We start from the raw sequence: 72,089 nt of genomic DNA, 5'->3' as shown, positions 1-72,089 counted from the left end.
GGAGATTTGGAGGAGGAAGTCTATTTGCAAAAAGTTTGCCAAATTGATGCAAAGTAAGTACTAAATGAGCATGATTGGAGAACTAACTTACTTTCTTGGTTTACAAGTTAAGCAAGTTAGTGGTGGAATATTCATTAGTCAAACCAAATATATTTATGATCTTTTAAAGAAGTTTGATCTAATGGATTGCACATCTGCAAAAACTCCCATGGCCACTGCAACTAAACTTGAATTAAACACTATTGAAAAGTTTGTGGATATTTCAAGCTATAGAGGCATGGTAGGATCACTTTTGTACTTAACAACTAGTAGGCCAAATATAATATTTGCTATTTGTCTATGTACTAGATTTCAGGATGATCCTGGAGAATCTCATTTAGCAGCTATAAAGAGAATTTCCAGATATCTCAAGGGAACACCAAAACTTGGCATTTGGTACCCTAGAGATTCTGGTTTTTATTAAACTAGTTATGCAGATGCAGATTATGTAGGTTGTAAAATTGATAGAAAAAGTACAACAGGAACCTGTGAATTTCTAGGAAACAAGCTGGTATCCTGGTTCAGCAAAAAGCAAAATTCAGTTTCTACTTCTACAGCTGAAGCTGAATATATTGCTGCTGGTAGTTGCTGTGCACATATTTTATGGATGAAAAACCAATTGACCGGTATCACGAAAGAAAAGCGTTTTATAGTTCTGTTCAGGTGTGATCGGTCTAATCCTTAGAATAATTAGTTCTCTTTGAAATAATTAGGATTTTCTCTTTGAACTCGTCCCGGAATGGGCATTATGGCAAAGAACAAGAAGAAGACTACCGGTTCAAGCTCACGGGATAGAAAAGATTCCTATGAACGCCGCCATAGTTTCAGCATTACGGCAAACCCGTGTCAGAGTCTTTTCTGATAGAGGGAAGACTATGGTCTGCAAGTGGATAAAATTCATATTTTTTATGACAACACAAGTGCAATTGCTATTAATGAAAACCAAGTACAACATTCAAGAATAAAGCATATAGACATCAAGTACCACTTCATTAGGGATCATGTAATGAATGGTATTGTGGAACTTCATTTTGTTCCAAGTGAGAAGCAACTTGCAGATATCTTTACCAAGCCACTTGATGAATCCACCTTTACTAGGTTGGTAAGTGAGTTAGGTATGCTTAATTATTCTTAAATCATTTTTGATAATTTTGCACGTTGAAATGCAGCCATAAACTTAATTTATTTTTTTGTTTTGAATGAAAATTTGGCTAAGTCAAAATCTACATCTTGACGAATGTTTATTATCTATCGAGTTTGATCATCCATCGAAATAGAATAGCCTGGTAAAAATCAATTACTTTTCTGGATTATTTTAAACCTGACGGATAATTGCTTTATTCTCATCCGTCAAATTGTCTACATCCTAGTCATTAAAGTTCTGAACATTTTCCATCGGATTTACCTACAGTCTGTAAGTATATCACGACAGATAATTGACAGAATTTTGACAGTTTATTTTACTTTTAAACGGCTATTTTTGGCAACTTTCATTGGGTCTTTAATTTTCACCTTTAATTTTTATCCCATATTATCTTAGAATACATAATATCTTAACTTCAAGTTTTTTTAGCTTTTATCTTTCTCTATTACAATTAACTGCTCTCTTCTTCCTCAAAGCAAAACCCTCTTTCTTTTTGCAACTTTCATTGCTTAACAATGGAACCAGTAGTCAAGATCATGTCCCAGACATGATTTATTTATGAAAAGAACAACTTTGTGGCTCTTGTGAACAAAGAAATTCCAGCATTTGAAGATTATCACAAAATGATGGACTTTGTGAAGGGATGCAAGCTTAACTATGCCATGCTGGAATCACCCACAATATACTGTGAAGTTATGGAGGAGATGTGGACTACTGTTGTGTATCAGGCAACTGACAAAATAATAACTCTCTCCATTAAAGGTAAGAAATTTTGCATTAACAGTGATACTATTCAAGCATACTATAAAATTCCTGAAAACACTCCTACTAAACCACACACGGATGTTGATTTAGTTAACTTGCTTAATTATATTGGCTTTGCACTTCCTACCACTAAGTTAAGTGAGATTAAGAGGCTAGGTATTAGGAAAGAGTGGATTTTTCTGTGTGATGTAGTTACCAAAGTGTTTTCTGGTAAAATAAGCAACTTTGATTCTGTCAATACTACTACGCTTAACATGCTCTACATGCTTTTTACTGATAATTACTACAATTTTAGTGATGCTATCATGTTTGAGTTAGGCTATAAGTTAGGGGATATTAAAAAGAGATCTAGACATGTTTATTATGCTAGGTTCTTTATGATTATTGCTAACCATATTTGTGAGGATTTTGTGGTTGAGAACCCAACCAACAAACTGGATTGTTGGGTTTAAGAAAGAAGAATAATTGCAGATTTAAACAGGGCTGATCACCACAAGGAGGTGCCCCTTGTTTATTTGCCTATCATGGAAGGCCCTCAGGTAAGTGAGGTAAATACTTATATATCTACTCCTTCTACCTCTCAAGTTTCTTTTCCATTGACTGTGGCTATGACATCTGTGTCAATGACCCAATAGATGCCTATCCAAGCCACAAAATCCAAATCAAAGAAACCACATTCTGGTGTCTCTCAAAAGATTCAAGTTTCAAAATCTACCAAAAACAAAGAGGGGAGTGTGAAGGTGGGTAAGATTGGTGAGGGACAGGGTGAACATCAAAGAAGCCCTAAGAATAAGGATGGTGAGGTAAGTGTACCCAAACCTAGCCACGCCACAATTTCCCAACAAACTGTGGTGCTTAATAAGGAAATTAACACATCTCTAGTTTCATCCTCCCAAAAGGATGCTACTATTGAAACAAGCTCCCAACCAGGAGCACAGGCCAAAAGGGTTAGGGACACAGACTCACCCTAAACTTATACAAGAAAGAAGAAATCTAGAAAATTTGGGGATGCACAGGGATCACACATAGTGCAAACTGCGGCTAAAGACTTAATCACTGCACCTTCTCAAATTCAGTTTGATGTGGCTCCAAATAATGTGGAGTCACAGCCAAAATCTCTTACTATAAACATCTCACAAACACTAGATACACTAAACTCTCCCACCAATTCTCTGGATGTGGATATGATTCACACATCAATCCCTGATTCTCCTTCTTTAACTCTGTTGGATAAGCCAAAACTCAGTACAAGTGAGCATCATCTTCTAGATGATTTGTTGGCTCACTTGCCAATTCTTTCAGGAACTATTGAGACTTCTGTGCCTAAATTATCATCAATCTACACAGAGTCAATAATGGTTTCTACTCCAAACTCTATCATTTCTTCTATTATGATGGATATTGTTCATCAGTCGGCTAGTGATTGTATCCCGACGAATGTGCCTAATAGCAGTCATCCGTCGGCTACCCTAACTACTACCCCGATGGATGTTCCTCATTCGTCGTTACTCACTACACAAGCTGAATTTTCAACAACTGTTACAAGTGTAGATGAGCTAGTGATTGTACAATCACTCCTAGGATTGAGGGAAGGGAGTGAACATAGTGAGAGGCTGAGTTGCTCTCAGGCAAAAGGAGAGGAAAAGAGAGAAATTATGCAGGCTATTTTTTCCAGCCTAACAAAAGTGAGTGAGGGGAGTTCCACCTTAGTAGGTGAAGGTGAAGGTGTGAGGGTGGTGAGCCAAGGGGAGCCCTTGATGCAAGAATATAGAGAAAATGAGAGAAATGCAGGTACAGGAGATATAAGAATGGAAGCCATTGCTAGTGAGTCAATCACTACTAGAAATAGTACCTACGACATCACCCCTTTAACATCGGTTAGAAATGTCACCGATGTTAAACACAGTTTTAACATCAGTCGCTTCAAAACCGATGTTAAAGGTGTTGTAAGACATCAGTATCTTAACCAACCGATGTCTATAATCATTTTATAAAAAAAAAAGAAAAAAGGCCCGCTTCTTTCTTTCCCCCGTTAATACACCAAAAAATTCCCCCCTTAACCAAAAATTTTATTCTCAGTTTTCCCCCATTAACCAAAACTATTTCCCCCCCTCTGTCTCTCTTATTCTCTCTTCTCTCTCTCTCACTGTCTCTTCTCTCTTCTCTCTTTTCTCTCTCTCTCTCTTCTCTCTTTTCTCTCTCTTCTCTATTCTCTCTCATCTCTCACTGCCTCTCTTCTCACTCTCTCTAACCTAAAACCCCTATTTTGTACAAACCTATTTATATGAATTAAACTCGATTAATTCATAAATAGAGCTCGATTGGTGCTGAAGAGGCTTAAAAGAAGTCTGGACTACTCGATTAGTGTGATAAAAGTATTTTCTTTCGAATTTATTTTAAAATTTTATGTTTTGATTTTAATCGAGTTTGTTTATAGGTCGACAAAGTTAAAAGGTCGTTTAGTAATCAGAGATCTTTTTCTTTGTGATATGGCTCATATTAGTGGTCTCGTTGTTGCTCAGGTATTATTTGTATTTTTTGTGTTTATTATATGGACTTAGATCTGGAGTTTTTGTTAAATGTCGATACAAGAATTATGATGTGATCAATAGCGAGGGTATGTTCAAAATTGTAGACTGATGCTTTGTTACATTAAAGGCACGTGGATAGTGTTCTTTGTAAAATCCTTGATTTTGAGATTATAGATGTTAATTTGCAGATTTCAATTATAATGTGTGGTAGTTCTTGAGAGGACATGATATTAAGTGTTATTGTATCGTGAGTGTGTTCTTAATTCTTGCAAGGTGTTGCATTCTGCAAGGACAAAGGTCTGGTGTCACCAAACTTACAATTTGCATCCATGAGTGACATTATGTTTAGACCCATTGAGAGGCCTCATAGGCCAAGTAAGTATTCATCTTTCGAAACTTAAGTTTTCTTCAACTCATAGTTCCCCAATTTCGGTCTTGCTTATGAGCACCAGTTATCTAATCTTATATTTATTAAAACCCTTGTTATAAAAAACTGTGAACATGTCAAGAAAATATTGAATTTAAAAGCTCATAGGATGAGAGGAAGAAGAGGCTCGCGTCTCTCAAGAAAAAGGCAATCAATGCATCTACCAAGTTTAGGCATTCTTTGACCAAAAGGGGCAGGAGAAACATCAGAGTCATGTCTCTGATGGTTGTTGATGAGCACGATGCTAAGGAATTGTAAGCAGTAGATGAATTACGGCAAGCCCTTATCTTGGAAGAGTTACTCCCTTCAAAACATGATGATTATCACATGATGCTAAGGTTCACTTATTTCTTTGACCTATCACCTTAATCCTATTAATTTTTTTGATCAAAGTCACAAACAATCATTTGTCTACTCGTACCTGAAATGATAATGCTGATATTGGAAATAGATTAGCTAACACAGAAATATTCTTCTTCGGTTAAGAAATCGCTTAGGGTAACAAGTTGTATTATAGTTCATATTTTTGAAGGCCAGAACATGCATTGCTTAACTGGGCATCTGTTTGGAACCTATTTCTTGCTTTATATCAGTGAGCTTCCGGAATTCTTGGGTGGTACTTGTACCTGTGCAGAGAAAGGTGGTTGTATGTTGTCGGATAAGGGGCCATGGGATGATCCAGAGATCATGAAGATCCAATTTCATCTTCTTTCAGTTTTCTAATTGTACTTTGCTTCTTATTCTAATAACTTGTACTAAATGATGATCCAGATGGTACGGAATGGTGCACACAAATGCAGCACAAAAATTTCAATCTCGTTCGAGGACAAACCTAATTCTGCTCATAAGGTATTTCCGAGGAGAACACTTGTTACATCAGACTGCAGTCTTCCAAAGTTTTAGTCTGAATTGGTTTTATTTCACCCTTATTTACTTTCATTTTTCTCTCAAAAAAAATTCTAACACGAGGCTGATGGATATGCGTTGCAGCCTTGTAGGGTCAATTCTAATATAGAGGTGATAGAAACAGAATGACATGTAACTTAGTGATACATATTGTAGGTCCTTTCACATAAGGTTTTACCAATATGTAATCGGAAGGCCGGCGTTAAATTGGATGTACATTACCTGAATTGGTCCTACATTAAATACGCAGGATAAATAATTAATAATGAATTTTTCCACTTATTAATGCAGCGCGACATCAAATAGCATTATAGATCGAGCAATTGATTCAGAAGATGCTCAGCACAAGGACTTTCTTAGGCTGGTGAGTTTTGACACAATTTGTATGATTAAGCACTAGTATTATATGTTCAAACGCTGACAAGTTATCATAAATAGGATCATGTGGAAGGTTATCATGAATTATCTGCAAAGATAAAAACATTTTTGTCAACAGCATACGCTAAGTGGGATGCAGACTATGTCAATATTGATGATGATGTTCACGTAAATTTTGTTATGTCTCCAAACCTATGTCACTGCTATATCTGCTCGTCATCCCTAAACCTTAAACTCCCTCTGTCAAATGCATGATCAAGTTTGAAAAATTAAAGATATTTAAATCATCTTCAAAATTAAGTACAATGAACTCATTGATGCTGCATAGAATTTGTAGTAATCGGTGTCCGTTGTTTATCAAGTTTAATCAAATAAAGTTGTAATTATTTTATTAAGTTTAAACAAATAATGTTGTATTGTTATTGAATATTATCAGGAGTATTTACTTTGATGGTGAAAGGCGGAGTTTCTGTTGGTCAAGTGTTATTGGGTATAAATTGAATATATTGCAAGTTTTGATATTAGTTGATCAGTCATGTTCAGTTAATAAAAAAGGAAAATACTGGTCATTAGTTCATATTCTGACTATAGCATATTGGTTTTTTAATTTATTATTAATTTCCATGGATAAAGTTCCTATTGCTTTATTTATAAATTAATGCTGCGATGCAAGTATGCTAGTTGTAACTCTTGCCCCCATCGTTTAAAACCTAGGGTATATATAGGATGTATGAAATCTGGACCGGTTTTATCCCGAAAGTAAGCTTTAGAAAGAATTTATATCTTTTTATAATCTTTGTAGCTTCTGCTGTTGTAATCAACAAGCTCGGGTTCTCTGTAGGAATGTTAAGTACCATGAGCCTGAATTCTGAAAATTTAGAGAGGAGGGTAACAAATACTTTCCGCATGCAACTGGGCAAATTTATGCAGTCTCAAAGAATCTAGCAAAATACGTCTCTGATAACCAGTAAGAAATTGATTACTTATATTTTACTGTAAATCAACATTTTTTAGCAAAACTTTGCATACTACTACTATTTGTCTATTATTGCCACTTGCTTTCAAGGATTCACCAAGCAAATAGAGTTGAGGAGTTGTTAGTATGTTAATTAATTGCATATTTTTACTAGTGAAATTACAAAAAGTGAAATTACATATTTTTACTAGTGGTTAGGCAGGCCTGAGCCTATGTCTAAATTGAATTGTTTGACTGGTTAAGAGAAGCCATCACTCAGTTGAGGCACATAATGGTCATAATATTAGTATTTTTTTTTTCTAATTAAAATTTTATTACAAGAAAAAACCACTACAGAAGTAAAAGGGGGTATACCCTAATCAACAAAGGACCAGAACGGCTTATCTAGCATTAAAACATGGCAGACTTGCCAATGACTGTGTACCTATGGTGGACAAGGCTGTCGATAAGACTTGGCAAAAAACTGTGAAAGACGACAGACTTGCCATCCCCAAAGGTAGGTTATCTGATGATACTCTTTGTATGTGTTAGTACATATTTAAAGGGGACTGTGGAAATAAGTTTTGATATGATGTTCGATATTTTTTGGTAAATACCTCCAGAAGTTGACGCCTGCAGTACTTTTCACTTAATTATTAATACCCCAAATGTTTTTTTCATCCTTGTGATTAAGAACTTACAGTAACATTTGTTCTGAATTATATTTTATCTTTGTAAATGTAATATCTACAATGCCTGTAGCTGGAATTCAGCTGGAATTCTGAAAGAAATTTGTCTACATTTATTTTGTTGTCTTCAAGTTGTTCAACCACATTTTATCTGCAGGCAACTAGTCTCTTCAAGCTTGGCATGGATACTGATGCTCAAGAAGCACTTAAGGATGCCACAAATTTGGAATCCAAAAGAAACGGAAAGTGAAAGTGTATAGATTTTCTTAATATCTGTATCAGGTTTTTAATAATCGAATATGGAGATGCATATGGATGAGTGGATTAGATTTTGGTTGTAGATATATGGATGTTGGTTGTTTGTTGGACGTCGGAATGGTTAGATGTTGGTTGTCGGAGAATGTGGTTGGATTTTGGTTGTAGATACGGAAGTTAATTTAGTATATTTTCTGGTCATTTGTTAGATGTTGATTCAGTATTTTTTTTTTGCTTTTGTCTGAGTTTATGCACAAATGCAGAGGCTTATTTTTTTAAAAAAAGAACTCAAACATCGGTGCTTGTTATAAAACTGATGTGAAGCAACTAAAAATACATCACCTGCTTAAACGAAAAACGATGTCTAAACTAACAAAACAAATCAAATTATAAGAATGAAAACGATGTCTTAAATGTTAAAACACATCGCTTTGTGCAAGTATATATAAATAAATCAAAAGAAAACTGATGTCTTCCAGAACAATGTACATCAGTTTAACTTACGCAATCGATGTTAAAGCATAAGTTTCACATCGCTTCCTCAAGTAAAACTGATGTTATAAGTTATGTTTAACGTCGGTTGGGTAAATAAACTGATATAAAATACAGAGTAAGACATCAGTTTTTTTACGAATCTGACATCTATCAGTTAAAATTTCTTTCCTGTTATATGTTTATAGTGCTTTTTAACCTCCTAAATACCATTTTTCACAATTTAGTTTTAACATGTTATTAAAAAGGGCTAATTCTACATCAGTTTGCTAAGAAAACTGATGTATATGTACATCTTTAACATCGGTTTTTAGCCAATATTAAAGACCCCTACCTTTCTCTACACATGCGAAGACATCGGTTTGAAAAGAAAAAGACATCGGTTTATAACCGATGTCTAAGGGCATTTTTCTAGTAGTGAATGAATGTCAGTAATGCAGAAAAGGAGAGACTATTTCAGCAAGAATATCAAGTTGTCACAGATTCTATCTCTTTGGATGCTGAGACATTTACTCATCATGTTCCAGCTTATCAAACTCTAGTTGGACAGGGCAATGAGGATGCTGAAAGGATGCTCAACTTGGTGCACACTATTGCTTCTATACAAAGGGCCGAAGATGCCTTCACAACCATGCCACCCACAGCTGGTGATGACATTGATTATGGAACTGGTGGTTCTGAGGATTTATTTGGGGATGAAGAAGGGTTCATGGATATAGGGGGAGAAGCAGGCCCTAGCTCAAGATCAAACATGCCATATTGGGTATTTTCCAAGACATGTGATGAGCACCATTTCAAATCCACTATGTCTCACATCATTCAACAAACTCAGACAGCTCTTCAAACTACCACAAATGCCAACATCAAGAGCCTTCTACAAGCACACTTGAACTCTCTCCAACTATATCAAATTTAATTTTTCAGACATTCTATGGATGTCACTAAGCTGAAGACAGAAATTGATCAAGTCAAGAAGGATGTCACTGGCAGACTAGATGCTAAGTTTCCCAACACAACCATGCTTGACATCAACAGGCAACTGAGGAAAAACTCTGATCTGGCTAGCAAAGTGGACTCCTTGGATACAAGACTCAAAACCTTGGAAGCTTCCATCACTGCAATCCATTTACATCAAGCTCAAAAAACTCAGTTGCTTCAAAAGCTAGTGGCTACACGGACTTCTACCTCTACTCAACTTGATGCTAAAAAAGGGGAAGAAAAACTCAATTGTTCCAGTTAGCCAAGAGGAGCCAACAAGTGAGGGGGGAATGTGCTAAACATACAAGTCAGTTAAGTAATTGTGCCATAAATTACTTTTCCTAAGCCACCAGTCTTGGACAACATTGATCTGATCCAGATAGCAGCTGCTAAGTTGGAATCAAATAAAAAATTCAAAAAGCTTGATGTTGTAGTAGTTGAGAAGGAACTGGATGACAAATGGAAGAAAATTGATGAAGAGATAGTAAAGAAGTTTGGTCCAATTGAGAAGAAAAACAAGGTTTTTTCTCACTTCTCTCAATTGAAACAAATTTCTGCAAATGAAATGAGTCTGGGTAATTTAGAAAAGGGCCAACCTTCATGTATAAAGTCTCTAAAAGCTAACTTGGTTTTGAATCCCAAAAGAAATTATCCAAAGTCATCTGCCAAAAATCCCTTGGATCTTATGTTTGAGACTCCAAGGCCAGATGAAAAGAAGCTGTTGGCAAGGTTCATTGCATTCTTCAAAGATCCAACTGACTCAGTGCTAAAGAGAAGAATTGCTAAAATCTACAGGAACGGGAAAAAAATCTGTTTGGTAGCTGGACACCCTCAGTTTGCAGAAGCTAAGAAGGAAGAAAATGAGATGATTAAACAAGAAAAGAAGCAAGTTGCTTTAGATGCTAAGAAGCTTAAACAAAAGAAAATGCAAGCTTATATAGTAGCCAAGCTCCAAGCTGTGAAAACTACAACTGGGATTTCTGAGAAGCAACGTGTGATAGCTGAAGCTCAGGATCAGAAAATGCACAAGGAACCTCAACAGAAAAGGAAGTCCAGGTACAAAATCCTTCCCAAAAGAATATTGGACTTCAATGATGATAAGATGGAAGATTACATTCCCAACAAGTCTACATCTACAACTCAATCATCCAAGCCCTCAGAGGTGTAGGAGGAATTTAAGGTGGATCCTATAAGGAATTTTCATGGTGATCCAATAGTTCCCAAGGATAAGCCAGTAGACTGGGATAGTTTGCCTCTTCCTGAGCTTAATTTACCAATCTTCAACAAATTAAAGAAGACAAAGACAAGAGCAATCAAGAAGGTCAAGCCCGTGAGTCTCAAAACCAAAACCGTAACCAAAGCTCAACCAACTGTCAACAAGGGAGATCTTCTATATATCTGTGACATCAAGGAATTTTCAGATATAAATCTGTACATGGATGAACTAGAAGAGGTAAGAGCAATTGATGCTCACAGATATCTCCCTGAAAGACTGGTGTTCAAATACAAGGGTGGGAAAGAGATCATATGGCCCCTTTACAGGATTCTTCAAGAGAGTAGTTCTATTTTGATAAAGATCTTCTCATCTTTCAAGAAAAATTTTGGATTTAATGTGACTGCCAAGAAAATGGTCCTAAAGAAGATTGAAGAACTAAGGAGCAGAAAAGCCTCAGATGCACTCCCAAGGACTCTATTAATTCCCTTCACAGGAAATAGAGTAAACTTGAGGCCTTACTGGCTGATGGAATTCATGGATGAAAAAGGTGTTAGGAGATTCTTCAGACTGGATGACCAATTGAGCATCTCAAGCAATGAGACTCTATTGGAAATGCAAGAAAAGTTGGATCTATTAAATGCTGAAGAATTTGAATTTCATAGACAACTCCAAAATCAAACAGAAGAAAACAACAAGAAGCTTGGGAAGAAATCAAGACAATCAAGGAGATAGATTACATCTGCTCAGACTAGAGGAGCACCTTGAAAATGATTGTGAGAACTCTTTGTACACTTCACTTTGTTCAATTTTCAAATAAGCTGTAGCACTTACTAGTTTTATCTACCATAATTCAATCTGTACACTTAGGGTGTTTTGTTATCATCAAGTTTCTCTTAATTTATGGCTATAATTCCGGTAGACATAAATTGGGGGAGATTGTTAGAAATATGTTGTGAACTTGATGATAAGTTGAACAAAACACCTTTGTAGATTTAACATAGTGTATTTGTAGCTCTCGACGGATGTTCTACTATAGTCCCGACGGATGAACTTCATAGTCCCGATGGATGACAATTGAACATTTATCGAGAGTGTAGCTTATGTAAAAATAAGTCTTGTAGCACATGCATGTAAACAACAATATATTAGTAGATGATGTAGGATTCTTTAAGTCATGTTGACTACTAGATTGATATGCAAAATGGGTTGGTTAATTATAAATATAAGATGTCTTGTAATTCTGTATAAGTGAAATAGAGTCAAGTGACAGAAAGGCTCTCGACGGATGATCTACAAAGGCTCCCGACAGATAATCAACAAGGTTCCCGAAGGATGACTAACATAGTCCCGACAGATGATCATAATTCAAAAGAGCAGTTGACAGTGACAACACAGTCACATGCGTCGGGTGTTTGCAAATGAAATGTGGCAGCCTAATTGCAGGATTTAGAGAATAAAAAAGCATTACCATTTCCATGCAATTATGAAGATATTCAAAGATGCTGGATAGAGTAATGAAGTAGCATGGAATTAGACTATAAATAATTTTTATTTTACTTGTTTGTCTTTTTATCATGTAACTTGGTAGTATATAAACCAAGTGTAGCAAGTGGAACTAACGAACCAAGTAAGCATTATTTTCAGAGAGATAGATCAAGCTGTATCTGTTAAGCATCTCTTTATAATTCTATAAGTTCACTTGTAAGCAGCTGTGTGCTATTCAAGCATCACAAAGTTCTCATCTTTATGTATATATCTCTGGTGGATAAGTTCAAATCCACCAGAAAATTTTGAGGCCTTATGTTTTATTGCTTTGTGTTTTGATTTCCATTTTACTTTCATTCCGCACTTCTTGCAAAATCAAACACAACTATATATTAAGTTAGAACATTCTTAAAATCAGAAAAAGAATCTAGAATTACATTCAACCCCCCCTTCTGTATTACTTGTTGCATTGATTAGGAATAACATTCTCTATAAGCTGTTTTGGACTTCTCGATAAGTCATTCTGGAGTTCTCGAATAATTTCTCAATATGACTTGATCTGTGACTTGTAGATATCTTGACTTAGAGCATTTTTCCTAAAACAGATTTATTTAACTGCAAACTTCTTCACAATTTCTCTGAGACATGATCTTCTTGATCTTCTTCCAGAGTTTATTCTTAGGCTTGCGACTGTTTATAGAAAAACACTCCAGTCTAATCTTTGCAAGTAATACAATACAAGATACAAATTTAGATTATCATACAACTAATTCTTATGGCTGTCAATTTGACTTAGTCTTGTTATAGTACAGGCATATCTTGCACAACAATTATTTGCTTTAAAATCTTGAATATCATATATGTATTGCATGTAGAACATTACAAAATATTTGATTCTACGAAACATGTTTAGTTTGCAGAATATTATTTCATCTTGTAGAACATACATATTCTTGTTATTAAACTTAAAAGATCTTCAACAATTTTAATGAATTATAGATATTCGTAGAACATATTTCATAAAATAAAATAGAAATGTAAAATTATTCAAATTTTTACACCAAACTTAGTTATGTAAATTACAAGTGTTTTCTTGATCATTAAAATGGTAAAGAGAAGATTATCCGAAAACGAAAGACATGTGGTCTTTCAATTTTTATGGGAGAACATAATACGCGAGAAATTAAAAAGAGGCTTAATTTTTGTAGCAAGCGGGAAGTTATGTTGTTCAACCAACACCATAAAAAGATTATGGCTTCAAGCTCAAACAACTTTTACAAATGGACTACCGATGGATATTTCATTAAATCTCAAAGGGAAAGTGGGAAGGAAAAGGATCCAGCTTGATCCTACAGAAGTGTTACGGATTCCGTTGTGCCACAGAACAAATATAAGATCCATATCGAGTGCCCTTAACATGGCCAAGTCTACTTTGCATCGACGAATTAAAGAAGGTGAAATTCTAGCTCATACCAATGCCATTAAACCTTTTCTTACTTATACAAACAAAAAAGCTAGACTAATTTTTTGCTTGCAAAAACTTAAATAATCATCACTAAAATACAAATCTTGAATCTGATGATATGTTTAATGACGTGCATAACGATGAAAAGTGGGTTCTTCCAAATAAAAGAATCAGAGAGGTATTATAACCAAGTCCATTCGAACATGCAAAAGTAAAAGGTTTATTACTAAAGTAATGTTTCTTGCTAATGACAACATACAATTTGATGGTACGGTACATTTCCGTTTGTCCATAAAGAACCAACCCAAAGAAAAAGAAAAACAGAGCAACTGGTACAATGGAAACAAAAACATGTAATTTTGTGACGAAGGATGTAAATCGCTTGTGCTTGCTTGAACAAGTTCTTCCCAAAATTCGAAAGAAATGGCCTCTTTTCTCTTCACCTGTAATATATATTCAGCAGGATAACGCCCGGCCTCACATATGTACCAATGATGACGAATTTATATAAGCTGCAAAATAAGAAGGATTTGATATAAAGCTGATTTTCTAACTACCGAAAAACCCAAACTTGAATGTGCTTGATCTCGGTTTTTTAGATCAATACAAGCACTTCAATATCAAGGAGCACCCAAGAATATCGATAAGTTGCTAACTACGGTTGAAAAATTATTTAATGAGTTATCGGCGGATTGTCTCAATAAGGTATTTTTGTGTTTGCAGATGTGTTGACGGAAGTAATCAAATGTCTTGGAAGCAACTCTTGTAAATCCCATTTGGCACAAAATGGTGTATTTCCTGTAAATATCAACTGTGATGTTGATGTAATTCAGCAATCAACAACTTTTTTACAAATTCAGTAGTTGTTCTTGATGCACCGGGGTAACTTTTGGTTCAAGCCGGTGTCTTGTATTTATGGTATATAAAGGTTTGGTGAATATCATTACCTTTTGATATATATATATATATATGAATGTAAATTATTGTTGTGAATGTTGCATTTTTTGATCCCCATGTTTGGCTCTAAATAATGGGTTAAAAATTTTATATTATGGCTAGTCTTGCTAGTTTGATGTGTAATTATCACACTTTGAATAATTTAAAATTTTTGACATAAACTTGTGATTAAAAGTCAAAGTTAGCTAGCGTAAATGCAAAGGTTTTTATAGTCATTTGCATTTAAAAGTACATAAAGTTCTTTTCCGTAAATAAGAAGGTTCAAAAATTTTGGGACATCCATTTAAGGAAAGTGACTCATATAAAATGGGACGGAGGGATATATTTTATAATGTTTTGATTTCAGAACATAGGTGCCCTCTGAAGTCTCCGGTAAAATAGTTGTAACATCCCACGTCGATAAGAATAAGAGTGTTTGGGATCTTTATAGATACAATTCAACAACTAATGTGTACCAAATCGCTAGCTTTTTTGGACTGAACTGTGGTGGGTTGTTGCGTCATGTTATGCATTCGATTATGGATTTGGATGTTATAAATGATATCAGAACTCTGTCCGGGTTCCGTATGTGTGTTTGTGAGATTGACGGGGACGTCGATCCGATAAGAAGGGGTATTTCATCGATAAGAATAAGAGTGTTAGAGATCTTTATAGATACAATTCAACAACTAATGTATACGAAATCGCTAATTTTTTTGGATCGACCTGTAGTGGGTTGTTGGGTTCCGGTATGCATTCGGATGTGGGATTGGATGTTAAAAATTAAAATAGTGGTCTCCATAAAATTACTTTTATTCTATAAATTACGGAATATTACAGTTATTCAATTCAATTCGTAAAATTTATTGGACAGAAAATATTACTAGAACTCGTGTTGAATAATATTATCGAAAGAGCTTATCGAATCCGGACGAGCTAAATGACTCCTCATGACCCTGATTTAGGGAACCCTGACGTTGCTCTAACAGATTTTCGTTTGTGTAACTTCTACTTTTTTTGGGACATAAGTCACGCGTAATTTTTGAACCTGATAGATTAAAAATTCCATCCAAATTAGTTAAATATAAATTAAAAAATAATATTAAATTACCATTTCTCTTCTATATATAATAGCACAACAAGGGGATAATATTGTGAGATTAAAAAGTCTCATTGAAAAGACTAAACTACCCATGTTTTTAATATTTATATAAAAGTTGTGCTTTGTGGGAATCGAACTCAGGTTGCTTCATTCTTCTATACAACTTCCTACCACCGCACCATATTATTTTTATCATACACATAGTATGTAAATGTGCTAAAGGAATATTTTATTTAACTTTAAACATAGCTACTTGAATTCCGCAAAAAAAATGATAGTTACTTAAATATTTATACAATTAATTTTAAAGAACTAAATTCCAGATATAAAGTTAGGCATAATACATAAATGGACTATTATTTTATTTATTATTATTTTTTAGTTTGAAAATATATCTCATATATTTTTAACAATTTTTTATTATAAAAAGTAATTAAAATATATATATATATAATTTTTAAAGAAAATATTGAAAATAGAATCGCCTATATATAAATAATCTAGATTGGTATTAAATATTTAGATAAGTTCGAATTATAATGAGTCAATGAATTTTAATTTATTTTGAATTTGAAATCAGAATTTGGCCCATTATTCAAAAAATACTCGAAATTTGACTACATGACTACCCGAAAAATATTGTCACGTTCTACGTTTAGTAAATTTAAATTACAAATTGGACGAGAATTTCTTATCAATAATGTGAAATCTTTTGATATCTTATATTAATATAAATTAATATGTTTGAGGTATTTATATGATCAAGTCAATTGATTATTTGTATTAAAATTACTAACTTCACTGATAGCGCAATAATGTTTTGGGACTTGTCCCGATTTTAAAAATATTTGAAATTTGATATCAGATCTCACGAGATTTGTTAAAACTACGATGATATATTAAATCGATTTATTTTTCATTTTTCACTTTAAAAAAACTAGCATTTTAAAAAAGAATTCTTTTAGATAAACAATATTTATTAATCAAGATAATATTGTACAAATATTTTGAATTATTTTAATATTTTGAATTATTCAAATAAAAGTTATATCTATACTATATTGTAGCATTTGATTCAATACATTTTATACTATTTAAAAAATATATATATATTGTTCAATAATTTGAAGGAATTAACCAGTTCAACTAATATTTATAAAACTTTATCGAATTGAAAAATATTTAATTTTAGGAAAATAGTATACAATATTATCAAATTATTATATGAAGAAATATTAGAGTCGTAATGAAAGAAACTTAAAAATAGTTTAAATACCAATATAATTACAATTTTTCCTTCAAATTCTTGAAAAAAATCATGAACATCAATAATAAGTCTTACAATATATAATTTATTTTTATGTTACGTGATTGATACTCGGTCGCGTAAAAAACAGATATGGATTGTTTGTTAGTGATAATGTGAATACCATATATAAATTATTGCAATTTATTTATTACATAATTTTATTTTTGAATAATTATAAATACATTTTATTTAAGTAATCAATTGCCTCACTAGATATTAATAATTATTATACATGTACATAAATCAGATATTTAGCATATAAATAATTGAAAACATCATAATTTTCTTAGAAATGTAACATACGATAATTCACATGCTAACATAGACACATATAACTTAATCCTATTTTATTAAGAGTAGTGTAAAAAACTAACATTTTTCCAAACATACATACGTTAAATTTCAAAAACTAACATCTTTCATTAAAATCGACTTTTATATTAATGTAAATTTTATATTATTTTATATTATGATTGTAAGTAGTTTTGAATTTAGTTATTCATTTTTTATCTTTTTAAATTGAGTAAGTTAATTGTAAGTTAGTAGATGACTCAGTAATAATATAGACCAGTTATATAGTTTATTTAAATGAAATTCAAAATTTTTGGTCAACTCTGTATTCAATATATATGTTAGTTTTTAACTTTTTCTTTGTAAACATACCAACGACATTCTACATATTAAGTTTATTTGTTTTATTTTAAACGTACACTGACTACCCTGTTTATAATCATTCATTAAATACAATTATATAACACAAACAAGAATACATATATTTTTCTTAATAAACTATATTGGAAACGTTGTGTAATTTAGTAATGTCTTGTATGAAAATGATACACAGATAAATACGTTAGATATTATACAACATTTACAAATAAGAATATAACTAAAAACATTATAATTACATGCATAAAAAAATTCTAAAAAATAGCCATGCCTAGCACGGTTATTATGCTAGTTATTTAGTAATCAGCTGACAATATTCCAACATCAAGAACCGTTAATTTAACGTCTGCAAAAGAACTATGTTTAGATGTTTGAGGCCTGAGGGGATGGCGCGTGTGAAATGAGAGGAAAATATCAAGGCCACGTAGGCAGATCAGAGGAAGAGAGAGAAGCCAGTTAAAGATCCTCCCCTCTCTCTCTCTCTCCTCAATCATTTTCTCTCTCTACACTCCTTAACCACTCTCATTGCCAATCTTCTTGTTTTTACAGTCTGTAAATTAAACACAAATTCAAGAACGCAAACCCCATCTCATATACAGAGATTTTCAACCATAGATTTCTGTAAATCATTAGGTACTCAATTTATGTTTTATTTATTTTTATTATGTTTTCTTCAGCTCTATCTTTGATGGGTATGTTAAGTTGATGTTAAAATGTATGTAAAAATTGATTTTTTAGCTTTAATTCTTGATTTTCTTGATGTACTTATAAGAAAGCAGGTTACTTTTTTTATTTCTGATGGGAACAAGATGTGGGGTTTCTTTGTTTTGTTTAGTTGTGATTTATTTTCTGTTTTTTAGAGTAATTTTTTTTATGTATTTTTAAGTTGTTATGTTGAGCTTCATCTTTTATGGGTATGTTGTACAAGAAGATTGATTTTTTAGCTTGATTCATAATCTTCTTCCTGTGGAGATATTAAAGCAGGTTTCTTTTTGATTTGTGATAAAATAGGTTTCAGGTTTCCCCTTTTTTTGTATTTATTGTATTATTATTGTATTATAGTTTTCGAGTTTTATGCAAGCTTGGTGCAGACAATTTTGATTCAAGACTACATATTTATGTAATTGTAATCTTAAAATTATAAAAAAATGAAGTTGCGTAGATTTAAACGAAGTTGTGATACCCTATGTCTCTTTGAGGCTCAAATCCGACCTCTTGTTACCTTTAGAGATAATAAGAGAGTTATCCGCTAGGCTAAAGCTACCAGATTTTGTGATTTGTTGTAGTTTTTAATCATGTTATAGGGATACAGATAATTACAAGTTGTGGTACTTTGCAACTAAGAGATGTAAAAATTATTTCTTTCAATATATAAAGCGAGCTCAAGGTCTCTCTTACTATTTAAGAGATCTGGCTAGTCCGATTTGTAATGTTGAATTACAATCTTTTGGTACTTGATTGGTTGCAGTAGAAGCGGAAACTGACGATTGTGGCTTTGTTAGTTGGTCCCAGCTTGTTGCAGTCAAGAGGTTACCGTGAAACAACTCATAATGGCCACATCATGTGAGAGGTGGATTGATGGTCTTCAGTTCTCTTCATTGTTTTGGCCTCCTCCCCATGACAAACATCAAAAAAAGGTGTGACTGGTTTCTTAATCGATCATTCAAATCTTCTTTGCGATTGTCGGTTGCTTAAACATATTACATTTAGTCTAAAACTTTGTCGAGCTATCGTGATAGCATCTAAGCTTAAATGGGTTACGTACTTCGGAATTTGTAATATATTGTGTACCTTAATGCTCTGAGATTCCTACATCTTAGAAAAGGTTTGATTCCTTTGGTAACTTTAGGAAATTAAATAGAGAACATTATGAAATAACACAAGATATCTGTGGAAATGTAAATTGTTTAAAATTCAAACATAATTCTCAAACTTGAACTGTACATAATTGTGGAAGCTCAGTTGAACTTGTACATATATCCCGAACATGAACTTTCACCTAATTTCAGAACTTGTATGCTCACTATTTTGCCTTAGGGGTGAATCTCACACATCTTCTTGTTTTTATATATTTTTCTCATTCTTACTTGAAAATATAGACAATTGTGATTCTTAGCATTCTGCTCCTCTTATTAGGCTCAAATCACTGCATATGTTGATTACTTTGCTCAATTTGAATCAGAACAGTTTCCTGAAGATATAGCCGAGGTAATTTATTTGCTATATACTAGTAGTATACCTCTCAAGTAGTTTTATTAGAGAAAAATTGTGAATCAAGATACTCTTTTCAAATTCTTTGCCTTCGTATCATCCTTTTTATACAATGGTGTATCTTGGTGGATGATGCTAATTGGTAACGTATTATGTTTTGACAGCTGATCCGGAACCGTTATCCTTCAAATGAAAAACGCCTCTTTGATGATGTTTTAGGTAATATATTATCTTATGTTGCTTTCCCAGAGTATATTGATAAACTTTAAGATTATCATTTTTTTTTAAAAAAAAGAAAAAGAAAATTCACATTTATGAGAGAACCTAGTGACTTACGAATATTTGTATATCTCTTCACAGCAACATTTGTCCTTCATCATCCGGAGCATGGACACACCGTCATTCTTCCTATAATTTCATGTATCATTGATAGCACAATTGAATATGACAGGACTTGCCCCCCTTTTTCTTCTTTCATTTCCTTGGTCTGCCCAAGCAATGAGGTAATAAACTCACGGGCATCAACATTCTTGCTCACTGTATACATGAAATATTCTAATTAAAAGAGCATTTAACGATTGTAATTGACATTCGACATTTAGATCTATGTAGTGTTCCGCACCATGTAATGTGGTTTAAATTCAGTGTAAAACTTACTGTAATTATTTTACAGGATGAGTACTCTGAGCAGTGGGCTCTGGCATGTGGAGAAATCCTGCGAATTTTAACTCACTATAATCGGCCAATATACAAGGTTGAACGACAGCACAGTGAAGCAGATAGAAGTTACAGTGGCAGTCGTGCTACAACAAGTAACTCTGTAGACGGTGAATCAGTTCAACCATCAGTGCAAAATGAAAAGAAACCATTGCGGCCCCTGTCTCCCTGGATAACTGATATACTGCTTGCTGCACCACTTGCAATTAGAAGTGATTACTTTCGTTGGTAAGTGACTACGATAAACAAGACATTTACTGAATCATGGGTATGTTTGTGCATTTCTAAAGATGAGTGTGTGGGTACATATATAAATATATGTGTACATCATATATATGATGAATCTAGCTATTCCTTGAAAACTGCTAAACAGTAAGTGTGAGTCTATCACTAATGAAACCAACTACGTGGTGATAACTCCTATTCTGGAAGCTCATGAAAATTATTATGCGTTAGGTGTGGTGGTGTGATGGGGAAATACGCTGCTGGAGAGCTTAAGCCACCATCTATCTGTAAGTGGCTTTAGATCATATTTATCTAACAAATGCCAAGACTCCTAAGTCTGTTTCTCAACCTATTTCTGCAGAAACAGGTCGCTATCAATTATAATTCCAAATGTTCTATGGAGAAATTAAATATTTATTTGTATTTATTAGGAACTGAGGTGAGGTGTAAAACTGATACCTGTCCTGCACCAAAAATACCTCACATAATTATGTTTAGCTTTATTTTGTATGAGCCTGGTCGCTACTGGAGTATATGTTTGCACTTCTCTGGGATTTTTTCAGATAAAGTTCTAAGTAACCATAAATACAAAAGAACAAAAAGTAAAGGAGATTATAGAAAACAGAACATGGCATAACAGTGCAGTCTCAGGTCATAAATGTAGTACTAGTTACTTTAAAAATTAGATAAAATGCAACTACGTCTATATTCATCTATTTAATTTTCTTATATCTTTCCAACGACAGCATCTTCACGGGGAGCTGGAAAGCACCCTCAGCTAATGCCATCGACTCCTAGATGGGCCGTTGCTAATGGCGCTGGTGTAATATTAAGTGTTTGTGATGAAGAAGTGGCTCGCTATGAGACTGCTACTTTGACTGCAGCCGCTGTTCCTGCACTTCTTCTTCCTCCTCCGACGACATCTACGGACGAACATCTTGTAGCAGGGCTGCCAGCACTAGAGCCATATGCCCGGTTATTTCATAGGTAACTTTGTCTACCATTATAGGCGGTATATATCTTTGTAGGAAAAAGACGTTCACTGCATTTTGATGTATGTTTCCGTATAACAATATTGATTTTTTCATGTCTTTTGGTTAGATATTATGCAATTGCTAGTCCAAGTGCCACCCAAAGACTTCTTCTTGGACTTCTAGAAGCACCGCCATCATGGGCGCCAGATGCCCTGGATGCAGCTGTACAACTTGTGGAACTCCTTAGAGCAGCAGAAGACTATGCATCTGGAATGAGGGTACATTATAACAATCTCTTACAGTTTAATATTTCAAGTGGTTAGCAGTTCTGTGTATATAAATATGGACCCGACTTATATAAGCTTTTGTTTTGAAAGTAAAACTTTTCCTTGATCACTTTTTTTGACAGATTCTAGAGTCTCACCCTTTTTACTCTTTGATTGAAGGCATCTGTTCGTAAATGTTAAACAGCATCTTTGGTCACCTTAAATAGTAATCTTCTTCTATAGGCAATTTCTTTCAGCCTCTGAGTTGGGGATTGGAATCATCTTGGACAGTGATCTAATAGTCTCTAGTTTCTGTTAATTTATAATTTTTTTTGCATAAAATGTTGTTTGTTAGCAGTTTGTGCCTGGGTTGAACCTCCCACACTAAGCAACGTTGTTATTTACTTTTACCCAACTTCATTACATTTAACGTTAAAAGTTTCGAATACAAATGAAATTCAACTTTCACTAACACATAGCCATCTTGTACAAACTTATACTTCTAATGAGGTTGAATCTTCTTCAGAATTAGGTAATCAAGTATATTACGAAATCAATGTAAATTATCGCCAATTTTTTTTTTATAAACATATGTATTTCCATCAGGCATCAGCATTTAAAAATTTACATTATGAACTGTTACATTTGGTAGTATAGAATAATAATCAAGTTACAGTTTTAATATTAACTTGTGTATACAGACGCAACCTTACAAAGTTATTGTGAAGTAATGCAGTGTTTAAGATTAATGTCTCCTAAAAATTTGTGTTGATGTAAGTTATAAGTACTAAGGTAGAAAAGAATACCTGTTTATCAATCTATGGTCTATCTGATGGAATTACTGATATTTGTTTTATACATTGGAGTAGCTTCCGAGAAATTGGATGCATTTGCATTTCTTGCGTGCAATTGGGACCGCAATGTCCATGAGAGCAGGTATAGCAGCAGATGCAGCAGCTGCTTTATTGTTTCGTGTACTTTCGCAACCTGCTTTGCTTTTCCCCCCACCAAGACAAGTTGAAGGGATTAAAGCTCAACTTGAACCAGTAGGTGCTTCCATATCATTGCAGAAAAAACAGGTATTTGCCATTAGAAATATAGTTAATGATGAATGGAGTTGAAGGCTTCAAGGAACTATATGTCCTTTATTTTAAAATACCTTCTGGTCATTTTTTGCCTAGAAATAGTTATGCACATATAATAATCTGATTTTCATCCGTTTTTTTTGATGTACAGAGAGAACAGCCATCTGCTGAAGCAACTATAGAAGCCACTGCCCAAGGGATTGCCTCACTTCTTTGTGCTCATGGTCCTGAGGTTGAATGGAGAATATGTACTATATGGGAAGCTGCCTATGGCTTGATTCCCTTAAGTTCCTCAGCTGTTGATCTACCAGAAATCATAGTTGCAACCCCATTACAACCACCCATTTTATCGTGGAACCTGTATATTCCTCTCCTTAAAGTCCTAGAGTATCTTCCCCGTGGTAGTCCTTCTGAAGCATGTCTCATGAAGATTTTTGTTGCATCTGTTGAGGCAATTCTTCAAAGAACATTTCCACCTGAATCCTCGAGGGAAGAAGAAAGAAAAACGAAATATTCTTTTGGGTCTGCCTCTAAAAATCTTGCCGTGGCAGAGCTTCGTACAATGGTCCACTCTCTATTTTTAGAATCCTGCGCCTCGGTAGAGCTTGCTTCACGCCTGCTTTTTGTTGTGTTAACTGTGTGTGTTAGTCATGAAGCACAGCCCAACAGGGGCAAGAGACCAAGAGGAGAAGACAGTTATCCTTCTGAAGAATTTACTGCAGAGTTGCAGGTAGTAAATAATCCACCAAGAGACCTGGGAACTACAAAATTAAAAAGACAGGGACCTGTTGCAGCTTTTGATTCCTATGTCCTTGCAGCTGTCTGTGCTCTTGCTTGTGAACTCCAGCTTTTCCCATTGATCTCGAGGGTTGGGAAAAAGGCCAGATCTATTGGTGGTGTAAAGGATGTTGTGAAGACTGTGAAAGTTAATGAACCTCCTAGTGATTTTCGCAATAGTATCGACACAGCAGTTTCTCATACTCGCAGAATATTGTCAATTTTGGAAGCATTCTTTGCTTTGAAGCCATCCTCAGTTGGCACCTCATGGAGTTACAGCTCAAATGAAATAGTTGCAGCTGCCATGGTGGCGGCTCATATTTCTGAATTATTCAGACGGTCAAAGGCTTGCATGCAAGCTCTCTCTGTACTGATGCGCTGCAAGTGGGATAATGAAATTCACTTCAGAGCGTCTTCTCTTTATAATCTTATTGACATTCATAGAAAAGCAGTAGCATCTATTGTCAACAAGGCAGAACCATTGAAAGCGCACCTGTTGCATGCACCTGTTAGAAAGGATTCTTCTTTGATTGACCACGTAAAAGTTCAAAATTTAATTTTAAATCCTTCTTACGCAGATTTGTCGCAGAGTTTACCCTCTCAAAGCTTCGGAAATTCAAGATCTCTATATAAGTGTAGGAAAGTTTCTCATCCATGTGATTCTGGTGCCACTGGCAAAGAAATCACAAGTTTCCCATTTGATGCTTCAGATTTAGCCAACTTTCTCACAACAGACAGGCACATAGGATTTAATTGCAGTGCAAGAGTTCTGTTAAGATCGCTGATGACCGAGAAACAAGAATTATGTTTCTCAGTTGTTTCTTTGCTGTGGTACAAATTGATTGCAGCACCAGAAACACAACCTACTGCAGAAAGTACTTCTGCTCAGCAGGGGTGGAGACAGGTAATTTTCTATGTCCGATAAAAGCTCGCAATTACTTTTAGGATATTGGAGCTGTTGGTGCATGGACCTAACTGTTATGTAGTGCATGGTAACCTTCTGATTGCAAATTAATGTTTTCTTTTGCTATCAAAATTAGAGGTAGTGGGGTATTGATTTTTGTGAAATTGTAGATATCTGGGACACAGAATTGCAAAGAGTAAATTTTGGGCTTTATGAAAAAAGCCAGGAACCAGCTATATATGATACTGGAATTAATTGCTAGCTGCGTCCTTAATTTTTACTCGGACTTGTTTCCAAGACTGTTGAATTAATAATGATTTACGTTGTAATAGTATTTTTCTATTGATATGATTACATGTCCATTATCATGTTTTTCTCTTTCATCTTTGTCTTATCCAATTGGTCAGTGATTGTTTTACTTGCACGGCTGCACTCTGTTTTAATGTAGTGACGTGTTTTGTATTGTGTAGTTTCTGTGTTGGAAGTCGCAGGCACTTCACATGTGTCTAATCACTAATGAGACCTGTACCCTCATCTTATAGTAAAGAGTGGGGCAGGGATGACTGGACTAAAGACCTTAAAATTAAGATGCAACTTTGCCGTAAAGTGAAAATCATATACAGTAGCTACATACTTGAATGCCAAATTCTGTCTGCCGTTCATATATATGTGCAGGTAGTTGATGCGCTCTGCAATGTGGTTAAGGCATCACCGACAAAAGCAGCAACAGCTGTTGTACTTCAGGTAGCTTTAAGATACTACCAAAAGGCAATTGGTGGAAAACAGTAAGTACAAACTAGTTATACTAATGGATAAATTTAAAGGGTTATGGCATTGTCTTTTTTGCAGGCAGAGAAAGAGTTGCAGCCATGGATTGCAAAATATGATGACCTTGGTCAAAAGATGTGGAGAACCAACCAACGCATTGTAAAACTGATAGTGGAGCTAATGAGAAATCATGAAGCTCTTGAGTCATTGATAATTTTGGCTAGCGCTTTAGACCTTCTTCTGCGTGCTACTGACGGAATGCTTGTCGATGGAGAAGCATGCACATTGCCACAGCTGGAGGTAAAATTACAATTTTTTTATATAGCCGTGTAATGTATACTTCTTCAAAATATTTTATTGTAAATTTAGTTTTTTTGACATCAGGAGTTTAAAGTGTTATGGACTCCATATGTACCTTGTTCATTATTCATTATTTAAGCATATTATGGAGTAATCAAGATACAATTTGTTGATGATATATTTACATGTAATGAGCAGCTTTTAGAAGCAACAGCCAGAGCCGTTCAACCAGTACTCGAGTGGGGAGAATCTGGGGCGGCGGTGGCTGATGGACTCTCAAACCTGTTGAAGGTATAGATTCAATACCGTTATCAACTTTCCAATCTGTTATCGTATTTTGAGTGCCGTTTTCCGATTCTTAAAGATTGCTTTCTTTGCAATTATACTATGACTTTTTAGTAAGAGGATATGTGGACAACCTTCTATGATGGCAAAGAATAGTTTCTGTTTTGAGGACAACTGAATAAAAATATACTATGTATTTATGTTCCTGAAATAATGATAATACATGACATGAAAATTATCCTATAGTTGGATGCTGTTTTGTAAATTTCATTTTCTTTAAAATGCTAGTATGCTACGCTGTTGCTTGCAAACTTGACACTGCATGACACCATATGATTATGTGTGATCTTCATATGACCACTTGGTATAGGCAGCATCTTTATTTTGGTCACACATAAATTCCAGAAGCTTTACTAACTCCTAGTCTTTCATTGTGCAGTGTCGCCTTCCAGCTACAGTCCGTTGTCTCTCTCACCCAAGTGCTCATGTCCGTGCTCTTAGCATATCGGTTCTTCGTGCTATTTTGCAAGCTGGTCTAATACATTCTGGTAGTAAACAAGTGGAGATTAATAGCATCCATAACCCTGCCTATCAATACCTAAATGTAGATATCATCGACTGGCAAGCAGATATCGACAAGTGCCTAACATGGGAAGCTCACAGTCGACTTTCATCCGGCATGCAAATGCAATTTCTTGATACGGCTGCCAAAGAATTAGGATGCACAATATCCATTTAAACTTGAAACTAACTCAGGACGCAACCCTCGTAAGGTTTGCATTTCTGGCCCCTTGTCACCACTTTGATTCGTGAACATGAAGAAACTTTTAATTTCATGAAGGATGTCTGAATATAAACGCCACAAAATTGTATAATCCTTCTTGATGTTTATGTACAGTTGAACTCTGAACAAGACAACAATTAGCCTAATTCCATGTTATGTTGTATTTGCTCAAGTACTTCCCTTGAGTTAGTTGTAATATGGATTGTTTTGACACGAAAGAACTGCTGATTCTACGACTTGGGTCGGGGTTTTCTAGCTCAGCTGTTTGTAACAATATTTTTATTTTATCCATTTATTCCTTTTTTTTCCGGAAAAGTTTATAGCTTCTATCAGGAGAGGTGGTAGTATATAGTAAGTTCTTGTAGGTTGGAATAATTTTTTGCGATGCGAGGATACCAGTAAAAGATGGCGCATTTGTAGTAATTTCAATTTCAAAATGCTAAAGGTTACCATCTCGGCATCTCCTATGTTCTAAAAATTAACGATTTTACCAATAAATCGGATATTTATCGTTTTAAGGTAGAGGTATAATTCAAACCAAGCCGGCTCGAACTCGACTCGAGCTCGACTTGATAAAATGTGATAAAATGGGCTCGACTCGACTGGAACTTGTTTTCGAGTTCGAGCTTGAACACATTTTCGGGCTCGAGAAAGAACTCGAGTCGAGTTTTTTTGAGCTCAACTCGAGCTTGACACGAAAAACTCGAAAGTCGAGCTTGACACGAAAAACTCGAACTCGTCTTGGCACGAACTCGAACTCGATTACCGTTTTCCTATTTTTTTTAAATATTTATGAATTTGATATATATTTTTCATCTAATTATTTATTAATATTAATTTTACAAATTAATTTGCTAGGTTTTTTATATTTACAAGTTTTATTATATTAGAATTATAAATCGTATTAACTCCCTTAGTTAAATATTTTATGAAAAACTTCAATATTAATTAGCTAGAGTACAAAATATATGCTATCTAAATTTAAAAATAAATTAAAAAAATAATAGCTTATTTATTGTTATCAAAATAAATCATATCAACTTTTGTAATTGAATTTTAGTTTCTTCACATGATAATACCTTCTCAAATGGTTGTTTTGTCGATCATATCACATCGGCTTCTTTAGGCTAATTATATGTAAGATATAATGCTCATATTGTTATATTTATATATGGTGATGAATAATAAGAAGGAGAAACTTTCACATACTTAAATGAAAATATTCAACTAACATTTATATTATTATCAATAGTGAAATGTACGTATATTATTTCTCAATTATCACTTTAATTAATATTTTGACCAATGAATGCATTCAATCACTTAGTTAAACTCGGTTTTTAATTTTTATATACATATAGATTGACAATTGTACAATTATAGATTCCAATAATAAGATAGTAACATTGTCATGTGCAAATTGTAATATTACTTTTAAATTATAAAAGTAATTTATAAGTCGTAGCCCCAATTGCACTTCGTGACAATTCATACTAATAAATATAATTTATATAATTGTTAATGATTCTAGGTCTATGGTGCCCATTTTGAAAAATCAAAAATTAAATATATTCATGATAAAAATCACATTTTTTCATTGTTATTATTTATTATCGTATATTATTATCTATAGCACATAATAAAATAAAATGAACCCGTAAAATATTTATCAATATTAGAATATTGTTTAATTGATCAGGAAAAGTTAGAGTATTGAAAATATTAAGTATGTTATTCTAAAATTTTATTGTTCCATATTAAATGGATCAAAAAAAAGATATTTTTAGGTTGAACTTGAAATTAATATAATAAAATCAAATATTTTCGTGAAATTGAAGTCAAAACTCGAAAATTAGGGAAACTCAACTCGAAAACTCAGTCAAGCTCGAAAACTCGATAACCTCAAACTAAAACTCGTTAAACTGGGATAAACTCGAAATCTCGATAAAAAAAATCGATAAACTCGAAAACTCGCGAACAGCTCGAACTCGACTCGTTTAATTTACGGGTCGAGTCTGAACATAATTTTCATGCTCGATTTTTTTTTATCGTAGATAACCCGCAACCGCTATCTTCTGGGTGCGCACTGGGTAAACCCTACGGGCTAACGCAATATCATGCAAATCATGTGAACCAAGGTAAACCGCATTTAAGCAACATGCTCTGGCTCATAAAGGCATAATCATAAATTCTCTTACCGTGAGATTCGAACCTGTGACAAGAGGATAATTATCCCTTCTTTAACTAACTGAGTAAACCTATGCGAGCTCGATTTTTTTTGGGGCTCGACTTGATAAAAAAAGCTCAAACTGGGTTTTAGTAAGCACAAACTCGACTCGAATTACATCCCTATTTTAAGGTGCTCAACCGCTTCACTTTCATAATGCGATTAATTACTGCATTTATTTCTTAAATTAATATATTTAATTTAATCGATTAAGTATTTTTGTATTTTATTAAATACATCTGGTTAGCGTTTTAATTAATCATTCTCAATAATTATCGATTAATTGCTGTAAGATGTATTTACCGAATAATTCAAGTTCCCGTAAGTAAGAACACTGCCATCTCTCATATATTAGTTATTTTTTGATGAACTTTGCGGCGGAAACACCAGACTCTTGATCTCCAAAATGGCCAAAATGGAAGGAATGAGTATGGTGAACTACCTACCGGCATAATTTATAGTAAAAACAAATGAGAAATGCTAGGGAGTCGTATATATCTACCAGGAACCAACATTCATATGTAAGATCCACAACCAATATCCACACATTGTAATCAGGTAGGAATCGGTCAAGATTGTTTGAGTTATCGATTTAGGATTAATTGAAAATCGGGAATTAATTGGAAGGTTTAATCGGAGTAAAAATCGGATATATTATAATATTAAATTATATTTAATATATTATTATCATTATATCAGTTATTTATTGACAAATATATATTTATTATATCATAATTTTTATACTTATTAATATATAAATTAATATAGTATTTTAATTTTAATAAATAAATATATATACTCCAATAAAGAAAAATTCGTAAGAATTATTCGGATTTCAAATATCAAATCGGTCGGATAATTTGTAAGATAATTTGTAGGGAATTAATCAATTAAATCGGGAATTTATTGGGGATTTTTAGAACACTGGTTCAAACCTCTTGAAAGGACGAGGGGGAGACGCAAGACTAGGGCAGATTGTAATTATTTTATGAACTACTTTAATACGAAAAATTATGAATACAGATTAAGAAAAAAAATATTAGTATTATACATATACTCTACTGACTACTGCATATTCTAAAATATATATGACTGTCAGTTTGAACATGATGGGCATACTCCATTACGAAAAATAAATGCTCCTGAAACGAGTTTCCGCTAGAACACCCTTGAGGCGCTATTACAATTGGCCATGACCATCTGATTCTAGCCGTTCATATACTTCATATATTAAACTATCCAGTAAAAGAATGTTAAAAGATACACAGAAATGATAAAATGTACAAACACAACCCACTTGCACCATGGACCATTGATGGAGAGAGATTTTATCTGAGTCTTCCTTCTTGTTCATCCTCCATGTTCTTCTCATTTAATTATTAGAACCCGATAACTAGTCCAAGGTCTTCAAAGGAAATAAAGAACATTCATTTCAAAAATGCACAAAAATAAATTATTATAAATTATAACAGGGACAATAAATAGGAGAACCCTCAGGAATTTGAACTCTACATAGTTGTATCCCATCTCCAGAGATGATCTCCAAACTAGAATATATGAATTACAAAATAGGGACAGCTATGGCAGTATTTGACTTTGTGTCTGTATCTAGGATCAGATTGCTAAAACTTTCCTGGTATTTAACGTAGCTGCTACCCTCTGTATGCTCCAGTCAAAATTCCACAATGATCACACCTTGTCGTCGAGTTCAGATGGTTCCAAAGATGGAACAAGCTTTTGTTGGCTGCTCCTAGACATCGAATGGCTGTGACGTTCCTTGCCACCTGGTTTGGATGATGCATTACCGTACCAGATCATTCCAACTATAGCTATAAGCATGCCAATGACCACCTGTATGTTGAGACCCTCTTTTCCAAAGAACAAGAATCCCAAGACCAAAACAAGAATTGTTTTCATATGGCCAAGCACTTGAAATGAAACTGCTGTAAATCGTCCAATGCAGATAAATTGGCTCAGGTTGGTCCCTATTGCAATCAAGCATGAAAGTGATAAAAACGTCTGCGGAAAAAGAATATGAGAGAGACTTTAGAATCACATTGTAAATATTAGTGGAAGTGTTGAACAAAGTAGAGGTAAGAATGCCATGAATGAAGTAAAACAAAAGGTTCAAGTAGAGACATGGACATTTGTTAGCCTTTAACATTCTCTGGGGTATATTTAAGAAATTCCTCAGGATTATCTAGTATGAGACCACTCTTAATTCTCGTGTCTTCTATACAAGTTTGACACTATGCAGAATTAGCATCCTGCTAATATACTCAAATGGTTTAACTCTTTGATCGGTATTATCTATATGTTGAATTCCACATTTTATGCCCATACTCTTCTTTATCTCAGATTTCTGTAGTAAAAAGGTGGGTTTGCATTTGCTAGTTGATACCAATTTCTAATATGGCATAAGCAGCAGCAATGCAGCATACTCCGCATGAAGCTGCATGGGCACAAACACTTGCAAAGGTTTAAAAAAGAAAAGAAAACTTTGAAGATCAAGTTGAGTGCAAGCCACTTCATGCAGAAACCAAAATAATAACGTTGGTGCAAAGAAAATGGCAAACATAAGTATGATGAATATTATAAACATTGGAAATGAAGTACTTACTGCAGATGCCATGTTGAAGTTAAAGGCATACACTTTCTGCTGGGTCAATAAATAATCCAAATAGGGGCCTATCAACAACAGAGAGGCAGCTTGAACAGGTGCAGTGTGCCCCAACAAATTAAAAGAACTAAGCGAGTATTTCCGCTGAAGGTAATGAACATACTGCACAAGATAATGAAGCAGATTAGTGACACTTGCTTATGCCAAGAACTTGCAGGCAATTCAGAATATCAGAGGACATTTAACTCAGAAGTGTTTACAAAATAGGAAAGCCTTCTTGGTCTAGCGGTATCTCTCATACTTCCTTTGTGTGAAGTGGAGGTTCAAATCTTGTTAAAGACAAGGAGGGTGTGTAAGTGTGATTAATTGATTAATTTTGAAAAAAAAATGACATTTTCATTCAACAACCAAGATTTCATATAGAAAGAGTTAAATGCAGTTTACATCCCTAACTTCTCAACAAATGAGTTTTGATATACACGCTTTCAGAATATCTTATTGCATCCCCTAGGTTTGAAAATCCAGGACATACTGCAACCTATCACATTTTTTCTGTTAAGGTGCATCGTTAATGTTAAATAGTAATATATGGTAGTTTAGTAAAAAAAGAAAAAGTCAAATATGGGAAAACGAATTTTCAAACTAAAAAATGTCATGAGTTAACATTAAACCATTAACGGAAAAGTGTGATGGATTGCTATATGACTTGCTCTTTCAAACTCAGAGGATGCAAAATTATTTTTCGAAAATACATTTATCAAAACTCATATGTTGATAAGTTAGAAGATACAAACTGAATTTAACTCTAACAAAAATGTATTCAAGGCAGTAAAACTCTAATTTTGCTGAAATAGATATTACTATATGAATAGAAGGGTGTAGGACTTCATAATTGTATAATACTGATTGTTTGAGAGCAAAACGAGAATCTTGTTCAATCTACATAGTACTATTTAAAGCAGATGGGTCCTTGCTTGGCAATGTGTACTCAGTTCCCTTTGGGTTACGCGATGAGCATGAAGTGAACTACAGATATTCCTGTCACTTGTAAGATATTGCAGGTTGTCTCGAGTACAGGTCAAACTACTAAACAATAATGTTGTATTATTATCCACTAAGATTACCACGTAGATTCTAGTGAATTGAAAAACTTACATACTGCTGCATAGAAGTACTCCAAACTGCAATAAAAGCAGCAATGAAACCTCTACCATTAACACTCACATCAGTAACAGTACAGACAGCAACCCCCATCAAAACGACCAGGATGCTCAATTTCGTATCTCTTGAATATCGGATCTTGTCCAGAACAACTTCCAATAAGCAGGATACAGGGATCATACTCAGTTTTGCGATCTGAAATGCAATTTACACTTATTACTCCCAAGTCCCAATATAGATGGGTCAAAGAGTTGAAATATATGTCCAAGATGAGAAGATCAAGGTACCTGGTAGAATCCCACTGAATTCAACATCAGACTAACATTCATTCCTACAATAGAAAAGTTTGCAAATAGGACAAATTTGAGAAGCTCTGAAACAGGTAAATGAGACGGCTGGATATATCCCATCCATCTAAGAACACCCGTCATCAAGGTTGTTGTAAGGAAATGCAAACCAGTTAACGTTGTAGCTGCACGATATACAAAAATGAAAAGCTGTGAGTAAGAAAAAACTACAAATAGTGTAATAAAAATCTCTGACTACCTATTCAGAAATAGACGGTCACCCTAATTATTATTGTACATTGATAAATATCTCCTTTTTAAGCAGTTACGGTAAATGGCAAAAAGTTATCTTAGATTTCAATGCTTTAAACTATAATCCCTCCCCCCCCCTTCAACATGGATCATTATATTTCTTAAACAGCACTACTCGACACCTATTACTAATTAGTGGTTTGAAGGTCAATAATCTGACTTGTCTCTACGTTCTAACTATTACTTCATTGGGTGCTGAATTAAGTAGGACAATTATCAGAGGGATAAAATTTCCGTAAATGCTTTAAAAATTCTTCTAGAGATTCGAAATTGCCAATAAGGGCAAAGCTACATTTAATTATTGTTGTCTCAAGGGGAGCAGATATTGACAGTAATGATTTAAGCACGAAGTTTCAAGAACTGTTGACAGGAGAAAGTAACATGGACAACATCAAACCGATTGTTTTAGTATTACATCGATTTACCAGTAATAGGAAGCAATGGTACCCACAAGGGCCACAAGGAGTGACAGCCTTCTGATAGATAAGCTAGTCACAACTATAAAGTAAAATTAGAATCTTTTACAATCATCATACATGACTACAGCTTATCCCTTGTGGATATAAATTTAGGGCAAAAGTATAGTACATGTTAGAAGACTTATGACAAAATAATAAGGTTAGGAATAGTATATATTCACCCATAATTAGCATAGTACAGTTTGGAAGATTTATCTTTCAAATTGTTATCATTCAGTATAGATTACAACGCACAATTTTAAACATAATTGATTTTCTCGCTGTTGTATAATAATGCTGGAAAAACATATCTTAACTCATAAGAAAGTTTAGGAGTCCAATTCAAGACTAAATATTCATAATTCATGAGTGCAGTAGCTCATTAAAATGAGTTATTGACCATCCAGTTTATACCCAATTTGGGACATTTGTGTGTCAGCAAGTGCAATCATTTTACACTAGCTAATTTTCTGATGAGTTAATGTGAAGCGATTTGGATTGTAAAAAAAAATTCACATTCTTACATTTCACTTCCAAACATCCAACTCTAGACCACTAAGGTGCTTTAAGAAATCAAGATATCATATCAAGTAACACATTCTTTTCTAGACTTAGGTGTTTCTTGCAAGTGAACCAATCTACATATGTTTGATATGTCCCTATCTAATTTAGCTGACAAGAGTGAGCATTATGCAGACCTTTTATGACTCCTCAGAGTAGAGAGGCTATTTCCATGAGAATCCGCACTTACTGTGCTGACTGAACAATAATTATGATAAACAATAAATTGAAAGTTTATTGGGTGCCGCACTGGTAAGTATTTTGAGAAACCCAAATCTATATAACACCAAAAATCCCTTTTTATCCATCTAATTCTTCCTTACATTTAGATGTACTCCGTATTATATATTCATATACTCTAATTTTGGCAGGTTCAATATACTGTATAGAAAAAATGAGAGGAAGAAAGGGGACCAAGGGAGAGTAAAAAACAGAAGATAATAATTCTAACAAAAAAATAAGGTGGGAATTTAGACCAATTCTTTAAAACGGAAGTGTCATAGTATCTCTCATTAAATCAAAAAAGTATTGCATTAGCGAGTCTTCAATTCACTGATTTTTTATTGAAGCAATTTAGTGCAAACTCGTCATATTCCAACGTTTGGCTCATTTAATGTTGAAAGCTAAGCTAGTTATATCAGGAATAGTTAAATACTATCAAGTATTGTATCAAGTGGGAAGAAACAAGTAAAAATGTACATTCATTCATTGACCTCCGTACACCAAAACAAAATATAACAACCGGACAAAAAACAGTGCAATATAGTTTAGATAAAACAATGCAACTCTGATTTAGGCAAAAAAAATGTAACTTTAACAAGGAGTTTACCAAAACTAAATCCATATGTCGCCATTAAGGCTTTATTGACAATGATGATCCCGACAGAAGTGACTACATTAAACATCCATGCAGCTGCATCTAGTGCAGCTTTCTTATCGGCCTTGCTTGATGGCGCCATCTTTTTCAGTATCAAAATTTTGGTCGCAAGAGGATATCTACCTCTTCTGTACCATATGTAAAATTTTAGTTTCCCGCATTAACAACAAAATAAGAATTTTCCGCCTTTATTCCTCAATTTCCCTGATTAGAAAAAAAAACTAATGAAACATTAGAAATTTTGCACATCCAAGTTTTGCTGCACTAATAACGGATTCAAAATACTTAACAACATATCAACAAGTTTCTCTGTGTGTGTGAGAGAGAGAGAGATTAGAATTTAAGCATGGAGGTGATATGCATACATTATATACAATTTGAAAATTGAGTCGCTACAACATTCAGCTTACGAGTGATACAAGTAGCCGTAAAATCAATTCTGATCGTTAATTACTAAAGTCTAAAAATAACAACAATTTGCAACTGAACTAAATTATCACTCGGCCTTCTCAAAATGCGACTCTAATAACTCTAAATTTAAATTTAAAATTAAAAAATCACTACAGATCCATAAATGCAACGATCACACATCAGATCTACATCTCAACACACTCATGATTTGAATACATATGGCGAAGATCACAATTAACACTACAATTCCGTTAAATTATAAGATCTGTTAACATAGATACAATCATAATTAACAAAAACATATTTTGAAGAGAATTATATTTAAATAATTACAGTTTTTTTAAAAAAGAGCGAGGATGATTGATGGGGAGATTACGTACCGGTATGAGTTGAAGAGGACGTAATGAGTGTAAATTTTGGATATTTGTAGCTTCAGTGATAGAGATAACGTGTGTGTATATATATACAGTGATATGTATGTATGTATGTATGTATGTATAGTGGAGGAGGAGAGAGGTGTGTGTATAGAAAGAGAGGGAGAGTGGGTAATTCAGGTGGAAGGGAGAGAGGTGTGTGTATAGAAAGAGAGGGAGAGTGGGTAATTCAGGTGGAAGGGAAGCACCGGTAATTAGTTTTGCATTTAGGGTTTGACTGGTACATAAATTTTATTACAAACTTCGTTAATTTACGAGTGCCATTTTTTGTTTGATTTTATATATTTATATCAATTACTTCATCCGTCCCCCTCATTTATGTAGAGTTTTTTCTGTAGGTTGTCCCTCTACGTACCACTCCTTTCTTTACCGTTTTTTGGCTACTCCTCCCATTTTATTACATTCCAAAAATTTCCTAAAATAATAAAATTTTATCATATAAAAAATAACCGCATCCACTACTTTTCTCCGTTATACCCACTTTAATTAAAAATTAATTGGTCTCACACCACTTTACTCATTTTTCTTACTTTTTAATACTAATTTATATTTTTTTTAACATTCGTACTTGAACTCCAATGTAAAGAATTGAGTGAGATGAAAGAAGCATGTATTAATCATAAGAAAGAAAAAAGTCTGTATAAGTGTATCTGTGTAGCAATACCTAGTTAGAATAACAAATCGTGTCTTACGAAAAATATATTATGTCGAGCCTGTAGTCTAACATCTCCAATGTAGTTTAAAAGTTAAACTGACTTCGCCTAAAAGAGTAAGAAAGTTGACAATTGTCTACTTTCGGCCGAAATCCCAACTCTCCATAAGACATCATATACCAGTCTCTTACTAGATATGGTAAATCATTCGTTTTGTGTCGTGTAATATCGTGTTTCGTGTACTTTACGACTAAATACGGAAATGACACGAAAACAAAACAGGTTCTTGGAACTGAGACAGAAACACGACCTGATACGACACGACTTAGTGGACACGAATTTTTTTGTGCACCATTTGTGTACACGAAATGAAACAAACTGTTTCGACACAAATGGGAACGAACTATTACACGAAATTGTAAATGTTCACATTATATTTTCAAATTTGAAGTTAAGTCCAACAAAATAAAAAAAACATAATTAGAATTAAAGTTGCTGAAACTTAAAGCAAAATAATATTCTTCATTTTTTACAACCATATGTTGCATTTATACTATTCTTCATCTTCATCATTCATCAACTGTCAACAATGAGCTGCAAAAATAAAACCAGAAATCAGGTCGCAAATTATGGACTGTAAAACCAGGTCTCAAATTCTGCAGAAATCTGTTAGAACCAAGGTTCGAATGTAAGATGGCAAAAGATGGAGTAATTAAGACAATTCTGTCTAAAAAATTGGAGATATCGACAGTATAAACTAAGGAATAATTACTCCATTTGACAGTCCTTAGTATAGCGACAATTCTGCAAATTGTTACTCTTTCTTTTTATACATATATCTGAAATACTTTTTCCATTTTCAAGTAGCTCCTGAACTTGCTATACAACTTATGAGCTTAGAAAATCTGACTCCATCATTTACATTCATAAAAAAAAGCGTGTAGATACATTTCCTGAACTTGCAACTTAGTTCTAGAATTACTTATAAGATATAACAAACAATTCAAGGTTTACTTAAAAATCATGAATTAATGGAAAATGATATGCAGAAATCTATTATATATGTTGTAAGCAAACCATATATATGCATCAACATCTGCTTGCATATTCATTCTGCAATCATGAAGCACTAATTATGATAAACTAATTAGTATGAAAACATCTAACTGCTTTATTAGCATTATGAAATACCAAGTAATTTGAACAATCTGAATAATAAATTGTAAAAGGTCTAGCTTATACCTCAAATGTCAATATCAGCATCATCATTAATATCAAGTTCCATGACATCTTGAGTGAGCTCTTCCAATGGATAAATATGATAATATGCAAACTAAGAAACATCACAACATTATAAAGAGACCCTTACCATGTCATGTTGATTTTTAAAACCTGGTTGTTTTTGACAATGAACATTGTTCTCTCCAAATACATCCATCTGACTCGTGTACATGGGACATTGAGCTCCATTTGAAAATAAAGGAAAAATAATTCTGTAACGCAAAATCAGTTGATACTTCATTGGCGCCATACCCTGTCCTAATCCCTCTATGATAATGGCTAATAAAAAATCTTGAGTATGTGGGGGTCCCAAGCACTGGGAAACTGTTGTTTGTCTCTATGAAAAAAATAAATATATCAGATAGATTCTCGAAAATACCAATTAAGTAAAGATCTACCAACTAGTGCATAGGTTGCGGGTGATAGACCCTTTAGTGCGAATGCACACCTGAGAGTATAATTTGCAGTAATTCTTATGTTAAAGTAAATTGATCTCCAATTGAAATCGCACAACCTCGTAAAATATGATCATGTAAGTCAATAGATTGGATTAGAGAAGTCACAAGTATAAACAGTCTAGTGTCACACGTAGTATACCCACCCAAACCACCTGAATAGGCAAAGTCGTCAACCTCCATAAAGGTCACCAAATCCAGGCCCTTATGACATTGCAATATTGTCTAGTATCTTCCTCGACACGGTTTCAAACTTATTCAAAGCCTCTACAAAAAATTATGGTGGACAAGTGCGCACAGCATAATAGAATTACATAGTACCAAACCAAGCCTAGGTAACACAAGCTCACATTGAGAATCATTAAGTTGCTCTAATGCACCCATTATCTCTACACACGTTACCATTTTTTTTAGAAAATTCCTCTACAAGCTCCATGTCCACGTTCATGGAACCACCAAGAAATATTACCCATACTGGAGGCCTACCTATATCAGGAGAAAAAAGTCCATCTCGAGAAATACACGGCTTAGTAACAGACCAAAAAACATATGTCGTCCATATGCATATAAGTTCTGCTTTGAGACTTTGGATAGGACCCTGAGAGATATTCTTAGAGCAAAAAATGAGGACAATAACACAAGCCATTTGTTGGGCTCATTGTAATATGTGGGGGCGATTTTTGCCAAATATTACCGCTTATTTTCAAGGGCAGAAGAGCCGACATAGTGAAGGCATATTTAAACTCATATTACTTGTGGCCATTTTTTACAATATACGAGCTTAACGAAAACATGAGGTTGCGAAGTGGCAAGATTTCATATGCTAATTCTGCAAGGTTGACAATTTCTGAAAAATGGTTATTACAAGTTGGATATGGCTCAAAGTGTGACAACATTGAAAATTAGCTAATAAATTTTCCAGACAACCTACTTCTTCAAACAAGCAATGACCCAATACGCTCTGTACTATAATTGTGAAAATTTATCCATTATTGAAGAAGAGCCCGCGTACATAAATTATGGGGAAATATTAACCCCAAAAAAATAAAATGGTTGATGGATTGAATGAGATGATGATGAACATGATACTTGGTGACTGAAGGACGTGTTTCATCTCAAACGGTGTGTAACGCAAGTTTCGACACACACGATGGAGATATGTTGTATCTCGTTGAGTTCTTAAATAGCCTCAAATTCAACGGTGTCCCAAATCATGATATTTTGCTCAAGAAAGACAATCATATCATGTTGCTAAGAAACCCCAACCAATCAGATAGTTTATGAAATTGTAGGAGACTCGTCATCGCCCGTCTTGAAAAATGGTCTGTGTGATATCCCGAATTTTCAGGAATTGTTATTATTATTATTTGATTATTTTAAGTGAATTACATTGAAGTAATAAAATTATGGATATTTTATTCATGTTTGATGAATTCGTGTATTTATATGGACTAGTATGCTAATTGTTAGTTGCCTCAATCCCTGTCAGTTATTGTGAAAGTATTAATTACTTTTACTATTTTAAAAGTTTGTTATAAAAGCCCATTATTTCATCGACATCGGTAAATTGAGTTCGCTTTGTAATATTGGGATTGAGTGGATATTTTATCCACGTCTAAAAATATATTTGGTATTTTATCCGAGTTCACCTTGATTTTGTATGGATTGTGAAAATATTCAAAATAATATTTTATAGCTATTTTGCTACGTGTTAAATGAATAATTATGTGTTTATTATTATTTAAAAATGTTGTTGACGATGCTTTAATATGCGGTAGATTTGTGTATGGTCCCGTAAGGACCAGAGTATTTTTCGGATATTTATTACGTGTTTAAAATATATTTACATGGAATTATACGCAATTTGGTCGCGTGTCAAAGTGTGTTTATTATGTGGTACCCGTTTTGCCTTGTTCTGCGTGCATTTGCATATTTTGTATTTGTTTTCGAAGTTTATTGTTAATTTAGAAAATATTTCGTTTACCAAATATTTATCGGACTGGGACCCAACCGGGACGTCAAAATCCACACAACTCGTATACTTATTTTATGAAATCAATGATTCTTCGAATATTCGTTATTTTTTGCATTTTTGGAATATTCGTAATTTGTGGGGAATTTTGGCATAAAATTTATATTTATTTGATTAAAAATTATTCCCCGTTAATTATTAATTTTGGGCTAATTTTTTTTATTAAATGATATAAGTAGGCCCCGAGTAATTTTAAGGGTATTTTTTGTAATTATAAATAGTTTTCATATTTAGTAAAAATTTAGAAAAATCAGATTTTATATTTATTTTTCTAGAAAAATCAGAAAATATCCTCTTGAATGTTCTTGATGATCAAACCCTCGTTTGGAGATGATTATGAGATCCAAATCTCTCTTATGAGTAACCAATCTGAAGCCCCCGATCTGTACTACCTATATCTTTCATCAAATCTTTCAAACGTTTGGTAAATTTTCAATTCAATTTTCTAGAGGTCATCGAATTATTTGGGGGTTTTTAATTTATGAATCGTTCACTTGTTTTGATGATTTATATGGTTATATCATGGAATTTACAGTCGAATTGTATACACATTGTAGTTGTTTGATTGCTAATTATTGTATTTCATGTAAATGATTGTTATTCATTTATTTTTATATTTATTTATTTTTGTATTTATTTATTTTTGTATTCCATGTAAATGATTGTTTGATTGCTAATTATTGTATTTATATTAAGTGTTCGATTTAGTTTAGAATTGAGTAGGTTCAAGTTTTGGCCGGTTTTTCTTCGAGGTCGCCGGATCTCAGTGCTAAACTCGTCGGAATTGACAACGTAATCATCATTTGTTGAAGTCTTTGCATTTTCTGAGATGCTGAGAACGCGTTGTATGTAATAATGGGAACGTGTTGTATGTAATCGTGCAGAAAATCTGTTGGAATTGAATCGTTTCGGGCCAAAACGGACCGTGGCCGGAAAACCGGTTGTCGCCGAACTCTGCATTTTTCTGGACACGTTCTTGAGTTTTTCCGGTCACCTTCCCATGTTTCCCCCGTCGTTCGATCCTCCGCCAGCCAGCCTAAACCTAAACATGTGTTTTTGCAGATTTTATTTCTTAAAAATAAATTCAAAATTCACTTTGATTCTAAAATTATTTTCTAATTCAAAATAATTGGTTAATTATTTTTTATATAATTAACTAAATAATTTTAATTTCAGAAAATTAATTTCTTTATTATTTTCAAAGGTCCAAATTTGATGTAATTATTTATAATTTATTTTAATTGATCATTTATGGATTTAATTAATCGATTAATTCATTTAATCAATTAATTTTATTTATAAATAGTTAAATAAAATTTAATTATTTATAATTAAGCCAAATAATGTTTTAAAATTAATTTGAGCTTTTAAAAATACATAAAGGTATCGAATATTAAATTAATAATATTATTAATTGAATTATTCGTATTTTATTCATAATAAATAGACCGTTTGTCCGTTTAATATGAAAGGAACGTGTTGTGCAAGACATATCTGTACATAACAAGACTAAGTCATCTTGACAACCCTAAGAATAAGTCGTATGATAATCTAATTGTATTTTTTGAGTCTGTAAAAATATAAAGTAGATTAGACTGAAGGATTTTTCTCTGAACAACCATCAAGCTAAGGAATAAACTCTGGAAGAAAATCAATCCCGATCATGCCTCAGAGAGAAGTATAGAAGCTTGGAATTAAATAATGTTGTTCTAGAAAAAATATTTTAAGTCAGATATCGATAAGTCACATATCAAAGAATATTGAAAAGTATGTCGAGAAGTCTAAAATGACTTGTAGAGAAGTCCCAAGAGATATCGACAAGTCAATCTACATGTAGAGAACTGAGATATTGACAAGTCAAAAAGTCCATGTAGAGAACTGGAGATATTGACAAGTCAATTCTTCATGTAGAGAACTAGAGATATCGACAAGTAAAAAGCTTATGTAGAGAACTGGAGATATTGACAAGTCATTCTACTTGTAGAGAACTGGAGACCTCGAAAGTCCAAAATGCATGTAATGAACTCAAGATATCGATAAGCCATTTTACTTATTGATATGTGACATCTCTACAGAACCAAAAGAGATCTCGATAAATAACTTTATAATTCAGAATACAAATAACTTGAAGATCCATTATTATAAGTCAACAAACACTTTATCACTAAATTGGAAAGCCTATAAATGTAGCTTGAAGAATACAAGATCAAGGGCCAAGATGAACGGGACAAAGGAGGATCACAGACCTAATAGATTCTACACATATTTGCTAACACCGGAAATGGAAATATACAAAGTAGCTTTAGAAACTGTGTTAGTCCATTTTAGTGCAAGTTTTGTAAACTCGTGCATGTTGATCTATAAAGCATGTCACTGGTCCTTTATTTAGAAGTAACAAACAGATTTAGAAAAACTTGTATTCTCTCAAGAGAAGTAGCTGAGTTCTTATTTTTAAAATCACAAATTTATAGCAAGATAAATTTGATTTAATACAAATCAAGTGAGTTTTTGATAATCTGCTTGTGTGTTTTTATTTAGTATTTTATCTCTACAAATTCATACAACTGTTTTGTTCCAAAAGCCTAAAGCTAATTCAAAATCAAGAAAACACATTCACCCCCCCTCTGTGCTGCATTTCATACCTAACAGAACGCATCTAGACTCAAAAAAATATTTTGCTTCTATTAAAAATACTTTCGAGACATAAATCCTTTTGTATCGAAAGGTCGCTTGTTTTGTAAAGGTTTTTGAGTCACGTATTGACTGAGAAGTCATATTTTGACCCGATTTCGATTTTAAAATCCCGAGACCTGCCTTTTGACGAATTGAGTCATTGGTTATATGAATTATGTGATACATGAATTATGTGTTAACATGCTATATGAATTATGTACGTGCGTTGGTCAAGATTCTTGTATTTGATTGTTGTAATTATGTGTGGGTTATCATTTGGGTAGATGATAGAGTTTTGGCACGCAATTTATTGGATAATTATCGTTTAAGCGATTAAAGTGTTATTTTTAATTATAGATGTCGGTCATTCGAGACAATCAGGACCAAACAAAATGGTAGAAGAGTGAAGTTGAATAAGTAATGTATACCAGGCTTATAACAACGAAATGAGCGACATATCAGAAAATTAGTGGGTAAAAAGATGGTGATGTCTTGAGATAGAATGTCAGAATAGTTGTGTTATTGCGAGTGTGCCTAACTGCTAAAAACCAAAGGCAAGTTTTCCTACACTATTCTAATTCCAGAATAGTTTAATGTTTTACATATCAAACTGTTTAGTTATGATTATGCAATTATTACTCCTCTATTCTACTTTTAGAATAATTAAATGATTTATAGATAAAAATGATTGATTCAGATTATGCAAGTACTCTTCTGCTATTCTATGTTCAGATAGTTAAGTGTTTTACTTATCCATATAATGGATTCATAAATGTTTTAGACTTTGAGAAAAATGATTTCATTTTGAGATTATTCCTAACCATTTGAAATGGGAGAACTAAATTATCAAGGATGTCGATTGATTATACTGCTTTCATAAATTGGTTTTAAGATTGGATGGTTACTGGTCAGCATAAGTGGCCGAGACACCGGTCCAGCGCGAGCTATTATATAAAAATATAATATCTTGCAAGGTGAATATATGCCTTTTGGGATGCCCTATAATTACGTATGGCTGTGGGATACCGGTGCTATTTCAGGACTGGTCATCATGAATAACATATTGTATAATTGGTTCCAATCTAAATCACTATATTGTTTTTTATAATTATATAATATGATTTATCAAGTGTTTCTGTTTTTGTTATAATATGAGATAGAGTCATCTTTTAGTCTATGATTGATGTTGATATTTAATTTGTTGTTAATATCAAAAATTGATATTAATGTATATGATTGATGTTGAACTCAATACTTCAGTACTTGTATGTTGTGAGCATCTAAGATTAGTATTGATATCTAATTTGACGTTGACATCAAATTGAATATTAATGTCAAGAGTGGGGTTTTGAATAAAATTTATGATTCAGTCCATAATTATTGTTTACACTATTTCTACAAACACTGTTTTACAATTTTTGATCCTTAATGAGATTTAAATTATTGCTGAAGCATTTTCGCTCAAATATATCAAAAAGGATTTTTAATACAGTTGAAGAAACAATTATTGGATTCCTTAACTAGTTTTCTGGTTCATCAATTATTGTTAGAAATGTTCTGCTCCATTACAGATATCGATTTTATATCAAAAGATCATAAATATGTTATACTGAACTTGCTGAGCATTTCTTTCGCTCATACTTGCCTGTTTTAAATTTAACCTTCCAGTGAGGAATAACTGACATTGTTTAGCCGCGTAATTCAAGAAAGCAGAAAAAAAATCTTTTTTAAAGATGATGGTTCAGGGTTTGCAGAATTAGTGTAAGTTCTATTATGTAAAGTTATTATATATATTATAGTTGTATTATTGTATAGTTTGACCTAGTATACTTATTTTCGAAGTTATACTAGTGGGTTTAGTTTTGAGTTCTGAGATTGTTGTTATTCCCCAACAATACAACAAGAATTACAGAAGGGGGTTGAATGTAATTCTTGCTTCTTTTTCAGATTTTAAAATAGTTCTTACTTAATACATATAGCAGTGTTTCATTTGCTAAGGTACGGAATTGAAAGATAATTGAAATCAAAATACTAAGTAATAAAACACAAACTTTAAAACTTTCGGGTGGATTTGAATGTATCCATCATATATATATATAAGCCCTTGCCGAGTCATTTTGCCTAGTTTATCGGTTATAAGTCCATAGGAGGCAGTAAACCCGTTTTCTCTAGGATTGTAAGGAAAAGCTTAGCCAACGTCTTTTTTGAACCTAGAACATGGATTCTGTATTCTGCAGAACTACATCTATTTCAAACTCTTCCACTAGTACGTCAGACTCAAGAAATATTACACATAGTGAGGAAACCAACGTCGAAAACCTCCAAAAAGCAATAGAGCGTTGGGACATCCCAAAAATTCCAAAAAGCCAAGTTTATGATACAAAATGGTATAGTTCAAGTTCTTCCATCAAAACTGAAGAAAGGGACATACACCTATCAAAATCATTCGAAACAATTCACCTTCTCACCAAAAGTTCCCTAGAAAAACTAGCAAAATCATACAATTACATCCATATAGGTCTAGTCCAAGTAGGAATTAAGCCCTTAACCAAAGAAGGATTAGACACCTCAATATTAGCCATTTTAAGAGATGCTAGATTCCTTGAGTTCAATGACTCTCTGTTAAGTTCCATAGAATCAAGTCTATGTAACGAACCCATCTATTTTAGTTGCTATCCAAATTTATCCATTTTTCTTAAAGACAGGAATGTTATCCATAACATGACACTCCAAGTTAAAACTCACAACTATAAAATATTAGAAGGATCAATTCCGGTTGCTTTAATCTTTTGAATTCATTACAAAGCAATAATGTCCATTGGTGATGATGGGCATAAAAATGCTTTCATCAAAGGAGAAACCATCCTTCTTCAAACTGACCTTTCAAGGTCTAACACAGTCATTCCTCGATCCATAAAATGGCATGACATTTCCCTTCACACTGAATGGGTTTTAGAAGGAGTAGCTCGCCCTAGATTACCGGAAAGATTAGAACCAAACACACAAATACACCAAGTTCACCAAGATGACAATGGAAGAGTCACTCTTGCATTTGATCGATCATCCTGAGCCCCTTTTATTAGTTCTCGATATTCTGATGCTTCCTCAAGAACCTTAAATTTAGGAAGGATTTCTCAAATCCCTTCTATCATTAACACTTCCTCAAGACCAAGATACTGTACATCAGATATACCCAATACCTCTATGGGTGGTGTGGATTATTCTTCCAATATACCTCACCCTTTCTATAAACAAAGTCAATTACCACCAAATCAAAACACGGTTTCCCATTCATCACCAACATCCCCAACCTTCTCTGCTATAACTGAGAATATGGAAATGCCAAGTGAGCTAAATGTGATTGAAATAGAATTTCAAATCAATAAAACTTTTCTTCGTGAAGAGTTCTACTCTCCCCAAAATACTGAAAAAAGAAATTGGTTTTTACCAACTTCAAAGAACAAAAGACACAACTTCAAGAAATTTATTATGAATTTCTCAACCAAAATAAAATTCAAATGTTATTCTTTGATTGGTTGGAAGTTTACTCCTCTGACCAAAACTTATTCTTCCCATTCACAAATTACCTAAACCCCATCACTCGAAGCATGAGCCAAAAACAGAAACAATGGGAAACAAGTAGCGGAACTATAGAATCACACCACCCACCTTTTAGAAATGTCACACTAACAGTTCATAGTGAAAAAATCGAGGCACACCCTATCAAGAGACCAGATGTTGACATACTAAAAAATACTAGGAATACAATCCTTGCTGTTAATTACACAAACACCCACCTAAATAGCATAGGAAGTCAACTAAACCGAATAGAAGACCGAATTCAAAAAATAATAGATTTCCCCAAAAGTATTAATAACCAAGAACCCATCTTTAAGCCATACCAAGTTTCTAGACAAAGCCAACAACAAATTCAAACAAATAGACCAGAATTCGTTAAAGCCATCAAAGACCATCTTAGCAGACTTGAAGCCTCCTCTTCCACAACCCAAATAGCTGCTAACAATGTTTTATCTAAACAACTGAATGTCATACATCATGAATCAGATGAAGATGCTTTCATAAATAAAATACCCCAAGTTCATGACCTCCGACAAATGATTCCAAAATTCACAGCCCCAGACATTGGAGTTGAAAATAGACCTGAAATTTTAACCCAGTCTAAATTCAATGCATCCTATGTTTATGAATGGAATATAGACGGAATGTCTGAATATAACATTCTAAATCATTTACAATAAATGACCATGGCAGCCAATGCTTATACAACCCAAATAGGAACCCCAGACAAAGCTATAGCTGAATTACTCATAGCAGGGTTCTCTGGCCAATTAAAAGGTTGGTGGGACTATCACCTTACCCCTGAAAATCATCTTGAAATCCTAAATTCCATTAGGGAAGATGAAGAGGGAAAACCCATTTTAGATGAACAAGGAAACCCTTTCCAAGGAGCAGTAGCACAACTCATTCTAGTCATAACACACCACTTCATTGGTGACCCTTCTCACCCGAGAGATAAGAATGCTGAGCTTTTACATAATCTCAATTGTAAAAAACTTAGTGATTTCCAAAGATATAAAACTACTTTCCTTACCAGAGTCATGCTTAGAGAAGACTCGAACCATGTAAATTGGAAGGAAAAAATCTTAGCCGGACTTCCAACCTTACTCGGTGAAAGAGTTAGAACTTCTTTAATAACTGAACACGGAAGCCCAATACCTTACAAAAACCTGACATATGGCCAACTCATAAGCCAAACACAACGAGAAGGCCTAAAGATTTGTCAAGATTTAAAACTTCAAAGACATCTCAAATGGGAAATGAAAAGAACAAAGCAGGAATTAGGTACTTTCTGTCAACAGTTTGACTATAATCCCAACAAAGTCTATTCAAAAATAAAATGTGATGGCGAATGCAAGCCATATCAAAGACCTTATCAGAAAAGGTCTTTCACAAAATTTAACATTTCTACAAAAAATCAACAGAACCGTTCTATAATAAAACTTCCTTTTATAATAACAATAAATCTTCCTACAACAAAAAACTTTTCAACAAAAATAGATTTACTAAACCAACCAATAAAGATATAACTTGTTACAAATGCAGAAAAAGGGACATATATCTAGATTCTGCAAACTTAATAGGAAAATACAAGAGTTAAACATAGAAGAAAGCCTATCCAACAAAATCTCTGCTTTACTCCTTGAATCTTCCGACTCTGAGACATCTGAAATGTCTATAAATGATGAACCTCTTCAAATAGATGCTCTTCCAATTTCTCTCACAATTTCTCTCACAAATTTAAGATTGCAACAAGCTCATCTTTCTCTCACAATTTCTCCTCCGAAGACAGACGAATCAACGACCTCACCAGAAATGAGGAACATTCTCTCGAAATTATAGAAAAGATAACTAATCCCCAAATAAGAAAAGAGCTCTTAGAAAAATAACTCCAACGACCAATTGAACCCAAACCAGAACAAAAACCTTCTATTCTCCCATCAACAAAAACTACATATGACTTGACCACAATATTAAAAAAACAAAAACCCAACCAGAAATCCGTTCCAACAATACAAGACCTACACAAAGAAATCAAAGAAATTAAAGAAGAATTAAAAATCCTTAAAGAACAACAGAAGATAGATTCTGAAGCTTTAAATGTCCTTCTAGTTTGTGAAGTACTAGAGCAAAATACTGAACAAAAACAACTAAGCAGTTTAAACAATACTCCTAAACAAGATGAAGATTTCTTATATGAATTAAGACAAGTTACCTACCGAAAATATCTCATAAAAGTCAAAGTTGTCTTCTTAGATGACTTTATCTTAGATATCCATTGCCTTATTCGATACAGGAGCAGATTTGAATTGCATTAAAGAAGAAATAATACCAAAAAGATTTCATCAACCTACCAACAAAAAATTAACCGCCGCTAATAACTCAAACCTCAATGTAGTTAGTAAGGTTGATGCCCCTATGAATAATAAAACCTTCCAAATTAAGACATATTTTCTCCTAGTTAAAGGAATACATCATCTTGTCATATTAGGTACACCTTTATTCAATTTAATAATCCCCTCTACTGCCACCTACGAAGGTATTACTTTCAAAACCCATGACACCAAACTTACCTTCCCATTTCTTGAAAAACCCAAAACAAGGAACCTCAATACAATAAAGGCATATTCTATATATAATAACGAGATAAATGCCTTAATACAAGGTAAACAGATACAATTATCCCATCTAAAACAAGACCTTTCCTCTCACAAGATTGAGAAGCAGTTACAAGACCGCTTTATCAAAGAAAAAATCTTAAAATTACTAAAACAAATAGCAGTGGAACTCTGTTCTGACTTACCAAATGCATTTTGGCATAAAAACAACATATGATTGATTTACCTTATGAAAAAGATTTTGATGAGAGAGAAATACCAACAAAAGCGAGACCTATCCAAATGAACTCCGACCTAGAACTAGGGCTGAGCATTCGGTCGGTTCAGTCAGAAACCTGGACCGAACCGAATTAACCGAAAACCGAATTACATTTTTTTTCAAAACCAAACCGAACCGATTTAATATCTGAACCAAACCGTAAACCGAACCGAATTATTTCGGTTTATTCGGTCCGGTTTTTTAAACCGAAATAGTTTGAAAAATCAGGTTTTGTAAATTCAGAAAAGATGAATAGCTGTTGTTGCATGCAACATACTACAGTACAATCTGTGAATTTGTCCTCTAGTAATCTGGAGCAAGAAAAGCGCAAAGACCCCTTGTTAAAAAAATGGTTGAAACCTGGATCATATAAAGGGTTAATTTTAATCAGAAATAGCAAGTGATTTAATCTTAATCAGCGGGCGGCGACTTTAAAATTAGGTCTCAACTCAACCCAGTAACCCACTCATCTATTCTGTTTCTATCTGGTCGACTTCACAGTTCACACTCACGTTTAGGTTTTGTTTGTTTAATATTTACTAAATTATAATATATATATAATATAATTAGAAAATATAGATATATTTACTTCAGTTTATTCGGTTAAAACCGAACCAAAATTCTGGTAAACCGAACTGAACCAATTTTAATTCGGTTAAAACCGAAAAACCGAAATAACCGGAATTTATAAAAAAACTTAAACCAAACCGAACCAAATTTACCGGTTCGGTTCGGTTTTTCGGTTTCGGTTCGGTTTTGCTCACCCCTACCTAGAACAACATTGCAGAAAAGAAATCACCGATCTCGAATCCAAAGGAATCATATCAAAATCCAGATCCCCGTGGTCCTGTGCAGCTTTCTATGTAAACAAAAATGCTAAAATTGAGAGAGGGACACCAAGGCTAGTTATCGATTATAAGCCTCTAAATAAAGCCTTAAGATGGGTACGATACCCTATACCTAATAAAAAAGACCTTTTACAAAAATTAAGATCTTCGGTAATATTTTCCAAATTTGATTGAAAATCAGGATTTTGGCAGATTCAAATCCACCCAAAAGATAGATATAAAACCGCTTTTACGGTCCCATTCGGACAGTATGAATGGAATATCTTTCCATTTGGAATCAAAACTGCCCCTAGCGAATTCCAAAGAATTATGAATGACATATTCAATGACTATTCTACATTTTGTATAATATATATTGATGATGTTCTAGTTTCTTCAGAATCTATTGAACAACATTTCAAACACCTTAAAACTTTCTGCCATGTATCTGGGAAAATGGTTTAGTCATATCAAAATCCAAGATTTCCCTATTTCAAACTCGTGTAAGATTTCTTGGCCACTTACATATCAAAAGGAACAGTTACACCAATTAAAAGAGCCCTAACTTTTGCAACAAAATTTTCCGATAAAATCACAGATAAAACCCAACTCCAAAGATTTTTAGGAAGTCTCAACTATGTCCTAGACTTTTATCCAAACGTCAATAGGATAGCCAAGCCCTTACATGACCGCCTTAAAACTAACACCGTCCCTGGGTCATCTGAACATACTGAAATTGTTCGACTAATCAAAGCTCAGGTTCTAGAAATCCCTTGTCTACACCTTGCTGATCCAAATGCTTCTAAAGTAGTTGAAACAGATGCTTCTGAGTTAGGATACGACGGTATACTAAAACAAGTAGTCAATGGTAAAGAACAAATAGTCCAGTTTATATCTGCACATTGTAATGATTATCAAAGAAATTATTCTACTATAAAAAAGGAAATACTTTCAATTGTTTTATGTATTACAAAATTTCAGAGTGATTTATTAAATCAAAAATTTCTCCTTAGAGTCGATTGTAAATCTGTAAAAGAGGTTTTACAAAAAATGTCCAAAATATTGCATCAAAACAAATTTTCGCCAGATGGCAAGCATTATTAAGCATTTTTGATTTTGATATTGAACCCATTAAGGGAGATATGAACTGTGTCCCTGATTTTCCTGACCCGTGAGTTTCTATAAAATAGATAGTCTCATGCCTCGAAAAGGCAGAGGTGGGGGAAAAACCCCAGCCTTTCCCGGACAACTCCCGGTCACTCAACAAAGCAAAGCGTGTACTTCTTCAGGAAAATCGATCACATCCTGGATCGATTAGGTAATTACAGATGAAGAAGACAATAACTTATTTCTAGCCCTTCAAACCATCAAAGCCCATGGCCTCAACATCCAAAATCCCTCAACAACCTCCCAAAGCTCTTCAGAAAAATCAACGAAAGTTACCCAACAAAACACTTCTTCCAGCCAACCTACAAATACTGCCTTTCAAACTACACAAACAGTCAGTTTTCAAAACCCAACCCTCTTAGTTCCTCAGAGACCTATGTCAAAATTAGAAATTAATACCCCAAAAATGCAAAACCAGGAGGTAGTAGTCAGCCAGTCAAACTTTTCAAAATCTAATTCTGATTACTATACCAAAAAAAACCATCAAAAAATAGTATCAGTCGAAAGGGGATTTAACAATGACGATGTGTAACACCCCCAAATCCGGGGTCGGGGATCCGGGTTGTCACGAGTTCCATTTCCCTTAATAACACCCAATCTTAATAAACAATCAACTACTCTGTACTGTGACCCCACAATAAACATACACACCACAAGTTATAGTCTCAGAGATGAATATCCAAAAGTAACACGAGTCATTTTATTCCAAAATTATATGCCATTACACCTTAAAAGGGTTTCTGAATAGATTTACATTTCTTTGCCATTATTATAATTGATAAAGATACATAAGTCTGGTACATCAAAAGTTGAAAGCCTAGCCTATTGGTAGTTCCTACCTTAGCTACAGCGACATCAACGCCTATAGGAAACCGCGGAACGTTTCCTATCCGCTCGCGAATTGGGAGCTTGGTCCTGTTCATCTTTTCTATTTGTTGTTGTGTGATGAAAGAAGAAAGCAAGGGTGAGCAGCAAGCCCACCAAAATAATATGTATAATGATTAACAATATATGAGCCTTCTCATAGTACTCATGAAAGTCTTGGTCAAAAGAAATGGACCAAGTTTGATATCTTAATGCGATGAAGTCGCAAAATATTCAGTATATATACATATATACTTTTCAAAATCTTGGAAGTCCTCTTCCATGCATAATATACACAGAGTTCCAGTTTATAACTGTATAAAACTATCGTTGCAAGGTGATCTCATATATCTAACCTTGTCTCAACGTTTTTCTGAAAATCTTTGACATGCATAAGATAATCATTTGCTAGATATAAGTTTAAAAGATGAAGTTACAAGATACTCCAATATACTTATATCTTTTCCAAATACTACTTGAACTACCACCGTTCAAGTTATAATTAGTTTTAAAAGTTCATCACATAGATGAGACTACAAGACAAGATTTGAATAGATTCAATCTTTGAACATCATTATAAATAATGAAGTTACGAGATACTTCATTAAGTCCCGATATATATATCCACATATATATCTCTTAAACATTTCCTGGAACCTCTGTTATGTAAAGTATGAACAGAGTTTGTAACATCCAATGAATTTTGGAAAGGAAAAGAATTTTGGCATAAACCCGATATCTTGCTGATCAGGCAAAGATACCAATAAGTAACCTTTTCTACTAGTAGATGGATGAATCCCCCACCGGTCATCACCCTGGCCACATAAGGACCTTGTGCTGGACCGCCATCCCGGCCTCTTACGCGTTGATGGACTGCCACCCAGCCACTTACACTTTGATAGACCGTACCCCGGCCTGTCGCTTATGCCGACTCAATTAGATGGACTTACTTCCCGAACGTTGGGCAAGTAATCAAATTGTTTTCTCAAAACAGCAACCACGTTGCGAATGTAAAATACACCACAGAGCCGGATCCCCCAGGTTTTGAGCGAGTATTTAAATCCCCTTTGAAAGGAAGATCTTAAATATAAAAATGAGTTTTGGGGTCCACTCTAACTTTAAAAATCATTTTGAAGACTCGAAAACATTTTTAAGAATGTTTGGAGTACTGCTGATTTATCAAAATAAATCAGTCCCGATATATTAGAAATATCTGAATATTATTATTTAAATAATATTCTCATAAAGATAATCCTTATAAAATTATTCGAAGTAGAAGTTTTAAAACTCATACTTGAAATGGATATTAAATAACCAAAGATATACTTATATGAAAGTACTATCTTTATTTGAATAATCGAAAATAAGTTTGATTATCGAAACATTATTCTTTAATAAAATAAAGGATATTATTAAATAATAAGCGGAGTCATAATACCTCGAATGAATATTATAAATAATATTCATTAAATAAAATAAACGGAGTCATACATCCTCAAATGAATATTCAAATAATAATCATTAAATAGAATAAACAGAGTCATAAGTCCTCGAATGAATATTCAAATAATATTCATTAAATAAAATAAAGTTATCGAATAAACCTTATTCGATCAATAGTTTTGAAAACTATATCCATATATATATATATATATATTTATAATATACTCGGGAACATTGACTCCCAGGTTTAGAAATATGTTCACCTTGGGGTCCCCTTTACTAAGGGTATATGCAAATTACCGTTTATCTCTAGCATGGGTATTATCAACTGAATCAACAGATATATGTATCAAGATTACGAACCAAGCATGCATATATACCATATCACATGCTACAATATATCGCAAGAATTTGCTAATTAACCAACATGCATTTATCACAAGACAATGCATATACGTATATACATCACAACAACAATATAGCGGGTAGAAAACTTGCCTGAGTACTCCCGGATAGACTTAAGCTTAGAGTGGGTCCGATAACCTATGAACAACAAAATAAGTCAGAATTAAACCCCGGTCTCTTAAGAAACTATACTTTAACCATTTAGAGTCCTAACGCTTGCTTTTGCGCTTAACGATTCACTTACGTCGCTCGAGTACCCTCGGCTCCACCATTTTTAATAAATTAACCATTAAGAATTTTAAAGCGATTCTTTCGCGAGTACCTTACCAACTGCCTAATTCACTTAACATAATTGTTTCATACCCCAATTAGTCCTTTAAGGTCTTTAACCTATGCTTCAAAGTAAGGCGAGGGGTAATGATTCGTTCGTGAAACGTCGTTACTTAAAACGGCCGTTTCTTCTAAACCGTACATCGGAATCAAACGAACCACATATCAAAACGAAGCTCATAACATGAACTATCTAATCATGGCAATGGTCAAAACCTAACAGCGAGTTCACGGGTCCTGATTGTTAAGAACAAAACAGTCTTAAAGTAAATTGGACATTACGACGGCTATGTTTACGCGATTTCCCAAAATTTTACCAACCAATTCAACACCAAATCATCACCAATCAATCCCAATACAACCATATGACCATATCACTCATCAACCACTTTAAACCATTTAAACCAAGCTCAAATCATACCATGAATCATCAAGAACAACTAGTGCTACTTTTTAACTCCAAAATCAATAAAAGCACTTAATCACTAAGATCTCAACATGACAAAACAACTACTACACTTAATCTCTCATTCCATCATCATAATCATTTATACCAAACAACTAAATGCTAAGATAATGAAGAGTTATACCTTCCTTGAAGCTTTTAATCCATGAAAGATCCTTGGAATGCCCATAGGAAGCCTTAATCTAACCTCCTACAAGCTTGTTCTTTCAAATAAATCAAGAACACAAAAATTAATTTCAAGAAAGTACTATTCACCATCTTCTTGAATGATTTATAGGAAATGCTAGGAAAGGATTTTGAAGCTAAGATTCCTAGGAAGTATGTAACTTAACTAGGAGAAGCTAGGATAATTACCTTGTAAATTAGCAAGTGGAGGAGCCTGGACTTCCCATTTCTTAAGAAAAGGGGCCGAGAGCTTCAAGAAGAAAAAAAAGAAGAAGTCAAGTTGTGTATTTTGTGATTTGTTTTGCTTGCCTTGGTTGGTTGATTTTGTTTTGATTAATTACTTTTAACCATGGTGAATTTTGTGTGGTCTAGAATCAACCAACACTTCCTTCACTTTTTGTCATGCTCATGTCATCCCCTTATGTCATCATCCCACACTTGTCCTCTTCTTGTTGGTTTGATAACATCATCCTCACTAACCTCTTTGATTAGCTTCTAAATACTTGGCTAATGACCGCTGATTTGTTATACGGTTCGCTTAACTTTCGTTTTCGTTTATCATTTGAGGGATCATACCCGGGATCTTATTACTTGGGTTTCCTTAACCTTTCTCAATACATTATATTACTTTTATGATCCTCTCTTATAATCCTTGAATTTAAATCCTTTTTATCCTGTTACCTTATACTCAATTCTTTCGGTATCTGGTGGATTTTCGGGAAAAATCAAAGTGTTCGAATTTGGATTCTGACTGATCTTTACATACACTTATATACCACCTAGAGTACTAATAATATCTCATAAGATCAATAAAAGAATCCCTACATAGTGTGGTATGAAAAGTTTTCTTATTCAGCATACTCAGCAAAAGCACTATTCATAAGGGTTTCAAAAATTCCAAAAATTGGGGTTATTACACGATGCCTCCCTAGCAATTTCAAATATTTTCCCTAAAGGATGGATGTTCAAACCCTGGGATCTATCAAAAAATAATGATTATTATCAAGCCATTCTCTTGTCTACTGAATCGGTCACATTCAAACATTTTTACAACGCCCGGGATAGAGAACACTCAACGCCTTCATACACAACATGTCAAATACAAAAGGTCATCCACCCAAGTCAATGGGGCCAAGAACTCCACCGTCCAAATTTTTTTCCTTCAAACTTCAAAAGACAATTAAACCACTGCTCCTCATATTCCTACTGGGATTACCAGCAAGCATGGCATAATTCATTCTTTATTCAAAATTAGAAGAATAGTCTGGTTGTTTTATTTCAACACCAAAATCCAAGTTCAGGAACTCCCTGTTTGGTTCCTTCAATGGCGGGATTTCTTCGGAGCAATTGAAGAAATTCTTACTCCAAATGCATCTGAATGTCTAAAACTGTTCAAAACACACTTCAAACCCACAGAATACGAAAGACATTTTCCTCATCTTTTAATATTATGTTCAAATTTCTTTCTTCCATGGGTCTGTTCTTGGGAGTTTAAAATTCATTTCAACCAAATACAATCATGTATTGTTCGGTCCTTTAAAGTCAAATGGTGGAGCAATTTCAAAGAAGACCAAAAGATTTCCGAAGAGATCATTCAAAAATGGTTATCAAGTTAAAATTTTATTACCAACAAAGAAGTTACCACTTTCTTTGCCCAAAAAAAAATGCCCGGGCATTATTAGCCCAAGCAAAAACCAGAAGCCAATACAAAGAATCCTTACTTCAACTCGCAAATTCAATTTATGATTCCGAAGATAGCAGTCCGGTTCATTTAGGAGATGACAACGAAGATGACTTCCACGGGATATTTTCCCCTGTAGTTTCCACCGATTGAAATCTCAAAAAAAAAAGAAAAAAAAAAAAAGAAAAAAGTCCAAAATACCCCAAAAATTTCATGCAAATTTACATCATTTCATATTGTTTAGTTTTCCTCTATTTCATTATTGTAATCAGTTTGTATAGATACTTTTTTACTCCAAATTATTAGGGATAAAACGGTAAAAAGTACTTAAAAAAATGATATTGTACAACATTTAAATTTTGTATCTAGTTTTCATTATATCAGCATTTCTCCGTAAAATAAGCAGAGGACACAAAAGAAGACAAAGAAGACACTTCCCACTGAGACTAACTCAGTATTATTCAAAAGAAGACAAAGAAGACACAAAAGAAGATCCCCACTGAGACCAACTCAACAATATTCTCCAAACAAAGCAACTTTCGGTGGAAGAGGAATCATACTCAAAATCCTGTGAAGAAAGCAGCCTCCCACTCGGGAAAGCAGCCCCTCCACAAAGAAAAAGAGGACCTCCCACTCAAGTCAAGCTGTCCACTCAGGAAAGCAGAACTCCACTACAAGAAAAAGAATGATGTTGTTTCAAGAAATTAGACTCCTCATCCTTCTATAAATAAGAAGAAGATGAGAGTAATAAACACACTTGAAATTATAGAGCAGATAATATACACATCTTATACCAGTGATAGCAGTTCATATTTCCGAAGTTTATTCTCAAGTTTTCTCAAATTGTACACAAAGACTAGCAGATTGCTTTCAGTTATATAATCAAAAGCGTTTCCAAGTAATTTCAAATCCTATTCTTGTTCATATCATGTTTTAATATTTTGTGTTAATTCCTATGTTTTGCCATGACTTAGTTATATATAATATACATACCATGTCTTAGTCTTACTATATTACACCATATTCTTAAAAATCTCCCCCAATTTATGTCTACTGGAATTATAGCCATAAATTAAGAGAAACTTGATGATAACAAAGCACCCTAACAATACAGATTTAAAAGTAGTAGATAAAACTGCTAAGTGCTACAAAATTTACTGAAAATTGAACAAAGTAAAGTGTACAAAGAGTTGCTGACAATCATTATCAAGGTGCTCCTCTAGTCTGAGCAGATAATTTTATTTCCTTGATTGTCTGGATTTCTTCCCAAGCCTCCTGTTGTTTTCCTCAATTGGATTCTAGAGTTGTCTATGGAATTCAAGTTCATCAGCTTCAGATAGATCCATCAATTCTTGCATTTCCAATAGAGTCTCATTGCTAGAGATACTCAATTGGTCATCCAGTCTGAAGAATCTTCTAACTCCCTTATCATCCATGAATTCCATTAGCCAATAAGGCCTCAAATGCACTCTCTTTCCTGTAAAGGGAATTGTAAGAGTTTTTGGAAGTGCATCTTTGGCTTTATTACTCCTTAGCTCTTCTATCCTGTTTAAAACCAGTTTCCTTGTAGTTACATTGAACCCAAAGTTCTTCTTGAAGGATGAGAAGACTTTTATCAGAACAGATTGGCTTTCTTGAAGAATCCTTTGAAGTTGCCATGTGATTTCTTTCCTTCCCTTGTACTTGAACACCAGCCTTTCAGGAAGATGCCTGTGAGCATCAATCCCTCTTACTTCTTTCAGTTCATCCAAGTAAAGATTTAAGTCTGAAAACTCCTTGATATCACAGATATATAAGAGATCTCCCTTGTTGACTGTGGGTTGAGATTTGGTTAGGGTTTTGGATCTAAAGGTCACAGGCTTCACTTTATTGATTGCTCTAGTCTTTGTTCTCTTTGGCTTGTTGAAGATAGAAAAATTTAGTTCTGGAATTGGCAAACTATCCCAGTCTATTGGCTCATCCTTTGGAATTATAGGCTCACCATGAATATTCCTAGTTGGATCCACCACCTTGAATTCTTCATGTACCACTGGTGGCTTGGATGGTTGAGTTGTGGATGTAGACTGTTTGGGAATGTAATCTTCCATTTCCTCATCACTGAAGTCCAATTTTCTCTAGATTCTTTGCTTGTACCTTGGTTTTTTCATCTGTTGGGGCTCCTGTTGCATTTTCTGATCTTGAGGTTTAGCAATCACAGATGGTTGTGCAGAAATCTCAGTTGTAGTCTTCAAATCTTGAAGTTTGGCCAAGATAGCAGCTTGCTCCTTCTTTTGTTTGAGCTTCTTAGCATCTAAGGCAGCTTGCTTCTTTTCTTTCCTGATTCTTTCCTTCTCCTCCTTTTTAGCTTCTACAAACTGCGGGTGTCCAACCAACACACATATTTCCTTACCATTTCTGTAGATCTTGGCAATCCTTATTTTAAGTGCTGAATCAGCTGGATCTTTGAAAAATGCAATTGACCTAGCCAACAGCTTCTTCTCATCTGGCCTAGGTGTCTCATACACAGTATCCATAGGATTTTTATCTGAAAACTTTGAGTAGTTTCTTTTAGGCTTCAAGACCAGATTTGCCTTTGGAGATTTTATGCAAGGAGTTTGGCCTTTTTACAGATAACTCGAACTTATCTCTTCTACAGAAATTTGCTTGACTTGAGAGTGATGATTAAAGATTTTATTTGGTTTCTGAATTGGTCCAAATTTCTGTTGAATTTCTGCATCTATTTTCCTCCATTTATCATCTAATTCCTTTTCCACAGCTGCAACATCAAGCATATTGGGAATTGTCTTTGACTCAAGCTTAGCAGCTGCTATTTGGATCAGATCAATGCTATCCAATACTTGTGGCTTTGGCAGAGTAATTTCTGGAACAATTACTTGGCCGATTTGAACATTTACCACATGCTCCCCCTCACTAGTTGGCTCTGCTTGACTGACTTGAGTTAATGATTTCTCCCCCTTTTTGTTATCATCAAGTAGAGTGGAGGTAGAAGATTGTGCAACCACCAGCTTTTGGAGCAATTGAGTTTGCTGTGCTTGATGAAGATGGATAGCTGTTAAAGAGACTTCCATTGCAGTCAACCTTGTATCTAGGGAATCCACTTTAGTGGCAAGATCATAATTCTTCCTTAGATGTCTATTAATGTCAAGCATTTTTGCATCTGGAAGTTTAGCATCCAATCTTTCAGAGATATCCTTCTTCACTTGATCAATCTCAGTTTTGAGAGAAGTGACATCCTGATTGTGTTGAAGACCATGGATTTGATGTAATTGTAGAGAATTGAGATGTGCCTGTAAGAGCTTCCTGGTGCTAGCATTTATTGTGGCTTGAAGAGCATTATGTGTTTCTTGGATTTGATGGATGAGAGTGGTTTTGAAGTGTTGAATATCACAGTCCTTGGAGAATGTCCATGATGGCAGGCCAGATCTAGAGCTGGTGTCTACTTCTCCCCCATGTCCATGAGCTATTCACTATCATCATGATCATCTCCAAAGAAATCTGCAGATTCACCAGTACCATAGTCAACCTCATCATCAGCTCTAGGTGGCATGGTTGTGATGGCATCCTTTGCTCTTTGCATAGATTGAGTGGTGTGCACTAAGTTGAGCATCCTTTCAGCCTTCTCATTGCCCTGTCCATCTAGAGTTTGATAAGCTGGAACAGGATGAGTAAATGTCTCAGCATCCAAGGAGATAGATTTTATGACAACTTGATATTCTTGCTGAAATAGTTTCCCCCTTTCTGCATCACTGACATTTATTGACTCACTAGAAATGGTGTCCATCCTTATCTTTCCAGTACCTGCATTTCTCTCATGTTCTTTCTGTTTTTGCATCAAGGGCTCCCCTTGGCTTCCCACCCTCACACCCTCACCTTTACCATCTAAGGTGGGACTCCCCTTACTCATTTTTTCCAGAACCGAAAAAATGGTCTGCATTGGTTCACTCATTTTCTCTCCTTTTTCCTGGGAGCAACCCAGCCTCTCACTCAATTCACTCCCTGCCCTCATTCCTAAGAGTGATTGTACTACCACTAAGTCATCTGCACTTGTGACAATTGTATAAATTTGAAGTTGTGCAGAGACTCCCGACGGATGAGGAATATCCATCGGGATAGTAGTTTGGCTAGCCGACGGATGACTGCTGTTAGGCACATCCATTGGGATACAGTCACTACTCGATAGATGAATAATATCCACCGAGATAGAAGAAATGAATGAGTTTGGAGTGGAGACTATTGTAGACACTGTGCAGATTGATGAAAATTTGGGCAAAAATGTCTCAATAGTCTCAAAAAGAATTGGCGAGTGAGCCAACAAATTATCTAAAAGATGATGCTCACTTGCTTGGATTTTTGGCTTCTCCAATAGAGTTAAAGATGGAGAATTTGGAAGTGATGTACTAATCATGTCTACATCCGGTAAGTATGTGGGTGAATTAGGTGTTTCAGGTGCTTCTATTGTTAGAGATTTTGGCTGTGACTCCACATTTATTGGAACCACATCAATCTAACTTTGAGATGGTGTAGTGAATGGGTCTTTAGCTCCATTTTGCACTCTGTGTGTTCCCTGTGCATCCCCAAGGGTTTTAGATCTTTTCTTTCTAGCATAAGTCTGTGGTGAACTTGTGTCCCTAAGCCTCTTGACCTGTGCTCCTGGTTGGGAGCTTGTTTCAATAGTAACATCCTTTTGGGAGGATGAAACTAGAATTGAGCTAATATCCTTATTAACAACCACAGTTTTTTGGAAAACTGTGGTGTGGCTAGGCTTAGGTACACTAATCTCACCAGCCTTATCCTTAGGGTTTCTTTGATTTTCACCCTATCCCTTACCTTGCTCACTCTCCTTCACACTCCCCTCTTTGTGTTTAGAAGATTTTGCAACTGATTTCTTTTGAAAGAAACCAGAGGGGGATTTCTTAGCTTTGGATTTTGAAATTGTTGTTTTGGTAGCTTGGTTAGGCATCTGTTGGGTCATTGACACAGATGCCATAGCTACACTTGAAGGCAAAGAAATGTATGAGGTTGGAAGAGTGGAGACAGTGGTGCTTACCTCACTTACCTGAGGTACCACTATGATTGGAAAGTAAAAGAGGGGCACCTCTTTGTGATGACTTGCCCTATTGAGATCAGCAATGACTCTCCTTTCTTGAACCCAATAATTCAGTTTGTTGGTTGGGTTCTCAACGTCAATATTCTCAATAAGATGGTTAGCAAGCATCATAAAGAATCTAGCATAATAGACACTTTTACCTCTTTTATTAAGTTCTCCTAACTTATATCCTAACTCAAACATGATCATGTCACTGAAATTAAAGAATTTATCAATAACTAACATATAAAGCATGTTAAGCATAGAAATGTTAACAGAATCAAAATTGCTTATTTTACCAGAAAATACTTTAGTAACTACATCATACACATAGTTTCATTCTTTTCTAAGACCTAGCCTTCTAATTTCACTCAACTTAGAGGTGGGGAGAGCATAGAAAATAGAATTAAGCATGTTAACTATATCAGTATCTGTGTGTGGAACAGTAATAGTGTTATCCGAATTCTAAAGCATGCTTTGATAATATCACTATTAATGCAAACCTGCTTAACTTTAAGAGTGAAAGTTATGGTCTTGTCAGTAGAGTTGTACACGGCAGTTGTCCATATCTCCTTCATAACTTCACAGTAGATTGTGGGTGATTCCAGCATAGTATAACTGAGTTTACATCTCTTCACAAAGTCCATCATCTTGTGAAAGTCTCCAGACTGTGAAATCTCCTTGTTCACAAGAGCTACAAAGTTGTTCTTTTCATAGATAAATCCAGATTGAGATATGATTTTAACTACTGGTGCCATTGTTAGAGAATGAGAAATTTGCAGAGAGAATATTTGCTTTGGAGAAGAAAGGAAGTTAGAGTAATTGATTTGAGAATTGTTAGTCCCAAAGTATCGTAGAAGGGGGGGGGGGTTGAATACGATACCTACAATCTTTTTTGTTTTGTTTCAAGTTCTTCGTTAAAAGTACGGAAACAAAATAACACAAAACAATTCGAAGAATATATTATTTTATTAATATAAACCTTGAGGTTGCTACAATCTAATCAAAGTATTGATTAGCTACAATAAATTCAGCAGCATAACAGTATGTTTACAAGAGTAATAAATGTGAAGCTTTAATGGAGCTCTCGTAAGCTTCCTGTGTTTGCTGAAGAAGATAACTACCTGAATGAAAACATTCAATTGGCTTCTTGTAGTCTTTCAAATTCAATGGACAGGTGGCATATATTTAGTCCACACAAAACCATTAAACTTTGCTGCATTTGACATTATTGAATAACACTTCTATGGTGACTAACCTCTGTGGTGACCAGGTAGCCACTGTGCCTTCCTTTGTGGTGACTAAGCTCTGTGGCGACCAGGTAGCCCTTGTGCTTTCTTCTGAGGCGACTAGAACTCCTATGGCGACCAAATAGACACTTAGTCTATTTCTGTGGCGACTAGGACTCCTATGGCGACCAGATAAACACAATTTATTTCTGTACTGACTAGGACTCCTATGGAGACAGATAGACACTTGTCTATTTCTGCGACGACTAGGGCTTCTATGGCGACCATAGTGGAAGACTGTTTGACTTAGAGTATTCTTGCTCTTGTCAAGCCATTCTTCAATATATCAATATTTCCTTCTGTAATTGAATCAAAATACTTTCTTGAATTACTGATGTTTGGTGCACTGGTCTGGTTCACAAATAGCTAGCATTGAGAGGATTATAATTCAATTTGTCTTGTGTTCTAAGTTGATATAGATTGGTGTTTATCCATTGCTTCTTTCACTAAATCCTTGATCTGTAACACTTGAAATCAATACATGTAACTGATGCTTAAAGTCCCTTGATAGTCTTATTCTTCATGGCTACTTGAACATGACAATGAACTTCTTCCTATGATCTGTTGGAGAACTTAAGGAGTCAATCACATCATTTGGTTCTTTGTGTTTATCCCGTCTTCATCTGTAGGGTTCCTGTGCTTCACAGTTTAATATTGTTTATCTGTTTCTATTTTCATGTTGAGTTATAAATCCTCGATTACATATTATATTACATTATGCTTTACAATCTCCCCCTATTTGATTGTTAGAGTTCGACAAGCAAATCCCTAAGGATAACTCAACTGATAATAAGAAAAAGTATAATCTCTAAACAGATAAAGATATTAAATACATTTTGGATTACATATTCAATTCCAGATTTCTTAAGATACAAATTACAAAGAAGTGTTCCTCTAGCCTGGAACATATATTTTATGTCTTCTTTGTTCTTGTTTTCTTCTGCTTCCTGCTTTCCTGCTTCCTTCTCCTTCCTGAGGCTGATCAGATTTTCTCTTAGAGGCTTTTTTCTTGGGGTCTGAAGGTTTTGGAGGAGACTCTTTCAGCTCATTCAATCTAGCTTGCACGCAATTACGAGCTTCTATTTTCAAGTGCATTGACTGGAGGTTGATTATTCAATTCATGAAGCATTATCTTAAGATATTTAACTTTGGTGCATTTAGGAACAAGATCAAACAATGGTGATGATTTTCTGGACATTACGAAGACTGTTATCCTTTTAGGATGTCCTCGTACTCTCTTGGTGTCATTGATTGACTCTTCTTCCAATACCTCATCAAATATCCTTATGATTGGGATCAATGCAATTTTATCATCCTTACATATGGAGAGCTTGACGTCCATTAAGGTTTGATAAATTGATTCTGATGAGCTTGTTCTGAAATCATTGATCTTGATCTTTGCTTGATTAATCTGAAAGACTAGTTCCTCTTCACTGTTAATGCTGATGATTGGTTTACTATCTTTTAGAATATTCATTTCTGGTTCTCCATTAATTAATACTATCTCAAGATAAGCTCTTTCAACTTTCCTCATGTCCTTCTCTGTATCCCTGATCATTTTGTCATTGAGTCTGTAAGCATATAGAACTCAGCAGCTTTAAGGTCTGCTTCTGATCTTTTAACTCGTGGTGCCTCCAGTTTTGCTCTTTTACTCCTGAGTTGACTTTCAAGGAAAGTGAGTTGTAGATATCGAATGGATCTCAGATGTTGTCAGACATAGTAATATTTTGCAACCTGCCATCCAGCAACTACTTTGATCACAAATGGATACAAAAAGGCTTGAGGAGATACATTCATCATCATTCTCCAAAGTTTGTCTCTGAAATATTCATTCTCATTCGATTTCAAGCATGGGAATTTTGAGGCTAAAACAAACAGTTCAACAATGTTCAACTTCATCAGTACACTGGTAGACACTTTCATCTATAGACCATCTCTGTGATTGATAGTGATCTTCCATCCATTCTTCAGAATGTTCACAGTAGTTCCAGTAATTACTTTGCTGAACTGATCATAGAACTCATGGATATTTTCATATGTCTTTCTGTAATGCTCCACAGTTCTCAATAGATTAGAGTTACCAGGGTCTGAATAGTGATATGTTTCTAGTTTGTCCATTTTCTTCTTTATTTCTTCCCATTTGCTTCCTTTCCTGTTAGCTCAAAGATATGCCTCTCTCTCTTCTCTGTTCCTCCCTCTTTGAATAGCTCTTTGAATTCTTGCTCTTGATCTTTCCATTTCTTTTTGAATCTCTATATAAGAGTGGTTGATTTTCTATGGAAGTCCATAGAATAGACAGTCGTTTGAGAAAAGCATCTTCATCTTCAAATTCTTCATCCTTAGAGATAATCTTTCTTTCTTCTGTAGCCACTTCCTCGAATCTTGGCTCACACCCCATCGGAACATCACTTTCATCTATTTCACCTTCTTCTAGTTCATCTTCAGAGAATAAGGGTTTTGGAGCATATATCTGAGATAGCAGATTTCTATGAGTTGTAATGATTTGGCTCAGATGTCCTGATTGCTCCCCTTGAGATGTTGCACTCTCCTTAGAAAATCTTTCCTTGAGGAGCACCCTTTCATCAATTCTCTCTTCTCGTTCTTCCTCCATCTCATCTCCAAATTCATCATAAGTACCAGTAGTCTGAAAGGCATCTTGAAGTAGATTAACAGCAACGTCTACTTTTTCTTGTTCTACTACCCTTTTCTCCCCCCTTAGTTGGGTTATCCTTCAGAGCTAGTTTTTATTGAGCATGTAAAGTTGAAACATGGATCTCAAGAGAAACAGGCAGTTGCTTACTGACTGAGGTTATTGGCCCAGTACTGGCAAGAGCTGCTTCAGATGAGACCGGGATAGGCGCATGCTTGCTAACTGAGAGCTTTGGCTCAGTATTGGAAATTGCTTTTCCTTTTCTTGTATGAAAGAGAGATCGCTCAACAAATTCCCGTAAGCTAGCGAATGCTACTTGTTGATGTTCAAGTTGATTGGAAAGACTGGAGATCTGATGATCCCTGAGAGATATCTTTAAGAGCCAGCTGTTCTTTGAGATAGCTGTCTTTGAAAGCCAGCTGCTCTTCAAGATAGGATTTAGTGACATAGTTTGAGAGATCTATATGTGTAGTTTGGATGATAGGTATCTCACAGGCTTCTCGCAGTGTATCACTCAGTACTCTAGCACTCGATTTAGGGTCATGTGTGTCACTCGTTCTCACATGTTCACTCCGCTCAAAGCTCCTGAGTTCCAAGTGTACCTGCATAAGTACACTAGGAGCCATCCTTATGGAGGTCAACAGTGGTGCAATGGGAGTTCATAATTCCCGATCCTTGTCTAAGACAAGTTGCCTGTCATCAGGAGATAACTCATCCAGAGTTAGAATCTCTGGGAGGAGCACTGGGGCCGTCATATTTGGCATCTGATCCCCAGCTTCCCCTTGTATCTGTGAAGATACATTCCCCTTAGGCTCACTAGTTAAATCTAGTTCATCGCCAATGGGTTGCCGATCCACGCCTATGTCGGATTCACTATCTGTAGATGCATCCAGGTTTATTAGTCCTGGGTAGGTAAGTGTTGTTCTAGGTTTGGCAGCGTTTACAACACTCTCTCATAACACCTGTGAAGGCAGTTGATCCATTGAAGGACCTTTAACAGGATATTCCAACCGTAAAATGGTTGAATGCCCTGTTTCCGTCAATACTTCCTCACCAAATAGAACTCTTCTAATCGACTTATTTAATGCTTCAAGAGCTTGGATATTAAATAGTGCGTTTGACTCATTATAGGATGCTGTGACCGACTGAGCGAATTTCAATAGATCTACCTTGTTGAGAAGATAGATCTAGTAACAGTTTAGTTGCCTTTTTAGCCAGAGAATCCTTTTGAGAAGATACCTGAAGGTTTACAGTTTTCTCAAGGAAATTCACTTCTTTGCTTCAAAGGAGACAGAGCTGTGGGTTCTCTCAAAGTACCTTCCTTATTTGCTGCATCTAGTGCAGTTTCTCCCTCTATATGCATGGGGTCCTTATACTCCAAGGTTTGATCTAGGAGAGTTGAAGGTGTTTGATTGGGCTCTAGAGGGTGGTTATGAATTTGTGGTATGTCAAATTCACGCCCTCTCCTATCTACTTCTTCAATAAGTAGCTGTGTGTGATGTGGGTCAAGATATAATTGATTATACTAATGAAATCAAGAGCATGCTTTAAAAGTATTACTCATAGCAGAAGTATCCATACCTGAGAAAGCTGGTCTGTAGATAGATGTATTAGAGTGAGTAGACTCAGCAGCTTGAGGAGGTGGACTAACAGCTTCAGGTTGAGGTCATGGAGAATTTTCAGGTTCAGCTTCTTATTCTGGTTCAACTTCAGCCTCTGCTTGATCACCATGCTCAGGATCAGGTTGATCTGCTTCTGCATTTCATATTTTCTTCAGGTTCATGAGCAATGTTTTCATGTGGTTCATGTTCAGTTTGAGGTTCATCTTCAGCTTCTTCTTCTTCATATTGAGCATTTATAGTAGCAAAGACATCTATCATATGGTCTGTTAGGAAGGCAGCGTTTGCATTTGAATAGTTCCCATTCTTGTGCAATTTAGTCACTATCAGTGGAGACAAGATAAGAGGATCTTCCAAGATGTCACTGTGAGTTGATGCCTTTTGTGCTTCTGACAGTTTTCCATTGAGTACAATCTGAAGAAACCTTGCGTATAAGATAAAGTTTTGATGCTGAGATTGGTTCTCCAAAATGTGCTTCATGAATAAACGTCCAAAGTTGATACGAAGATTATATGCGACAGCAACCCCAACAACTTGATTGAAAATAGTCAGTCCATGGAATCCACCAGTCTTGGGAGCCAAGCAGTGAGACAATATATTGAAGAACAGATTCCATTACTGGAAGATGACTTTTGTTGAAGTGCTTTAGAAAGTCATCATTCCCTGTCAATGTGCTCCTTATTGCTACGAAAAAGCTGAGTAATTCCCAATCTTCTGGAATGTCATCAAAATTATCACGAGGTAGCTAAAGATGTTCATTTAAATCGTCTTCTATGATTCTGATTATATCATCATCAATAGTAAAGGAGAAAGCTAATTGTTCATCATCAGAAGAATTTGTAGCTGTTGTATGCACATGCCTGAGAAGCTCAACATTCAATTTCACATTAGTAGTTAATGCGAAGCGCACAATGGAGTGTTTATTTAGAAAACGGATCCATGTCTCAAAATGTACCATTTTAACTGGATCACGTTCAATAATAGAGACAAAATTTATTTTTGGAATCTGAATATTATTCGCCATTTAATTAAAATGAGAATAAAATTTGGATTTTAAACAAATTTATTTGTGCCCTTCAAATTATGAGATAAAATAAATTGACCACACTTAAAACACACTTTTTAAGAGATTAACCAAACAAGGCCTTAGGAAGAAATTAGGTTAAAATTAAATCAATTAGTAAATAGCCAAACAAATCCTTAAACACAAAAGCAAGAGCAAGTCAATCTCAACAAACACCCGGTGGAATTTGTTGAAACTGGACTCAAAATGATCCTTGTGCTATGGGCTTTCAAAATCTACAGAAATTAAAAAATTTGGCAGAGTTCTATTACTGATTTGATTAAAAAGAAATTTCTTCCCTCTTCTGCGATTCTTGCTGTGTGTGTATATAATCGAAAAGAAATGAACCGTGTGTATATATATACTCGCAACACAACAGAACAAACCAAAGCACTAAGTGCTGTGGGGTGATAGCTTCCTGTGGCGACCACGGAGCACTGTAGTGTCTCCGTGGCGACCACAAGAGAGTGTTAGTGCTAGGGATCCTTCTGTGGCGACATAGAGGGGTTTCACTGAGACAATTTCTAGGGTGATCCTCTGTGGCGACACAGTTGAGTAGTACTTAGAATAGTTCTGAGTAAACTCTCTGTGGCGACACAGATGAGTGTTACTTAGAAAAATTCTAAGTCTTGCTCCCTGTGGCGACACAGAACCCTCTGTGCTGCTCTAAATTTATTTTAAACATCTTTTAAAATAATTTCATTGAAAAGAATGTTTAAAACAAATAATAAATCACAATTATATTTCACTACTTATACAAATATTATCATTTTATTGATAACACTATATTTTTGTGAAAAATGATTATGCTATAATATTTTAATATTAATTTCAATGAACCCCTTTAAATATTAATTATTTAAAGTCCACTGAAATTAAATTAAATAGCTTTATCAATATGAATGTGCTCAAACATATATATATATATATATTGTATGCAAGTAAATAAATGATTAAATTACGAGAAATAATTAATGGCATGTAAATTCAGATGTCCTTAAGATATTGAAATTAAATAACAAGTGAATTTAACCAGGATAAATTGCAGTTATTGACTTCTAAAGTTAATTAGAAAGATTTAACATCCCAAGCTCACTAACCCACTTAGAGAAAGTGTTTTCATCAAGTAGTTTTGTGAAGATGTCTGCAATTTGATCCTCTGTGGGTACAAAGTGTAACTCCACAGTGCCATTTGTGACATGCTCTCTGATAAAGTGATACCTGATATCAATGTACTTTATTCTCGAGTGCTGAACCGGATTGTTTGAGATTGCTATTGCACTTGTATTGTTATATAATATTGGGATCTTTGATACCAACATACCATAATCCCGGAGTTGGTTCCTCATCCACAAGATTTGAGCACAACAGCTTCCGGCAGCTATGTATTCAGCTTTAGCAGTTGATGTGGATACTGAGTGCTGATTCTTGCTAGGCCAGGATACTTATCTTCTCCCAAGAAACTGACAGCTTCCTGATGTACTTTTCCGGTCAATCTAACAACCTACAAAATCTGAATCTGTATAGCCAACTAGGTCAAAACCTGTACCTTTAGGGTACCAAATTCCAAGATTTGGAGTTCCCTTAAGGTACCTAAATATTCTTTTAACAGCTATAAGATGAGACTCTTTTGGTTTAGCTTGAAATCTAGCACATAAGCATGTTGCAAACATAATATCTGGTCTACTTGCTGTGAGATAAAGTAATGATCCTGTCATACCTCTGTAGCTTGTGATGTCAACTTTCTTACCAGTTTTGTCTTGATCAAGCTTGGAGGCTGTTGGCATGGGGGTCTTTGCTGGAGTTAAATCTTCCAGATTATATTTCTTGAGAAGTTCTCTGATATACTTAGATTAACAAATGAATATACCATCTTTCCTTTGACTCACTTGTAATCCAAGAAAGTAGTTCAACTCTCCCATCATGCCCATCTCGTACTTACTCTGCATTAGCTTAGAGAATCTCTTGCAAAGATCATCATTAGTAGAACCAAATATAATATCGTCAACATATACTTGAACTAATATCATATCAGATTTGTGTAATTTATGAAACAGAGTTTTATCTATGACACCTCTAGTAAAACCATTTTCAAGTAAAAACTCAGAGAGAGTGTCATACCATGTCCTTGGAGCTTGCTTAAGACCATAGAGATCTTTGAATAGAAAGTATACAAAATCAGCCAGATTTGGAACTTCAAAACCTGGAGGTTGTTCCACATACACTTCTTCTTCTAGCTCCCCATTCAGGAATGCACTCTTCACGTCCATTTGATAAACTTTGAATTCTGAATATGCTGTGAATGCCAGAAACATCCTGATTGCCTCAAGTCTAGCCACTGGTACATAGGTTTCATCATAATCTATACCTCTTCTTGAGAGTAAACTTTAGCTACCAGTCTGGCCTTGTTTCTCGTTACAATGCCATCTTCATCTAGCTTGTTTCTGAATACCCATTTAGTGCCTATCACTGACTTGTCCTTTGGTCGGGGTACCAGCTTCCATACCTTCTGCCTCTCAAACTGATTGAGTTCTTCTTGCATAGCAATAACCCAATCCGGATCTTCCAGTGCCTCATCCATTTTCTTAGGTTCCATTTATGACAGAAACCCTGAAAAATGACATTCATTCTGAGTGGCATGTCTAGTTCTTACTCCTATGTCAGGATCACCAATGATCAACTCAAAGGGATGGTCTCTGTTCCAAACTCTTTGACGAGGCATATATGATCTTGATGTTTCCCCTTGTTCAGTGTAATGTTGAGTGTGAACTGTAGATACTCTTCCTGCTCCCCCTGAGTTGCTGTCACCATGACTGGATGATTCTGATATGTTTGTAGTGGTTCTTGATGGGGTTCCTGAATGATTATCATGATCATTGTTTCCACCATTATCACCACTTGCTCCTGAATAAGCATTGCCATGTACTATAGGCACAAATCTAGTAATCTCAGGTTCTATTTTATCCAAAGGATCATCTGATAAATTTTCAAATTCCAGAGATTCAGAATCCTTTTCTCTTTGCAGGCTTTCCAGCTTGGTGTCGTCAAATGTTATATTAAGGCTTTCAATAACCTTCTGATCAGTAATCATATAAGCCC

At 34.5% G+C, this 72,089-nt stretch overlaps 2 protein-coding genes across 3 annotated transcripts; one reads left to right on the top strand and one right to left on the bottom strand.

Moving 5' to 3' along the window:
- The first annotated feature begins 18,096 nt into the window (after nucleotides 1-18,096).
- Nucleotides 18,097-27,352, top strand: LOC141705697 (protein GIGANTEA-like). Of its 2 annotated transcripts, none has more exons than XM_074508581.1 (15): nucleotides 18,097-18,374; nucleotides 19,210-19,378; nucleotides 19,878-19,949; nucleotides 20,117-20,171; nucleotides 20,313-20,455; nucleotides 20,626-20,897; nucleotides 21,126-21,181; nucleotides 21,641-21,881; nucleotides 21,996-22,146; nucleotides 23,004-23,213; nucleotides 23,371-24,900; nucleotides 25,576-25,644; nucleotides 25,750-25,968; nucleotides 26,167-26,259; nucleotides 26,693-27,352. In XM_074508581.1, exons 2-15 carry the CDS (start codon nucleotides 19,292-19,294, stop codon nucleotides 26,990-26,992), a joined length of 3,498 nt encoding a protein of 1,165 aa, XP_074364682.1. In that variant the 5' UTR covers nucleotides 18,097-18,374; nucleotides 19,210-19,291; the 3' UTR covers nucleotides 26,993-27,352. The 2 variants fall into 2 exon arrangements, with proteins under 2 accessions (XP_074364682.1, XP_074364683.1); XM_074508582.1 differs by having other exon boundaries at nucleotides 18,171-18,374; nucleotides 19,254-19,378.
- Nucleotides 27,353-30,703: 3,351 nt separating this feature from the next.
- Nucleotides 30,704-36,483, bottom strand: LOC141705698 (UDP-rhamnose/UDP-galactose transporter 6-like). The gene is made up of 6 exons (XM_074508584.1): nucleotides 36,332-36,483; nucleotides 35,493-35,744; nucleotides 33,333-33,517; nucleotides 33,040-33,240; nucleotides 31,885-32,046; nucleotides 30,704-31,283 (listed from the first exon to the last, which is right to left on the bottom strand). The coding sequence occupies exons 2-6, from the start codon at nucleotides 35,620-35,622 to the stop codon at nucleotides 30,954-30,956; spliced, it is 1,008 nt and encodes a 335-aa protein (XP_074364685.1). The 5' UTR covers nucleotides 35,623-35,744; nucleotides 36,332-36,483; the 3' UTR covers nucleotides 30,704-30,953.
- Nucleotides 36,484-72,089: the final 35,606 nt, after the last annotated feature.

Source organism: Apium graveolens, unplaced genomic scaffold, assembly GCF_009905375.1.
Source record: "Apium graveolens cultivar Ventura unplaced genomic scaffold, ASM990537v1 ctg924, whole genome shotgun sequence".
In the NCBI taxonomy this organism is placed as follows: Eukaryota; Viridiplantae; Streptophyta; class Magnoliopsida; order Apiales; family Apiaceae; genus Apium; species Apium graveolens.
The sequence above is the reverse complement of the archived record's forward strand: the minus strand, read 5'-3'. Positions and strand labels throughout refer to the sequence as shown.

Coding starts and splice junctions, on each gene's coding strand:
- LOC141705697 (XM_074508581.1), top strand. CDS start 19,292: ATGGCCACATCATGTGAGAGGTGGATTGATGGTCTTCAGTTCTCTTCA. Junction 20,456..20,625: donor TGGTCTGCCCAAGCAATGAG/GTAATAAACTCA, acceptor ATTATTTTACAG/GATGAGTACTCTGAGCAGTG. Junction 24,901..25,575: donor CTCAGCAGGGGTGGAGACAG/GTAATTTTCTAT, acceptor ATATATGTGCAG/GTAGTTGATGCGCTCTGCAA.
- LOC141705698 (XM_074508584.1), bottom strand. CDS start 35,622: ATGGCGCCATCAAGCAAGGCCGATAAGAAAGCTGCACTAGATGCAGCT. Junction 33,518..35,492: donor GACATATGGATTTAGTTTTG/GTAAACTCCTTG, acceptor TATATCGTGCAG/CTACAACGTTAACTGGTTTG. Junction 32,047..33,039: donor GTACTTCTATGCAGCAGTAT/GTAAGTTTTTCA, acceptor TATCTTGTGCAG/TATGTTCATTACCTTCAGCG.